This window comes from Neoarius graeffei, chromosome 16, assembly GCF_027579695.1.
Source record: "Neoarius graeffei isolate fNeoGra1 chromosome 16, fNeoGra1.pri, whole genome shotgun sequence".
Lineage (NCBI taxonomy): Eukaryota > Metazoa > Chordata > Actinopteri > Siluriformes > Ariidae > Neoarius > Neoarius graeffei.
In genome coordinates, this window is record NC_083584.1 from 30,783,055 (window position 1) to 30,851,000 (window position 67,946).

The 67,946-nt window shown below is 41.8% G+C and overlaps 1 protein-coding gene across 1 annotated transcript; it reads right to left on the reverse strand.

Moving 5' to 3' along the window:
* Nucleotides 1-11,181: 11,181 nt before the first annotated feature.
* Nucleotides 11,182-54,770, reverse strand: rp9 (RP9 pre-mRNA splicing factor). Its single transcript, XM_060942770.1, has 6 exons — nucleotides 54,476-54,770; nucleotides 46,037-46,067; nucleotides 40,386-40,515; nucleotides 32,929-33,020; nucleotides 28,022-28,083; nucleotides 11,182-11,826 (listed from the first exon to the last, which is right to left on the reverse strand). The coding sequence occupies exons 1-6, from the start codon at nucleotides 54,631-54,633 to the stop codon at nucleotides 11,607-11,609; spliced, it is 693 nt and encodes a 230-aa protein (XP_060798753.1). The 5' UTR covers nucleotides 54,634-54,770; the 3' UTR covers nucleotides 11,182-11,606.
* Between the last annotated feature and the right edge of the window lie 13,176 nt (nucleotides 54,771-67,946).

Genomic DNA, 67,946 nt, shown 5'->3' on the forward strand with positions numbered 1-67,946 from the left:
GACTGTACAACTCCTCTCTGGAGGGGGGAGGGGTAACAGGAGGACAGAGGATGGGAAGGAGCAGTAGCCTAGCCTGACAATAAACAATACTGGACAATGTGCAATACCTCTTCCGTTGGTCCTCCCCCCCCCTTTCTTTTTTTTCTCTCTTCTTCCCCATATCTTATTCTTTTTTATATTTGTATATGCAAATACCTAATTTAATTTATCTAGAAGTTTTCTCTATTTCTATTCTCTGTTTATCCTGTAATGATGCTACTGGAATTTTAATTTCCCTGAGGGAACCTGCCCAAAGGGATCAATAAAGTTCTAATCTAATCTAATCTAATCTAATCTAATCTAATCTAATCTAATCTAATCTAATCTGATACAAATAATAGGTTTAATAATCTTTTATAGGGTAATTCCTGGTTGATTCCTACAACATCCAAAATTATGTTGTAGGAATAGTTTTAACAGCCATCAAGCATGTAAATTAATATTTGGGGTGGCATAGTGGTTAGCACTGATGCCTCACAGCAAGAAAGTCCTGGGTTTGAGCCCAGCGCCTAGCAAGGGTTTGCATGTTCTCCCCGTGTCTGTGTGCTCTGGTTTCCCCCACAGTCCAAAGACATGCAGGTTAGGCTAATTGGTGGCTCTAAATTGACCATAGGTGTGAATGGTTGTTTGTCTCTGTGTCAGCTGGCGACTTGTCCAGGGTGTACCCCGCCTCTCACCCATAGTCAGCTGGGATAGGCTCCAGCTTGCCTGCGACCCTGTAGAACAGGATAAGTGGCTACAGATAATGGATGGATGGGCTTTTAATTCTTTATTTTGTAATTGTATATTATTGTATATCTAAACATGACAAATTGAATTTTTTTTAATTTGTACATCTGGTTTAAAAATATAATTTCTGTCGTCAATAAACATTTCAAGCTGATGCATAAATAATTTTCGCATGGAAAATGTGAAATTTGTTGTCATAGTTTAACATTAGTCATCTTTGGAATACAACCGCGATTCCAAAAAAGTTGGGACAAAGTACAAATTGTAAATAAAAACGGAATGCAATGATGTGGAAGTTTCAAAATTCCATATTTTATTCAGAATAGAACATAGATGACATATCAAATGTTTAAACTGAGAAAATGTATCATTTAAAGAGAAAAATTAGGTGATTTTAAATTTCATGACAACAACACATCTCAAAAAAGTAGGGACAAGGCCATGTTTACCACTGTGAGACATCCCCTTTTCTCTTTACAACAGTCTGTAAACGTCTGGGGACTGAGGAGACAAGTTGCTCAAGTTTAGGGATAGGAATGTTAACCCGTTCTTGTCTAATGTAGGATTCTAGTTGCTCAACTGTCTTAGGTCTTTTTTGTCGGATCTTCCGTTTTATGATGCGCCAAATGTTTTCTATGGGTGAAAGATCTGGACTGCAGGCTGGCCAGTTCAGTACCCGGACCCTTCTTCTACGCAGCCATGATGCTGTAATTGATGCAGTATGTGGTTTGGCATTGTCATGTTGGAAAATGCAAGGTCTTCCCTGAAAGAGACGTCGTCTGGATGGGAGCATATGTTGCTCTAGAACCTGGATATACCTTTCAGCATTGATGGTGTCTTTCCAGATGTGTAAGCTGCCCATGCCACACGCACTAATGCAACCCCATACCATCAGAGATGCAGGCTTCTGAACTGAGCGCTGATAACAACTTGGGTCGTCCTTCTCCTCTTTAGTCCGAATGACACGGTGTCCCTGATTTCCATAAGGAACTTCAAATTTTGATTCGTCTGACCACAGGACAGTTTCCCACTTTGCCACAGTCCATTTTAAATGAGCCTTGGCCCAGAGAAGACAGCTGCGCTTCTGGATCATGTTTAGATACGGCTTCTTCTTTGAACTATAGAGTTTTAGCTGGCAACAGCGGATGGCACAGTGAATTGTGTTCACAGATAATGTTCTCTGGAAATATTCCTGAGCCCATTTTGTGATTTCCAATACAGAAGCATGCCTGTATGTGATGCAGTGCCGTCTAAGGGCCCGAAGATCACGGGCACCCAGTATGGTTTTCCGGCCTTGACCCTTACGCACAGAGATTCTTCCAGATTCTCTGAATCTTTTGATGATATTATGCACTGTAGATGATGATATGTTCAAACTCTTTGCAATTTTACACTGTCGAACTCCTTTCTGATATTGCTCCACTATTTGTCGGCACAGAATTAGGGGGATTGGTGATCCTTTTCCCATCTTTACTTCTGAGAGCCGCTGCCACTCCAAGATGCTCTTTTTATACCCAGTCATGTTAATGACCTATTGCCAATTGACCTAATGAGTTGCAATTTGGTCCTCCAGCTGTTCCTTTTTTGTACCTTTAACTTTTCCAGCCTCTTATTGCCCCTGTCCCAACTTTTTTGAGATGTGTTGCTGTCACGAAATTTCAAATGAGCCAATATTTGGCATGAAATTTCAAAATGTCTCACTTTCGACATTTGATATGTTGTCTATGTTCTATTGTGAATACAATATCAGTTTTTGAGATTTGTAAATTATTGCATTCCGTTTTTATTTACAATTTGTACTTTGTCCCAACTTTTTTGGAATCGGGGTTGTACGTGTGCCACAGCGGTTTGGGTTTAAATGTTGTAAATCTGAATTTTAATCCATTTTGTAATTGTATATCAAGATCTGAAGGTGATTTAAATTGAATTTGTATTCATTCATTCGTCTTCTGTAGCCACTTTATCCTGTTCACTGTCATGGTGGATCTGGAGCGTATCCCAGGAACATTGGGCACGAGGCAATAATATCCCTTGCATGGGATGCCAGTACATCAATGGCGACCATGCATAATAGTGTACACACTTCCATCCATCCATTATCCGTAACTGCTTATCCTGTGCAGCTGGAGCCTATCCCAGCTGACTATGGGCGAGAGGCAGGGTACACCCTGGACAAGTTGCCAGGTCATCACAGGGCTGACACATATACAGACCAACAACCATTCACGTTCACGGTCAATTTAGAGCCACCAATTAGCCTAACCTGCACGTCTTTGGACTGTGGCGGAAACTGGAGCACCCGGAGGAAACCCACACAGACACAGGGTGAACATGCAAACTCCACACAGAAAGGCCCTTGTCAGCCACTGGGCTTGAACCCAGAACCTTCTTGCTGTGAGGCGACAGCGCTAATCACTGTGCCGCCGTGTACACGCTCAGTGTAGCCAATTCATCTACTTATATTTTTGGAAAGTGGGAGAAAACTGGAGAACCCAGAGGAAACCCATGCAGATGCATGTGGAATGTGCAAAACTCCCACAGACAGTAACCCAAGCTCAGGGTTAAACTCGGGATGCTGGAGCTGTGAGGTGGTAATGCTGGGTACCATGCCAGTGTGTAGCTCCTTACATGAAGTTTTTATTCATTATTTTTCATTTGTATGTAAGGCTTTAAAACAGAATTCAGCTTTAAATAACCCATAGCATTCAAATTTACACAATGCTCCAATAAATTAAAATTGAAGTTCATCACATTAAAATTCAAATTTATACAATGCTCCAATAAATTAAAATTGAAGTTCATCACATTAAAATTCAAATTTACACAATGCTCCAATAAATTAAAACTGAACTTCATCACATTAAAATTCAAATTTATACAATGCTCCATGCTCTGGTAAAGCAAAAAGTGTTTTTTTTTTTTTAAGTCAATCATCCGGAAACAACAAGGTCCCGATGGTAAATCTGAAATCTTATGTGTAGATTTCATATTTCAGTCCCAGTGGCACAAATTTCATTACAGAACTGCTTTTTGTTCATTTAACATCTTTGACAAAACATTTTAACCAGACTTATCTCTCTGGGTTTAGATGGCCTGATCACAATCAATAGATGTCTTTTTTTTTTTTAATCCTATTATAGAAAATGTAATCCTGTAAACATCCTAGAATTTGAGATAAGGATCTGTACAGCCATTTGGTGCATTGGCCATATACACTAAAATACTCTTGGAAAAAATGTAAAACATAACTCCTTTACACCAGTTATGTATCACGGTAAAACACATTTTGCCCTGAATTGAGCTTTGTGCTGTTACTTCCTAAACAGAAGTGCCTACTCGCTGGATTTTCTGCGTGCTCAGACAATTTTTGCTTCCACGGATGGTGACACACATGGTTTAGCCAATGGATTGCTTCATACATTCAGCTTTACTTGTGCTGCTGGGACTTAAAAAAAAAAAAAGTTACAATCCTTTTCAAATCCAGATGATTTAGTGAAGAGAATGTGGTTTCGCTGTGGCTGAGGAACATTATGAAGGTTCTTCTGTGATATTGATGTCTCTACTGAGATAAAAGAGCTGTGCGCGCACACACACACACACACACACATACACACACACACACAGTCCTAATGCTGCTTTTTATCTCATGCTTTAGGCCACATAACCAGATAGAGTTACCATGGAAAAGAGGGGTGGCAAGGGAGGCCCATAGCATACGGGCACACACAGATATTTGCTTGAAGTCAGCAATTTCACCACACCAACAAATTATTCTAAATGCAAATAAAATCTGCCCCAAGGCTACAGTTAATAGCCATCTCATCAGATTTAGTGACTGCTGGTGTTCTTTCTTTCTTGCTGTCTTGCTCGTGCATATTAAAACAGTTCTTAATTAAGTCATGCACTCGTGCAGAGTATTGTGTAAAATGCAGTACAAAACAACACCCTTTATCTGAAAATATCAATGTCTTAAGATTAGTCTTAAGATTAAGGAGGCATCATTTTCTTTCATACTATCTTTCTCGGGTGGCATGGTGGTATAGTGGTTAGCGCTGTCGCCTCACAGCAAGAAGGTCTGGGTTCGAGCCCCGGGGCCGGCGAGGGCCTTTCTGTGCGGAGTTTGCATGTTCTCCCCGTGTCCGCGTGGGTTTCCTCCGGGTGCTCCGGTTTCCCCCACAGTCCAAAGACATGCAGGTTAGGTTAACTGGTGACTCTAAATTGAGCGTAGGTGTGAATGTGAGTGTGAATGGTTGTCTGTGTCTATGTGTCAGCCCTGTGATGACCTGGCGACTTGTCCAGGGTGTACCCCGCCTTTCGCCCGTAGTCAGCTGGGATAGGCTCCAGCTTGCCTGCGACCCTGTAGAACAGGATAAAGCGGCTAGAGATAATGAGATGAGACTATCTTTCTCTGTTAAAGAAGTTAAATGCTGCACCATTTATCAACCAGAAATCTAAGCACTGCATCTGTAGTGTATGTGCGACCACCACAGACAATAAATCTGTATAATTCATCCTTTCAGAGGCTTTTTCAGAGGGCTTTGTGTGAACAGCATAGTCAACGTCGCTTAAAGTGCCTTAGCTTGATAGTGAATGGGTATCATGACATTTCATACAAAATCAGCTTTGGTATATGTTTTAAACCTTTTTCGACATCCAAATATCAACGTCCTTTAAATGCTGTTACACCAGATTGCTGTTGAATTCTTGATTCTGACCGGTCAGAATGGGTTGATTCATTTTCTAGAACAGTTGAAGGTAAATCACAGGGCTATATTAATGCACCCATTCTGATACCTTATTGTTTCTATAACAACGGCTCGCTCAGAAGGACTTGTATGGTAGACGCTCAACATAAACAAAAATCCACGCTGATACAAGTAAAGCTTTGTGAGACATTTTGGGAAGGAGTCTCCAGTGTCAGCGCTTTATAACCTTCAGAGGTAAAGCTGTAAATTTAAGTTAAAGGTTCTGACTGCAAAGTTGAATTCTGGGCAAAATGTTCTATTTGTATTGCTGTTGGAATTTCGAGATGTTGCGCTGCTGTACACACCGTGTACCCTATGTGGAAATGTTTTGCTGAGATAAAACGCGCGCCACATGGTACGATTCCGGAGATTGCCAAAGCAAGTGAGCAACAATGTCAGGTGACCACCGTGGGGCATGTTTGACGTCCTTTTAACCAAAACAAGTCAGCATGGGCAAACATGGTGGACTCCATTCTCTTGCCAGCTAAAAGTCAGCGGGAAAGAAAAGGAAAGCCTGCCTAGTGAGTGCCAGGCTTGTAGTACTCGAATCCAGGACGCAGACTCAAGTCCGACTCGTGCCCTAATTTTAAGGATTTGTGACTTGACTTGGACTTGAGCGCTGATGATTTGGACTCGTAAATTGGAGACGAGGACTCATGCCATAATAATTTGGCACAAGATATTTATAGCTACATTAATTTTTATACTAATTTTGTGCAAGAGAATACACATTCACCTGTTCATACGTCATGTTCAGGAACAAACTAACATTAGTGGTGCTAAAATGCCTGGAGAGAAGCCCCTAGGATTGTCCACTTTGCTTATACAGACTTCTCGTGCGGCGGCACAGTGGTGTAGTGGTTAGCGCTGTCGCCTCACAGCAAGAAGGTCCGGGTTCGTGGCCGGCGAGGGCCTTTCTGTGCAGAGTTTGCATGTTCTCCCCGTGTCCGCGTGGGTTTCCTCCGGGTGCTCCGGTTTCCCCCACAGTCCAAAGACATGCAGGTTAGGTTAACTGGTGACTCTAAATTGACCGTAGGTGTGAATGTGAGTGTGAATGGTTGTCTGTGTCTATGTGTCAGCCCTGTGATGACCTGGCGACTTGTCCAGGGTGTACCCCGCCTTTCGCCCGTAGTCAGCTGGGATAGGCTCCAGCTTGCCTGCGACCCTGTAGAACAGGATAAAGCAGCTAGAGATAATGAGATGAGATGAGAGACGTCTCGTGCAGTGGGGAAAAAATGCACTGCTATGTGTTCCATATGTAGAAGAACTATCGAGGAGACGACGGGGACTACCTCGAACTTCAATCGACATTTGGCAAGACTCTACCCACCCAGAGAAGGAAGTGACACGCTATGTTCATTGCTCTGTTGATAGCGGGGCTTGCTGAGCGATGAACTAGCAAGTGTTAACCCTCTCTCATGTTATTTGTCCTGTTGATAGCAGGGCTTGTGTCGGACTGAATTCAGATCAGTAGTGGACTCGACTCGAAATTTTCTTTAATGACTCGGACTTGAACACTCGGGACTCGAGCCTGGACTCAGACTCGAGGTTTTGCGACTCGACTACAACACTGGTGAGTGCAACTGTAAGACAGAGCAAGGTTAGATGACGTCATTTTTCTGGACAGATAACTAAATCATTTTAGCTAGTGCTTAGGTATCTTAGCCTTAGAATGCATGGGCTCGACTCCACGGTAGTGAGTATGGAGTTCTACACCTAATGTTTTGATCTTACAGAGAAAGTAACGATAACACAAAAGCAGGAACAAAGAAAAGATATATGTCTTTTGTTTCATGGATCCATGTATGAATGTCAACCACAAATTACATCCCTGCGACTCAAAACTGTCCGAGCTTGATACAGAGTCACAAAGTTTTCCACACATTGCCATCTTGGTGTGACGCAGTTCCATAGTTATGCTAATTAGTTCAAGCTCCTCACATTCAGCTCTTTCTGTAATGCCATACTGTTTACCTCAAGAGGGAGGATATTTGGTCCGGAAATGGAGGAAAGTGACCCTCAATACGTCAAAATGAACACATCCCGTCTGCATGATATTGTTCTTGAGAGACATACAGTGGTGCTTGAAAGTTTGTGAACCCTTTAGATTTTTCTATATTTCTGCATAAATATGACCTAAAACATCATCAGATTTTCACACAAGTCCTAAAAGTAGATAAAGAGAACCCGGTTAAACAAATGAGACAAAAATATTATACTTGGTCATTTATTTATTGAGGAAAATGACCTAATATTATATATCTGTGAGTGGCAAAAGTATGTGAACCTCTAGGATTAGCAGTTAATCTGAAGGTGAAATTAGAGTCAGGTGTTTTCAATCAATGGGATGACAATCAGGTGTGAGTGGGCACCCTGTTTTATTTAAAGAACAGGGATCTATCAAAGTCTGAGCTTCACAACACATGTTTGTGGAAGTGTATCATGGCACGAACAAAGGAGATTACTGAGGACCTCAGAAAAAGCGTTGTTGATGCTCATCAGGCTGGAAAAGGTTACAAAACCATCTCTAAAGAGTTTGGACTCCACCAATCTACAGTCAGACAGATTGTGTACAAATGGAGGAAATTCAAGACCATTGTTACCCTCCCCAGGAGTGGTTGACCAACAAAGATCACTCCAAGAGCAAGGCGTGTAATAGTCGGCGAGGTCACAGAGGACCCCAGCGTAACTTCTAAGCAACTGAAGGCCTCTCTCACATTGGCTAAGGTTAATGTTCATGAGTCCACCATCAGGAGAACACTGAACAACAATGGTGTGCATGGCAGGGTTGCAAGGAGAAAGCCACTGCTCTCCAAAAAGAACATTGCTGCTCGTCTGCAGGTTGCTAAAGATCACGTGGACGAGCCAGAAGGCTATTGGAAAAAATGTTTTGTGGACGGATGAGACCAAATTAGAGCTTTTTGGTTTAAATGAGAAGCGTTATGTTTGGAGAAAGGAAAGCACTGCATTCCAGCATAAGAACCTTATCCCATCTGTGAAACATGGTGGTGGTAGTATCATGGTTTGGGCCTGTTTTGCTGCATCTGAGCCAGAACAGCTTGCCATCGTTGATGGAACAATGAATTCTGAATTATACCAGCAAATTCTAATGGAAAATGTCAGGACATCTGTCCATGAACTGAATCTCAAGAGAAGGTGGGTCATGCAGCAAGACAACGACCCTAAGCACACAAGTCGTTCTACCAAAGAATGGTTAAAGAAGAATAAAGTTAATGTTTTGGAATGGCCAAGTCAAAGTCCTGACCTTAATCCAATTGAAATGTAGTGGAAGGACCTGAAGCGAGCAGTTCATGTGAGGAAACCCACCAACATCCCAGAGTTGAAGCTGTTCTGTACGGAGGAACGGGCTAAAATTCCTCCAAGCCGGTGTGCAGGACTGATCAACAGTTACCGGAAACGTTTAGTTGCAGTTATTGCTGCACAAGGGGGTCACACCACATACTTTTGCCACTCACAGATATGTAATATTGGATCATTTTCCTCAATAAATAAATGACCAAGTATCATATTTTTTTTAAATCTCATTTGTTTAACTGGGTTCTCTTTGAAAATCTGATGTTTTAGGTCATATTTATGCAGAAATATAGAAAATTCTAAAGGGTTCACAAACTTTCAAGCACCACTGTAGGAAAATGCCATGCACAATAAAAAATTTTTTTGGGGTGACTTTGCAGTCAGGGGCGGCACGGTGGTGTAGTGGTTAGCGCTGTCGCTTCACAGCAAGAAGGTCCAGGTTCGAGCCCCGTGGCCGACGAGGGCCTTTCTGTGCAGAGTTTGCATGTTCTCCCTGTGTCTGCGTGGGTTTCCTCCGGGTGCTCCGGTTTCCCCCACAGTCCAAAGACATGCAGGTTAGGTTAACTGGTGACTCTAAATTGACCGTAGGTGTGAATGTGAGTGTGAATGGTTGTCTGTGTCTATGTGTCAGCCCTGTGATGACCTGGCGACTTGTCCAGGGTGTACCCCGCCTTTCGCCCGTAGTCAGCTGGGATAGGCTCCAGCTTGCCTGCGACCCTGTAGAACAGGATAAAGCGGCTAGAGATAATGAGATGAGACTTTGCAGTCAGCACCTTTAAATAGTAAGAAAGAAAAAGAGTGGTCAGGGAGCAACTCTTCATAGCTGCTATAAGGTAAGTGATAACAGGAACTGAGTTGTTTTGTGAATGCGCTACAACATTAAATGTAAGGGTAGTATCTCACTGGGCTGCGACAGCCTGCGACTAGTTGGAGACAACAATTGCGATAAAATATGCGAACTAGCGACAATTTTCACTTGGAATCACACTGAACTGATATTCGCATATTTTATCGCAATTGTTGTGTCTCCAACTAGTTGCAGGCTGTCGTAGCCCAGTGAGATACACTCGCACTTCCTGTCTCACGGAAACTGACTTAAGAAGGGCTCGTGATGGCTTTGCGACACCAGCGACGCATTCGCGGCTATTTTGAGAGAAATTCTGTCACACAAATTTTTTGAACATGTTCAAAATTTCAGCGACGAAGGAGCGACACTTTGCGACTCATGCGAATGTTTCAAGACACTTTTGAAACTCTCTCGCGAATGACGTTTGCAATTTGTCGCAAGCTGTCGCAGCCCAGTGAGATACTGGCTTAACTATAAACAGATAAAAATAGTATAACCTGTGAGTCCCCTAAATGTGGCACTCTCATCAGAGTACTTTCGGGTAGTACAGGACAACTCTGGGGGCAATGGTGGCTCAGTGTCAAGGTTAGGGATTACTGCCCAGTAGTTCATGAGTTCAAACCCTAGCACATTAAGGCTGACACTGTCAGCTCTTGAGCATGTTCCTAAATCAGGGCTGACCCTGTGCTCTAACCCCAGCTTCCTAATACGCTCGGATATGAGTGATTCCACGCTTATGGGTACTGAAATGGGGACATGAACTTATTTTTAAAAATTCACCTAAAACCATTTCTTTTTTTTACCATCAGGTCACAAAACATGTAATCTTTAATGAATGATATGTTAAAAGATAACTTTAATTTTCTGAGATGTAATAAAAACATGTTTATATGCCAAAGTCAGAACGTAACAGAAGTGTTGTGGACATATATATTCTCAATTTTAACAATGTAGAATTACTTTTTGAAACATAGGAAGGTGATGTTTTAGCAAATATAATTAATAAACATGTGTAGTAGAATAAACATACACATTCTTTCAATAAGATTAACATGGTATATAGCTAGATTGTAATTAATTTGTAACAGACGCGAGATGGACAATCGTAACAGAAGTAATGTAACAGACATCATTTTGGAACTCATAGGCTTGACTTTGGCATATAAATATGTTTTTATTACATCTCAGAAAATTAAAGTTATCTTTTAACATATCATTCATTAAAGATTACATGATTTGTGACCTGATGGTAAAAAAAGAAATGGTTTTAGGTGAATTTTTAAAAATAAGTTCATGTCCCCATTTCAGTACCCATAAGCGTGGAATCACTCGTATGCAGAAAAAGAATTTCACTGATTGGTCAGTGTATTTGTATACGTCACGCTATTGTATATTATTTTCCTGTAACAGCAACACCATGTCATGTTTTACTCCTAACGTAACATGGTGTGATTAACACTGAGCTTAATAGCAGTATCTTAGATCAACTTTACAGATACACATAAAACACTGAAAATGTATTTAATAACACCAATTTCTCTTCATCTATGTATTTACAGAAATATAATCTCCAACATTTTGGGGAAGTGTTCAGTATTATTGCAAGCCTTTGCTTGACGATTAAACATTTTCAAAATCCAGGAGGAATCAATTCCAAACAAAACGCAATTCATTCAGAGAAGAAAAAGCAGAAAAGAAAAAAAAATTACAGCAGCGAGCCAATATTCCTCTTACACCACACCCATTCGGAGCTGACATTACATCATCTTCAGAGGTCTAATATGAGACAAAGCTGATAGAGACGTCACATAAGCAAACCGTTTCTGATGACGGGGAAATGAAATGTCTGTATGTATTATTAAGCAGAGTCAGCGGGGTGGGAGGAAGGGCAGAGGGGGAGAAAGCAGGGCTCAGCGGCTTAGCAAAGGTCTCTAAAGCTGCTCATGTCGTGTCACTGTGCTATCACTATTCTTTGACTTGTGCTTCTTATTCTTCTTTTGTTTTTTCTTCCTCTTCTTCTTGTCCTTCTTCTTCTTTTCCTTTTTCTTCTTCTTCTTCTTATGGGCGTGATGAGAGGAGGAGGAGGAGGAGGAGGAGCTGGAGTCTGAGTCGGATGTTGTATCCTGTAGGAGTTGCCTCAGCTGCTGGATCCTGTTGTGAGCAAAAGGCACATGATCAATATAATCAGCATGTGCACTGGAAATGAGGAAGAAATCAGGATTTAGATTTTCTCCTAAGAACACTTATGATGGGGGGGAAAATCACAACCACACTCTGACGTTCCTTACACATAACATTTCTGTGAACTAACTAAGGGCGTATTCACACCTACGTTGTTTGGTCCGGACCAAACGACCAAATGAACCAAATTTCCCTTGGTCCGGACCTTTTGGGTTGGTCTGAATACAAACCACCGAACTCTGGTCCGGACCAAACAAGCGGACCGAGACCGAGCTGCAAGGTCGGACTCGGTCCGGACCAAAGGAACCCTGGTGCGGACCTTTTGGAGGTGTGAAAGCAGACCGGACCTAATCCGACAGTTTTGCTTTTTTGTACCTTGGGAGCTTCCGTCGTTTGTCGAGCATTATGGGAAACAGAGTCTTGACACTCCACCGCAAAGTGCAAACACTGTTTCGGTTGTCAAGGGAACCTTACAACAGTCGTTCAGTCATTCAGACCAGTGGTAGGCTAGACTACAGAGTACAAAAAATGAGTAGGGGGCAAACGTGGGCCGAGGAAGAAACGCGCACCCTTGTGGATATATGGGCAGATGTCCACATATCTGAGCTTTTGGAGAGAACACACAAAAATGCCGACGTGTTTGCTGTATTCAGTGAGAAAATGAAGGAGAAGGGGTTCACGCGCTCCCCAGAACAATGTCGGCTAAAAGTGAAGAAACTCCGTCAGACCTACATTAAAATCAGGGACATTCTTTCAAAAAGTGGCAGTACTAGCGACGCAAAAAAGAAATTCATCTATTGCGTGAAGAGCCAGAACTGTCACAACATGATGTGCGCTCATCAGCGCTATCCTCCGTAGCCGCCTTGCCCTTTGTCGTCGTCGTTGATAAATTACTTGTACAACAGCATAGTAATCGCACAATTGTGAAAACAGTAAAAACTGGAAAAAACATAGAGCTTTCATGACATTAAAAAGAATAACAGCACGGAAAGCCTCCATGACTACTTTTGAACTTAACGTTTTGTGCGCGTGTCGTCTCTGACCAATAGCTGAACGACCTCAGGGCGCGTGGCTTTGTTGACAGATTTTGGTCCGCTTACTAAAATGTACAGTGTGAAAGCGAACTGCACCAAAATGAAAAAATAAAAAAAACATTTGGTTCGGACCAAAGCAAGTGAACTATCGAACTATCCTGGTCTGAATACACCCTAAATCTGTACTGATCTGCTTTTTATATTGTAGCCGACCTACACTGCAGGGCAAAATAACTTTTCCAGCCAGTCCTGAAAGTCAATTCACAACTTTACATTACGTTAAGGGTTGTTTTACAATCAGGCTACGCAAGCTAAAAATCACATTTAACACTTATTATCTTCAATATCAAAAGGCTTGACTAAATAAACTTGGTTGTTTATTGTAGCCCTGTGATAGCTCTATTTACCATGCAAAAAAAAAAAAAAATTGGTGATAACGTTATTTTTGGTGAATGGATGGCAATGTCATATTTAGCAAAATTACTCGTGTCATTTAGAAAAAGTGTTTTTTTGACCACAGGTAGCTCCAAAAGGGATGCACTTAAATCATTCTTTATACCATAAAACAAGTACTTGGTTCCATATCATTGGAAACATAGTTAAGTTTTAATGTTGAATGCCAGTAAGTTTTCAGACTATTTTGATCAAATTAGTATGTAATTGTGTCAAAAAAATGTCCTCTCCGAGACAGCTAATTTTTCAATATAAAATAACATATCTAAAATGATTATTTTCATCCTAAAATGTGGTCAAGATATTGGGACATAAATATTAGAGACAACTAACACAAAGCTTACAGCCTTATATTTAAAAGCACTATGGAAGTAGTGGATTCTGAATTGTCCAAAAAAAAAAAAAAGTCCTCTCCGAGAATCACTTCATTTGTTTCTCCCAGCCCTGCTTAAAGCTACACTTAATCTTGTTATAATACAAACTATTACACATGCCTAGGTTCATATGTGTATTAATTTCCAAAAGTGCAGATTTTATAGTTTTTTTTTTTTAATTTGAATTTTGGACCCCGGGGCGGCACGGTGGTGTAGTGGTTAGCGCTGTCGCCTCACAGCAAGAAGGTCCTGGGTTCGAGCCCCGGGGCCGGCGAGGGCCTTTCTGTGTGGAGTTTGCATGTTCTCCCCGTGTCCGCGTGGGTTTCCTCCGGGTGCTCCGGTTTCCCCCACAGTCCAAAGACATGCAGGTTAGGTTAACTGGTGACTCTAAATTGACCGTAGGTGTGAATGTGAGTGTGAATGGCTGTCTGTGTCTATGTGTCAGCCCTGTGATGACCTGGCGACTTGTCCAGGGTGTACCCCGCCTTTCGCCCGTAGTCAGCTGGGATAGGCTCCAGCTTGCCTGCGACCCTGTAGAAGGATAAAGCGGCTAGAGATAATGAGATGAGATGAATTTTGGACCCCTGTGACACAAACTTTGTACCCTGATTGTAAAACAACCCTTAATAGCATTTAGCAGACGCTCTTATCCAAAGCGACGTACAACATACCCAGAGAAGCCAGGGGAGCGTTTGGGGGTTAGGTGCTTTGCTCAAGGGCATTTCAGCCATTCCTGCTGGTCCAGGGAATTGAACCGGTGACCTTTTGGTACCAAAGCTGCTTCTCTAACCATTAGGCCATGGCTTCTCCTAGCTGGCTTTAATAACTCCCCCCCCCCCAAACACATTTTAATATTATTCTCTGAGTAGCTTTTGGACTTAGCAATCTTTTTCTGAGAATTTCCTCATCTCCTCCCAGACGCCTGTATCCCTAGGAACCGCACAGCAGCGACCCCCTGTCTCTCTTCTCTATTGATTTTTTTCTCCTGCTGCTCAGACGGTTGCATCAGTTCTAAAGCCGAATCTGTTCTTCAACTCCGGCTTTTAATAATCCATGCTTTGTTTTCAGACACGCGTCTGCAAACCATCAATAAAGCGAGTCATCCCTTTACTTCTGAACTTAACTTTTCAAGATGGAAGAGAGAATAATGTCTCACACTGCTCTGTCAAAAAAAAAAAGTTACTACAACCAACTGGTGTTCCTGAAAGACAGCACAGTAGTAATTCTTTATTCTTCAGAAAGTTTTGTGTACCAGTTTTTGGATGCTAAACTGACTCCATGGTGTACACTTCATTTCTCCCCCGATCGAGTGTAATTACACCCTTGGTAACAGAAACAATGTCATCGCATACATCACGGTAATTACAGTGAGCAGCAGTTACGTAATGGCTGTGAATAGGATTATTTTAAAAACACGCACACATGCTGTCATGTTCTTTACATCAGGACAGGCCTCAATCTTTTTTTTTTTTTTAATTCCCTATTGATTGGTTTGATATGCGGACAATGACAATCCCACATGACAAGACAATGCGAAGCGTCAAAGGAACCTTCCCAACAAGTCCTGATATTCCTATTCACAATTTATCAGCGTTTGTTTAAGAACTGTTTCTATTACTCCCTCGGTAACAGGAACTATCGCATACATAATGATAATTACAGTGAGCTGAACAATTACATAAGTGATAAGAATAGACTTATTTAAAAACAAAGGAAAGGAAAGAGAACTTAATCGTGTTCTTGAGTCGTACACACTGGGAAATGCATTACGGTGACACTGCAAAGCAAATGTCATCATGTACATCATAATAATTACAACGGTCTAAACAATTAAACACTATCAAGCTTCTGACAGGTCGTCTTCTTCATACTGTGGCTGGATGATAATATAATATGAATAACTCACTATTCATCTTATTAATATAAATCATCTTGTAACACTGACTGACTCCAGTGCTGATCTAAAAGAAGACAGGGCATTTCTATATGGAATAATGTATTAGTGTAGATAATTGTAGATTATCGGAGACAAAAATTTATTTTTGTAGATGTTATACACAGTTGTGGTCAGAGGTTTACATACAGTGACATGAATGTCATCTTGGATATGAATGCCATGGCAATATTTGGGCTTTCAGTCATTTCTCTGAACTGTTCTTTTTCTATGGCAGAATGTACAGCATACAACAACAACAAACACTACAATTTGGTGCACAAGTTTTAATTTTCTTTGGGTTTTCTGACGTCAACACAGGGTCAAAATTATACATACAAGGTCAAAAAAATATACATACAGGAGACCTAATATTTGGGTAAAATGTCTCTTTGCAAGATTCACCTTGACCAAACATTTTTGTTTACCACGAACAAGCTTCTGGCAGAATTCTGGTTGGATGTTTCATGACTCTTCATGGTAGAATTGGTAGAGTTCAATTAAATTTGTGGTTTTTTTCTTGCCATGGACTCGACTTATAAGCACGGTCCATATATATTTTCAATAGGGTTGAAGTCAGGACTTGTTTTAAGCATAATGTTAGCCTGCTTTATCCTCCACAACCAGCTCTGATGCGTGTTTGGTTTCATTGTCCTGTTGTAACTCCCAAGTCCCAAGTCGTGTTCAAGTTTCTGATGGTTTATGCTGAAGAATTCTAAGGTAGTCCTCCTTCTTCATTATTCCATCCACTTTGTGCAATGAACCAGTTCCACTGGCAGCAAAACAGCCCCAGAGCATGAGGATCCTACCACCACCGCCAGTTGGTAGAGTGTCCCTCTGTGCATGGTGGTCACTGTGGCCAAACAACTCAATCTTTGTCTCATCTGACCATACAGCTATCCTCCAGAAGGCTTTTTCTTTGTCCGTGTGGTCAGCTTCAAACTTTAGTTAAGCTTGAAGGTGTCGATTTTGGAGCAGGGGGTTATTTCTTGGATAGCAGCCTCTTAGTCCATGGTGATCTGAACTGTAGACAGTGATCCATCAGCTTCCAGTTCATGGCAGGGCTGTGCCATGGTGGTTCCCCGGTTGTTCCTGACCATCCAAACCAATTTCCTTTCAGCTGAGGGTGACAGTTTGGGTTTTCTTGAAGCAAAGTGGCTTGGCAAAGTGACTACATAACTTGGATACAATTGTTTGAACTGATCTTGGAATTTGCAGTTGTTTAGAAATGGCTCCAAGAGACATTCCGGAGTTGCGTATATCTGCGATCCTCTTTCTCAGATCTGCACTGAGCTCCTTGGACTTTCCCATTTTACTGTGTGCTGGTCAATCCAATGAGTGATGTAAACAAACCCTTTTTACAGTGGTACTTGAAAGTTTGTGAACCCTTTAGAATTTTCTATATTTCTGCATAAATATGACCTAAAACAACATCAGATTTTCACACAAGTCCTAAAAGTAGATAAAGAGAACCCAGTTAAGCAAATGAGACAAAAATGTTATACTTGGTCATTTATTTACTGAGGAAAATGATCCAATATTACATATCTGTGAGTGGCAAAAGTATGTGAACCTTTGCTTTCAGTATCTGGTGTGGCCCCCTTGTGCAGCAATAACTGCAACTAAACGTTTCCGGTAACTGTTGATCAGTCCTGCACACCGGCTTGGAGGAATTTTAGCCCATTCCTCCGTACAGAACAGCTTCAACTCTGGGATGTTGGTGGGTTTCCTCACATGAACTGCTCGCTTCAGGTCCTTCCACAACATTTCCATTGGATTAAGGTCAGGACTTTGACTTGGCCATTCCAAAACATTAATTTTATTCTTCTTTAACCATTCTTTGGTAGAACGACTTGTGTGCTTAGGGTCGTTGTCTTGCTGCACGACCCACCTTCTCTTAAGATTCAGTTCATGGACAGATGTCTTGACATTTTCCTTTAGAATTCACTGGTATAATTCAGAATTCATTGTTCCATCAATGATGGCAAGCCGTCCTGGCCCAGATGCAGCAAAACAGGCCCAAACCATGATGCTACCACCACCATGTTTCACAGGTGGGATACAGTTCTTATGCTGGAATTTAGTGTTTTCCTTTCTCCAAACATAAAGCTTCTCATTTAAACCAAAAATTTCTATTTTGGTCTCATCCATCCACAAAACATTTTTCCAATAGCCTTCTGGCTTGTCCACATGATCTTCAGCAAACTGCAGATGAGCAGCAATGTTCTTTTTGCAGAGCAGTGGCTTTCTCCTTGCAACCCTGCCATGCACACCATCAGGGATGTGATTTGGGGCTGGTGAAATTATCTGAAAATTTTAGCTGGGGGTCTGGGGGCCGCAGGCCCCCCGAAGCTCCTGGGTTCTGGGGTTTTCTGACTTAAAAATTGTACTAAAATGGCAAGCAAACACACAAGAAAAAACTTGTCATGATTAACAAATTCAAGCCAATTTAATGGTCAACATGCAACTCTGAGCCCCTATAGTAAATTCAATGATTCTTAACTGACAAAAAGCCAAAACATGAAACCTAAAAATGTCATTCTAAATTAAATAATCTGCATTAGAATAAATAGAAAATTGTATAAGGAAAAACAAAATTTATACTTTCAATTACTGTAGAAGTTGAACATACCTAAATGTGCCTTTTCAAACAAACATGATGCAACATAAGAATTCATCCACAAGTCTTCAGGAACTCTCAAAGAAAAAAAGATGCTAGCATCCATGTCCAGTTCCAGCATATCAGTCACTTTTTTTTCTGCAGTTTCTACTCTAGCAATGTCAACTTCATATACATAACTATAGTGTTTACTCACCAAAGGATAATCATAACTCCACAGTGTTCATTCACTTAAGGATATTCAGAACCCCAGTGTTCAGTCACTTAAGGATATTCAAAACTACTGTGTTCACTCACTTAGGTTTCATTTCTATCCCGGGCTCCAGCCCAACTTTGCACGCTCATAGCTCGGGCAGGGGAGGTCCCAGCATCCCCAAACTTGACAGTCAGAGTCCTCTGCCCTCCCCCCAAAGAACCAGCGTGGGCAAGGCGCGCTAGCCCAGCGCCTTGGGACATAATTCGCTCTGAGGCGAGCCGCGGCGCTCCGCTTAGGTTTCGTTTCTATCCCGGGCTCCAGCCCGACTTTGCACGCTCGTAACTCGGGCAGGGGAGGTCCCAGCATCCCCAAACTTGACAGCCAGAGACCTCTGCCCTCTCCCCAAAGAACGAAATCGCTGAACAAATGTCTCACAGTCTTATGTCCAACGTCTGTAGCAACCTCTTTCTCCAACCATTCCCAGCGGAACTTGTTTTTCACTATTCTGTCGATTTCTTTAACTCAATTTGCATCTTTACGATCGATCACGGAGGCTGCCATCTTTCAACTCTTTGTTTGAAGCGAGCTTACGTACAGCTATCTAACAAGCACGTTCATTGGTTGTTACAGAGCGATGGGCCAATCACGTACCTCGTTTCATCTCAATGACGGAATTACTGAAAGTTGGAACGAATAGGATACGAATGCGTATTTTTGAGCGAAAAATCGGAAAATTTTTTTTTTCAAATTTTGAGGTGAAAAAAAGCAGAATTCCGCGAATTTGCGGAAAAATCACATCCCTGTACCATTGCTGTTCAGTGTTCTCCTGATGGTGGACTCATGAACATTAACATTAGCCAATGTGAGAGAGGCCTTCAGTTGCTTAGAAGTTACCCTGGGGTCCTTTGTGACCTTGCTGACTATTACACACCTTGCTCTTGGAGTGATCTTTGTTGGTCGACCACTCCTGGGGAGGGTAACAATGGTCTTGAATTTCCTCCATTTGTACACAATCTGTCTGACTGTGGATTGGTGGAGTCCAAACTCTTTAGAGATGGTTTTGTAAAATTTTCCAGCCTGATGAGCATCAACAACGCTTTTTCTGAGGGCCTCAGAAATCTCCTTTGTTCGTGCCATGATACACTTCCACAAACATGTGTTGTAAAGATCAGACTTTGATAGATCCCTGTTCTTTAAATCAAACAGGGTGCCCACTCACACCTGATTGTCATCCCATTGATTGAAAACACCTGACTCTCATTTCACCTTCAAATTAACTGCTAATCCTAGAGGTTCACATACTTTTGCCAGTCACAGATATGTAATATTGGCTCATTTTCCTCAATAAATAAATGACCAAGTATAATATTTTTGTCTGATTTGTTTAACTGGGTTCTCTTTATCTACTTTTAGGACTTGTGTGAAAATCTGATGATGTTTTAGGTCATATTTATGCAGAAATATAGAAAATTCTAAAGGGTTCACAAACTTTCAAGCACCACTGTATGAAGGGACAGAGAAGCTACCAGCTGTAGTCAATCATGATCACTAACAGGAAGTTAAGAGACCTCAGCCTTGGCAAGATAAGAGACATTTTGGAAGTTTCAACACCTCTGAATTAATAACCCAGGTGAGCGGATGTACATTTTTGACCCTGTATGTATAATTTTGACCTTGTGTTGATTTCAGAAAACCCAAAGAAAATTAAAACTTGCGCACCAAATTCTAGTGTGTTTTTGTTGTTGTTGTATGCTGTACATTCTGCCACAGAAAAAGATCAGTTCAAAGAAATTGCTGAAAGCCCAGATATTGCCATGACATTCATATCCAAGATGACATTCATGTCACTGTATATAAACTTCTGACCACAATTGTATGTAGAAGGGGTGACGTGGTGGCTTGTGGCTGACTGGGGGCCTTTCTGTGTGGAGTTTACATGTTCTCCCTGTTTGGGTTTCCTCTGGGTGCTCCAGTTTCCTCCCACAGTCCAAAGACATGTGGATGAGGTCAACTGGCTGCTCTGACTTGCCCATAGGTGTGAATATGAGTATGTATGTTTGTTTGTATCTGTGTGCAATAGGGCTGCACAATATATCGAAAAAGTATCGATATCGCGATATCATAGTTTGCGATACACATACCGCAAAAATTACTTAAATTTCGATAAAAGGCATATTTTTCTGTGCCGTCCAATCACATTTGAATGTCAACAAGCGCCGCGGGATAACTCCACCCCCTATTGCAAAACAAGTAAAAGCCTCGTGGTGATGGCGGAAGCGGTAGCAAGTGTGGTGAGACAAACTTGTGTGAGGAGGAACTGGTTTCCAAAAAAAAAAAAGTACTTTGGATTCAGGAGGGATGACGTACTGCAAACTCAGGTACTTTGCAAGACATGTACCTGTAAAACAGTGATGGGGCGGCTCACTGGGACAAATACTGATGTATAGCAGCATAAAAACATAAAACCGCGCTCTCTCACACACACAACCGCTCTCACTCTCTCTCTCGCACACTACCGCTCTCACTCTCACTTTCACACACACACACACCACTGCTCTCTCACCCGCATGTGTTATTAACAGATTGTGTTTGAGTTTATGGTGAATCTGTGTCGCTCACCTTCATCTCCCGGGAGCCGCTGAAATTGCCATTTTGAATGCTTTATGTTAATGTAATGTAGTTTTCAGTTTTTTGTTTACTTCAACTTAAGACATTTTCTGCTGCGCTCACAAAAATTAAGAGATTTAAAGATGATTGATGGACACCATTGCAGGTGTAGCCATGTTTTTCCAATAAAAAATAATGTTGGAATGGAAGCGATGCATTGGGTGGTTTTTTTAAATGCTAGATACAGGGCAGAACGGCGAGTAGAGGTAAGAAAAACATTATATATTTAATTATCGTGATACATATCGATATCGAGATATTCAGTCATGTTATCGAATATCGCATATTTTTCTGATATCGTGCAGCCCTAGTGTGCAATAGATTGGTGACCTGATCAGGGTGCGCCCCGCCTCTTACCCAAAGTCGGCTGGGATTAGCTCCAGCTCACCCGCGACCCTGATGGATAAGCGATGGATAAAGGATGGATGGATGGATGGATGGATGGATATGCAAAAGTCAGTCAAAATTCAAAAACGTCTTCCACAGGCTTTTTAAACACCGCACAACTGTGTCACTACTACATTCTCTCCTGTACTGTGAAAATCTCCTGGAATCTTGATATATTTTTACCGCATTGTGACTTTATGTAATAAAAGATAATGGTGAGTTTATTTAGTAAAATAATGTATAGAATACAAGTATAGTGCACAGTAAAATACATGGACAGCACAATAAAGTGTAAACACTTATTTCCATTATGGTCCAAATACCTCAAGTGGCAAAAAAAGGGGGTGTAAACAAAAAAGATGTACAGGAGGTATACAAAATAAAATATGGCATAGACTAGAAGGTAAACTAGAACATAGATTTTGCGATTGCTGATAAAATTGATCAAATAAAAAATTCTTGACATTGGATTTAAAACTATGTAAAACATTTATGGACTTGGTAGTTCATTCCAGGCAGTGATCGCGGTTATACCTAAATGAAGAATGGCCAAATGACTTTACAGAGGGAACAAAAAGGGACATAGAACCTGACCGAGTATTATGGCGGGCATTCCGAACGCCAACAGAAGATGTGAGATATCTGGGAGCATTACCATACAACATGTTGTGGATGTGATTTAGTTTTAACTGTTTGACTCAGAGATGGACTGGCAACATGGTGACCTGTTTGAACTCCGTATACCCTGTAGGAGTCCTGGGAGAGGTGCCAAGTATAAAGCGAATAATTTTATTTTGAGTAACCTGAAGACAATTCTTATAATTCTTGGTAAGGCCAGCGTACCAAGTGGAGCTGGCACAGTCAAAATGACGTTGGATAAGAGCCGACGTTAAAATTTTCTTAATTGCCTTATTGAGGCAATTAAAAATGCATTATTAATCTCTGTACAGCAGGACACTGAGGTATTAACCATAATCAAAGACTTCCGTTCAAATTAACAGACTTCTCACTAAACCCGTGCATTTTTAGTTGATCCTGCTCACACTCTGGTAGTGGCTATAAACTTACTATCGGGTAGAAAAGAAGCTAAATCATTTGAAAAATTATTTTGTGGCAACCTCAGACAGACTTTTCAAGAAATAAAATAGGGTTCTGTTATTTTTTATGAGTCGGTTTTAAGGATTCGGAAGGCACTGTGTAATGGGGTACCGCGAGCTGGCCTAGTGGTTAGTTAGCGTGTCCGCCTCTTGACCGGGAGATCGGGTCATGCCAAAGACCATCACAAAAATAGTACCTACTGCCGTCTGGCAAGGCATGCTGCAATACAGATGCGAGTGCGGAGTCAAACTCTCGTGGTTACCAGAGAACTAGCCCCCCCACTGTAACCCTAGCTGTATAGGCGAGAGGCCAAGGGCTATAGAAGGGGAGATTGGCGCCGCCCAGTGCGCCTTGGAAGACTGCCTGGGAAGACCAGGTCCTGGAACGGGAGAGACTTTGACATTTTTTTTGCGTAATGGGGTAAATGGGACTTGTATATCATCAGTAGTGGCATGAGCTACTGAATGTGACATGCAAGTGATATGTGCGATGTATTGGTGGGTAATCAGGACTGAGCAATAGGAATAGAAACTTCTTTTTTTTCCTCTCCCTTTGCTTTTCTTGTGCATATCTGGATTGGATGTACGATTTGATGTGTCACTGAGTGTCTGTACAGTTACGATGTTGACTGGCCGCTACAGTTCAAGACAAATTTCCCACTTGGGGAGCCTGAAGTCTACTCTATTCACTAGATCCTTTTATATATGAATGTCTTCTGTCACGCTTAAGCTGGACTTTCCACCGCACGATTTAATCTCTCGATGCGGCGCTAAAATTGCCTCACAAACATAATTACGTTGCGTGACCTTTCAAAGTTAAATGTCAATGATGCCGCTAGTCACCTCAGTTTGACAAAATACAAAATCCTAACAAGCACTCAGAGTGCCTGCTGTACAGTTTAATGTCCTAAAACTTCAAAAGAAAAGAAATAAGGACACGTAGAACTCTAATGCCACTGTTCACTTAGTGCTTCTTTAATCAGCTGTGATTTTTTCCCCCTCTCTCTCAGTGACAACCTAGTTTGCCGCTGAAACTAAAGTACCATGTGATCGCATTATAAATAAAACTGCTCCCAGAGGGCCCCAGAGTTTGTTCAAGAAGCTCTTCACAGCACAACCATAGCCCAGACACTCCACAAAGCCAGGCTTTATGGAAGATAGTAAGAAGAAAGCTATTATTGAAAAAAACAACAACAATAGTAATTTGCAATAATGTTTGGAAACTCAGCAAAAATGTTGAAAAGGGCTCTCTGGTCTAAGGAAATAAAACAAATGCACTTTTTGACCTTGGCACCAAGCTCGGCATTTGGCAGAAACCTAATCCTGCTCATCACCATGAGAACACCATCCCCACAGTGAAGCATGGTGGTGGGAGCATCAAGTTGCTTTTTATCAGCAGGGACTGGGACACTGGCCAGGGTTGAGGGCAAGATCAGTGGAGCTAAATGTAGGGCAATCCAAGAACAAACTCTGTTCCAGTCTGCAAAGGACTTGAGACTGGAGCAGAAATTCACCTTCCAACAGGACAACAACCCTAGGCATGTTGCCAAAGCTACACTGCAGAGGTTCAAAACAAAGGACCTGAATGTGTTAGAACGGCCCTGTCTCGATCAGATTTACCGTCTTCATTTATCCCGTCTCACTCTGTGATTCACACTGGATTTTATGGCTGCCGTGCCAAAAAAAAAAAACGGATCAGTATCACGACATAATGTGAAAAGTTTGTGATAGAATGCTATAAATAAGATCTTTTCACATTCTTACAACATACAAACTTATCATGTTATAACAATATACTATACATCTTACATATAGTTATGTGCTCAATAACAGCAGAATCTCACCATGTCTCAACCCAGGCATGAAATAGAACTTAATCCAGTCGTGTAAATGAGCCATATTCCTCAGTTTCTCTCTTCTCCACAGTTTCCTTATTCAAACATGGGTTTCACATTATAGCCTAATAATATACATTTTCTTGTTATAACAAGAGAAGGTATCAACATAACATGAAACGTTTCATGTTATAATAATAATCTATCCGTTATAACAAGATAAATCGTATTTTGTTATAACAACAAAAGTTTCTTGTTAAAAAGTGATAAGTTTGGATGTCATAATAAATGTGAAAAACATCTTTGTTATAACAAACTTTTCGCGTTTGAACGTGATCCTGATCCGTTTTTCTTTTTGTGGTGTGGCAGCTTTATCATATGACCCGTACGGACCCGTGCGCGTGCTCTTAATAGAACCATTGGGAAAAAAGTCACGTGACTGGGCGGAGATGGATTTTTGAATCCGGTCTGGAAAAAGCCGCATGCGGCGCCGGACCCGTTTCCCTTGCTTCCGCCGTTTTCATTTTGCTCTGAATTGTTACTTTGAAAAATGAGTGACACAACTATGCACAGTGAAAGTGAATTTTATTATTATTATTTTTTTTTTTTAAAACAATTTTATTCAATTTGTTTTCTTCAAAAATATAATCAGGGCGGCACGGTGGTGTAGTGGTTAGCGCTGTCGCCTCACAGCAAGAAGGTCCGGGTTCGAGCCCTGTGGCCGGCGAGGGCCTTTCTGTGCGGAGTTTGCATGTTCTCCCCGTGTCCGCGTGGGTTTCCTCCGGGTGCTCCGGTTTCCCCCACAGTCCAAAGACATGCAGGTTAGGTTAACTGGTGACTCTAAATTGACCGTAGGTGTGAATGTGAGTGTGAATGGTTGTCTGTGTCTATTGCCGCTTTTCCACTACCAACGCGGCTGAGTTGGGCTGAGCCGTGCCGTGCTGAGTTGGGCTGAGTCGAGCTGAGCGGGGCTGTTGGAGTTGCATTTCGACTACAACCGCGCTGAACCGTGCTGGCTGGAAGTGGGTGGACACATTGGGTGGAGTTAGCAAAAGTGGGTGGACGTCACGTGATGTCGTTAGGCGGCGCAAACAGTGACATCAGTGACCTTTTAAGCGGTAGTCTCACGACCCGGATAGTAAACAATAAACATGGAGGACATGGAGTCGTTAGTGTTGCTGGTCTTGGTGCTGTGGCTTGTTGTCACCGACAACGCCAACAGATACTGGCAAGAGCGTATAGATGAGGCGAGGCGCATAAGGCTTCAGAAATTCTCGTAATTCGTAATTATTCTTCTGGGTTTACGGTGTTTACAGATTCCAGCGTGCTCGCGGGGCATGTGTGGGCGTGTGAGGACACTCCTCCTCACCAATCAGTGCACAGGGGAGTGTCTCCTCACGCCCCTAGCCCCACTCGGCTCGGTTTGGCTCGCTTCAGCCCCACTCCAAAACCGTGCGAGTTTTGGGTGCTGAGTAGGGCTGAAACGAGCTGAGTCGTGCTGTTCTGAGGTAGTCGAAACACGAGCCGTGTCGGGCTGAAGTGAGCTGAAGCGAGCTGAAAAAGGGTAGTGGAAAAGGGCCATAAGTGTCAGCCCTGTGATGATCTGGCGACTTGTCCAGGGTGTACCCCGCCTTTCACCCGTAGTCAGCTGGGATAGGCTCCAGCTTGCCTGCGACCCTGTAGAACAGGATAAAGCGGCTAGAGATAATGAGATGAGATGGGAAAAATATAATCAATATCTCCACCAGTCAAGGCTTCTGTGACATTTGGTTTGTTGTCTTTTCCATTTTTTCTAAGGTCTCTATGCTTGGACTTCAGGACTTCCCTGGATTTTTTAAAAAGTCTTCGTCTTTCAGGATGTTTATCTTACTGTTGTTGTCGTCAAGGTAGCGTTGAATACTTCATGAAAAGAAAGACAAAGTGTCAGGTTGGTAGTCTAAATTTCCCTTTTTATTTGCTTGTATATCGAAACTACATAGCAAGCTGTCTAGCTCCTTAGAGGGGATGACCGTTATGTCTCTTTCCTCCTTAAAAGTAGAAGGCCTTTCGATTGCATGAAATCGGTGAAATTTAGTTCCCTCTGAAACTTGGTCATTGTGATATGTTTATTTCTGTAATATCTAAAAAAAAAACCAGGCCATTCTGTGGCTGGGAAGTTTAATTTGAGGGGATTCCTGAGCAAATAATGTGCATGAAATCGCTCGCTTTGCGCAGTCAAGCAGACAGAGGAAGTCCGTGTGCGCATGCGCACCTTCTTTTTTTGGGTTTTACAATAGCTGGTATCCACGGTGTTGCATTACTGCCATCTACAGGTTTACCTTGACCGTGCACTGACAGTTCCATCATTCTGTCGCTAAACGAACAACTGATCTCACCGAGGTGCTCGCTGACCGCCGATATTTATTAGTTTGGTCCTGCATTTCCTTTCCTTCGCAACATAACGTCTTTTCTTCTCACTTTCCGTTACTGCAGTCGGTCTTTCACGGTTTATTTGCACACTCACGTCCTCCATTTCTCTCTCTTGTATCAAATTTGTATCCCACAATGCCTTGTGCGAACGGGGAAAGCCCACCATGTGATGCATGACGTAGTATCTTGAATTGAGTCATGCTGAAGCAGGAAAAAATAGCGGAGAATTTAGGGCCACATGGCCCTAAATTCATTAATTAATCTATTTAAAAAAAACGAATAAAACTGGAAGTCTGTGATTTGAATTCTGTACCTTTCGGTCCACTAAACAGAAATAATTGGGTGTCAGGGAAAATTCTTTTTATGGCCTACACTTGAAAAATCTGAAAGGCAGTACAGCTTTAACTTCAACAAGAAATCTTTTGAAAACGTTCTTGTCGTACTTAGTTTTTTTTTTTTAAACTGTGTTTTCTTGTTGTTGTCCTTGTATAAACAAGTGAAGTTCTTCCCTCGAAAGTACCTTTTTGTCATTTTCTTCAACAATTTCAGCTTGTTTAATTAGGTCTGTGCCTGATAAATCATTTGGATAATAATATTCACTTTCACTGTGCTCAGTTGAGTCGTTTTTCGCACACCGTTGTTCATTGCTTTCCACTGTGTATGTTAGTTAAAAACGCTTATTGACCAAGTTAGGTTGGGCCAGATAAGAAAAATATTTGGCTCTTGGTCATTTGTATGACCTCGAGCCAAATATTTTCCCGTTCAGCCCTCCCACTCAGTCAATAAATACATAATATGATTTAACCACAATTGAAAAAATTGTCAGTGACAGCAAAATGATGCATAAATTGTGGCAGAATCATGCCATGTACGCTCGAAATGTTTACTCATTTGGCACGTTCTCTAATGAGAAACGCGGTCAGTTTTACTGAAACATAATTTAACAAGCTTACAGATAACTGCTCAGCAGAAATCCATTTAACTGATAATTTATTTAATATTAACTGGTGTCTAATTACACTTCCTGCTCTTGAACTTTATTACAGGATGAAATACCACCAGGACAATAAAATGTATAATGCATACGCGAGGTCACGTTACAGCTGTGGGTATGGACGAGATATAGCTCAAATACTCAAGTTTATGGAAGGATAATGTACCTTGTCTCCTTCTCATTGCGCTTGTTTTCCCGAATGATGTCATACATCGGGTCCTCGTGTGCCTGTAAGCAAATTACTGATTAATATGTACACAGTTCAGGAAACTTAAAAAAAAAATCATTATATAATCTTTGGATTATGTTTCAGTGTTATATTATCATACCTGCCAACCTTGGAAAAAAATTTTGAGTAGCAACTTATCGCGGTGGTGCAGCGCAGCACGGTGTGAGGTCAGGCACATTTGCTGATCAGTATTGATTGTAATGAGTGAGCATGTGAACAATGTATTACTAAGCACAGAGTTCCCACTCACCACCATATCTAGTTATTCAACATACAAGTAGACTATGAAGAAAACAAGAACTCTTTTAATGAAAAGGCATGAATATATTTCCAATGCTTTCACCAAGACATTTGGCACAAGGCAACTGTGCCCGAAAAATATGTCCTTTATAGTATATAGTATTTTTTAAAGGCAGTACATTTATCCCTTATTTTTAAGTTTAAGGTCTGTATAAAGTTTATACAGACCTTAAACTTAAAGATAAGGGATAAATGTACTGCCTTTGGCATATTGTGTCTTAAATACATTGGGAATTATAAACAACAAAGAATCCCAAATAGCATGCTATGTCCCTTTTGACATTTAGCATCATATTGTATAGATAACAGAAAAACCAAAGGGCTTTCGCCTATGTCTTTTAAAACAGACGCCGGCAGTCTGCAAAATACACACACACACACACACACACACACTCAATCCTTTTTTCATAAATTTAGTTTTGACCGTAAAAGAGAGATTCTGTTGCTCCTCGCTACACTTTGAACTAGATTACACTAAACATCGAAAGTGAATATTCCAGAGTGCCTATCTAAATATATATTTTTCAATATTAACCCTGGAGAACCCAAAAAATTTGGTCATTTTGGGTAGCGGCAATTAACAGGGGTCAAATTTGAACCCCTGTGGGTTCTCCAGGGTTAATATTTAGTAAATGCAAACTGATAACCACACTTACAGAAAAATTTACTGAAAATAAATTATAGGCTACTCTGGCCTATCCAATAACATAGCCTTTATAATATTCATATTCACTGACCTGGCCTAATTTGGAAAAAAATAATGGCCTACACTAGTGCTTGAAAGTTTGTGAACCCTTTAGAATTTTCTATATTTCTGCATAAATATGACCTAAAACATCATCAGATTTTCACACAAGTCCTAAAAGTAGATAAAGAGAACCCAGTTAAACAAATGAGACAAAATATTATACTTGGTCATTTATTTATTGAGGAAAATGATCCGATATTACATATCTGTGAGTGGCAAAAGTATGTAAACCTCTAGGATTAGCAGTTAATTTGAAGGTGAAACTAGAGTCAGGTGTTTTCAGTCAATGGGATGACAATCAGGTGTGAGTGGGCACCCTGTTTTATTTAAAGAACAGGGATCTATCAAAGTCTGATCTTCACAACACATGTTTGTGGAAGTGTATCATGGCACGAACAAAGGAGATTCCTGAGGACCTCAGAAAAAGCATTGTTGATGCTCATCAGGCTGGAAAAGGTTACAAAACCATCTCTAAAGAGTTTGGACTCCACCAATCCACAGTCAGACAGATTGTGTACAAATGGAGGAAATTCAAGATAATTGTTACCCTCCCCAGGAGTGGTCGACCAACAAAGATCACTCCAAGAGCGAGGTGTGTAATAGTTGGTGAGGTCACAAAGGAACCCAGGGTAACTTCTAAGCAACTGAAGGCCTCTCTCACATTGGCTAATGTTATTGTTCATGAGTCCACCATCAGGAGAACACTGAACAACAATGGTGTGCATGGCAGGGTTGCAAGGAGAAAGCCACTGCTCTCCAAAAAGAACATTGCTGCTCATCTGCAGTTTGCTAAAGATCACGTGGACGAGCCAGAAGGCTATTGGAAAAATGTTTTGTGGACGGATGAGACCAAAATAGAAGTTTTTGGTTTAAATGAGAAGCGTTATGTTTGGAGAAAGGAAAACACTGCATTCCAGCATAAGAACCTTATCCCATCTGTGAAACATGGTGGTGGTAGTATCATGGTTTGGGCCTGTTTTGCTGCATCTGGGCCAGGACGGCTTGTCATCATTGATGGAACAATGAATTCTGAATTATACCAGCGAATTCTAAAGGAAAATGTCAGGACATCTGTCCATGAACTGAATCTCAAGAGAAGGTGGGTCATGCAGCAAGACAATGACCCTAAGCACATAAGTCGTTCTACCAAAGAATGGTTAAAGAAGAATAAAGTTAATGTTTTGGAATGGCCAAGTCAAAGTCCTGACCTTGATCCAATCAAAATGTAGTGGAAGGACCTGAAGCGAGCAGTTTATGTGAGGAAACCCACCAACATCCCAAAGTTGAAGCTGTTCTGTACAGAAGAATGGGCTAAAATTCCTCTAAGGACTGATCAACAGTGACCGGAAATGTTTAGTTGCAGTTATTGCTGCACAAGGGGGTCACACCAGATACTGAAAGCAAAGGTTCACATACTTTTGCCACTCACAGATATGTAATATTGGATCATTTTCCTCAATAAATAAATGACCAAGTATAATATTTTTTTCTCATTTGTTTAACTGGGTTCTCTTTATCTACTTTGAGGATGTGTGTGAAAATCTGATGTTGTTTTAGGTCATATTTATGCAGAAACATAGAAAATTCTAAAGGGTTCACAAACTTTCAAGCACCACTGTATGTATATAAATGCAAGCATTTCTATGTTAGCAATATTATTACCTGTATTTCCTTGATGGCTAATGTCAAAATCATAATTGCACACTGTGCAAAATGCATGATTAGGCAGTTTAGAGGGGCGGAGGCATGGCCATTGATCTTGATACTTCGTTAGGAACTTCTGAGGGGCATAGACTCGCTTCTTTTTAGATTTGCTTCCCTCTCTTTCCCTCTCTCTGTCAGTATCCTCATCTGACGTCATGTGTATTATTAACTGCAAGGCACGCACATACACAAACACACATCATCATCCACCACACGCACTTAGATGAAAACACTTCGTGCGCTGCTTATTGAATCTCACATGCACGAGTAGCCTAGTTCAGAAGATTTTAACGCGTCTATCGGTTGACTGGATGGAAACGTCAGTAGGCTACTATATTTTCACTTTAGGCTATGCAATATTTTTTGGATTGAGAAGCCTGGGTCAAATATCAAAACAAGCTGGAACAAATATTTCCTTCAGATAAGGCGGAACACTGTGCTTTGAACTAGGGCTGCACGATATCAGAAAAATATGCGATATTCGATAACATGACTGAATATCTCGATATCGATATGTATCACGATAATTAAATATATAATGTTTTTCTTACCTCTACTCGCCGTTCTGCCCTGTATCTAGCATTTAAAAAAACCACCCAATGCATCGCTTCCATTCCAACATTATTTTTTATTGGAAAAACATGGCTACACCTGCAATGGTGTCCATCAATCATCTTTAAATCTCTTAATTTTTGTGAGCGCAGCAGAAAATGTCTTAAGTTGAAGTAAACAAAAAACTGAAAACTACATTACATTAACATAAAGCATTCAAAATGGCAATTTCAGCGGCTCCCGGGAGATGAAGGTGAGCGACACAGATTCACCATAAACTCAAACACAATCTGTTAATAACACATGCGGGTGAGAGAGCAGTGGTGTGTGTGTGTGTGTGTGTGTGTGTGTGTGTGTGTGTGTGTGTGTGTGTGTGTGTGTGTGTGTGAAAGTGAGAGTGAGAGCGGTAGTGTGTGAGAGAGAGAGTGAGAGCGGTTGTGTGTGTGTGTGTGAGAGAGAGAGAGCGCGGTTTTATGTTTTTATGCTGCTATACATCAGTGTTTGTCCCAGTGAGCCGCCCCACCACTGTTTTACAGGTACATGTCTTGCAAAGTACCTGAGTTTGCAGTACATCACCCCTCCTGAATCCAAAGTACTTTTTTTTTTGGAAACCAGTTCCTCCTCACACAAGTTTGTCTCACCACACTTGCTACCGCTTCCGCCATCACCACGAGGATTTTACTTGTTTTGCAATAGGGGGCGGAGTTATCCCGCGGCGCTTGTTGACATTCAAATGTGATTGGACGGCACAGAAAAATGTGCCTTTTATCGAAATTTAAGTAATTTTTGCGGTATGTGTATCGCAAACTATGATATCGCGATATCGATACTTTTTCGATATATTGTGCAGCCCTACTTTGAACTATGACGTTAGGATGGTTGTCCTTGCTTTATTCACAATACCCTTGCCCTGCCCATTTACCTTCGAAACGGTGTTTAGCACCGTCCTCCCTTGTAAAACCAGTCACAGTATGAAGATCGACCGAGAGGGATGAAAATCAATTTCGTTACTTTCGTTTTGACGGCTCCTCGGCTCTCCGCTTAGCCTCATAGCTTAGGCCTATTTGAAGAGTTTAAAACTAGCGCTGTGATTGGTCGAAGTCTTCTTTTCTCTACAGGTTGCTGGTCAATGTGGTCACACCCATAGACGAGTTGCCTAGTGCGCAAATGCAGACAGTTGAACCGGAATATTAAAGATCTTTGAACTCAAAGCCATCAATGACTTTTTGCATATTCTGAAGTGTTAAATCGTAGCAGCGTAGTTTGATGTCGAAATGCGTATCTGCTACGCAAAATGCGTAAAGGTTGGCAGGTCTGTATTATGAAAATAATCTGCTGAGATTTTTTTAAAATATAAGCCAAACTAGATTTGAAGATTTAACAAGCTCATACGTGAACATCGGACCAGAGACCTTGTTTTCTTGCAGCAGCAACGTTAACCTAACTCAGACCATTACATCATGAACACATCCTTGTGCATTAGCTGCTGATTAGTACGAGCTGAGCGAGAAGATGAACGACATGCTTCTGATGAACTCACCACTCTGAACTGCTCCAGTTTCTGATTGCCTTTGATGAAGAAGGGACATTCTCTGTCTCCGGTCCTGTGGCCATAACGCTTGCATCTCCAGCCTGAAATACATACAGGACACTTCGAACAGTCATCTTCATCAGAGTTTGGATCAATCACTAACAAAGGGTCCGGTCTTACTCAATTTCACTCACATTGTGAGCTGCTGTTCATTCACAGTAGACATGGGGTAATCGTAATTGATTGTAATCGATTACAATTTTTTTAAATGTAATCATCATGCAATCGTAATTTTACTCAGGAAACATGCTGTAATTGTAATCGTAATCGTAGGTACCAGTAATTGTTATACAAGTACAGTGGTGCTTGAAAGTTTGTGAACCCTTCACAGTGTTCTCCACTTTTCAAAAATAAAAGGTGGTGGTGGAGTCCAGGGGCGGAGCCCTGGTAGGGGGTCAGGGGGACGAAGCTGACGGACTTTGGGTTTTTTGACAGTGAAACTGGCCAATAAATGGAGAGGAAATGCTAAATCATTGTTAAAATAATTTTACAAAAAATTTAACACCTTCTTACTGTACATATCATCTTTATTGTCAATGTGAGACTCATTTGACATTTCAGTTGGGACTGATGCGCCTGTCGCGCACCCCTGAATTAATTATATTTTTTTCTGTGTGTGAAAAATAAATGAACTTCCATGCATAAACAAAATACCCAATTACAATAAATGCATCAATTTTTTACAATACACATAATGTTAACTGGGTGAAACCACTCCAATCCATGCACGAGCTGGTGCGTGTGCCCGAGACTGGCACTACAAAGCCACCCCGGCCTCCGTAGTTCCGGTCCTTTGACCCAGGAACCTGAAAGTCCTGCAGTAAACAACCACAGTGAAGCAACGGGAAAATGCAGCTCTCGCCTACACAATCACAGATACGCAAAATAAAAGACCTGAACTTAACTAATGTGTGTGCGTGCTGTTATACGATTACTGTAACTGTGTATGGTCAGAAAAGCCGACAGATAAGCGTAACTGTTGCGCAATAATGCTACAAACACCCGCAAAGTTATTTAGCTGCTGGCTAGCTGCAGCTTGTAGCTTCCAGCATTACTATGTGTCAGTATAACGTGGTGCAATGTACTGTAACGCAGGGATGGACCTCAATCTGCAGAGCTCTGTGTCACAATCTGTATGCAGCCAGCCGGATGGTTTTCTATTGCAATCACGTGGCCACTTCAGGTAGCTCCGTATGCATTTGTTTAATGATCTTCTGCATGTTAAATAGTTACAAAATTACAATAAAGTGAATACTTTATGATTTATTTGGTGTATACTGATGAAGTAACGTATTTTTTTTTTGACCAAAGGAAGGGCGGCGGGCCAGAATTATAACGTGGCGGTGCGCCACTTTAAAAGTGCCCATGGAGAACACTGCCTTTAGAATTTTCTATATTTCTGCATAAATATGACCTAAAACATCATCAGATTTTCACACAAGTCCTAAAAGTAGATAAAGAGAACCCAGTCAAACAAATGAGATAAAAAATATGATACTTGGTCATTTATTTATTGAGGAAAATGATCCAATATTACATATCTGTGAGTGGCAAAAGTATGTAAACCTTTGCTTTCAGCATCTGGTGTGACCCCCTTGTGCAGCAATAACTGCAACTAAACGTTTCATCCTGCACACCAGCTTGGAGGAATTTTAGCCCATTTCTCCATATAGAACAGCTTCAACTCTGGGATGTTGGTGGGTTTCCTCACATGAACTGCTTGCTTCAGGTCCTTCCACTACATTTCGATTGGATTAAGGTCAGGACTTTGACTTGGCCATTCCAAAACATTAACTTTATTCTTCTTTAACCATTCTTTGGTAGAATGACTTGTGTGCTTAGGGTCGTTGTCTTGCTGCATGACCCACCTTCTCTTGAGATTCAGTTCATGGACAGATGTCCTGACATTTTCCTTTAGAATTTGCTGGTATAATTCAGAATTCGTTGTTTCATCAATGATGGCAAGCTGTCCTGGCCCAGATGCAGCAAAACAGGCCCAAACCCTGATACTACCACCACCATGTTTCACAGATGGGATAAGGTTCTTATGCTGGAATGCAGTGTTTTCCTTTCTCCAAACATAACGCTTCTCATTTAAACCAAAAAGTTCTATTTTGGTCTCATCCGTCCACAAAACATTTTTCCAATAGCCTTCTGGCTTGTCCACGTGATCTTTAGCAAACTGCAGATGAGCAGCAATGTTCTTTTTGGAGAGCAGTGGCTTTCTCCTTGCAACCCTGCCATGCACACCATTGTTGTTCAGTGTTCTCCGGATGGTGGACTCATGAACATTCATATTAGCCAATGTGAGAGAGGCCTTCAGTTGCTTAGAAGTTACCCCGGGGTCCTTTGTGACCTCACTGACTATTACACGCCTTGCTCTTGGAGTGATCTTTGTTGGTCGACCACTCCTGGGGAGCGTAACAATGGTCTTGAATTTCCTCCACTTGTACACAATCTGTCTGACTGTGGATTGGTGGAGCCCAAACTCTTTAGACATGGTTTTGTAACCTTTTCCAGCCTGATGAGCATCAACAATGCTTTTTCTGAGGTCCTCAGAAATCTCCTTTGTTCGTGCCATGATACACTTCCACAAACGTGTTGTGAAGATCAGACTTTGATAGATCCCTGTTCTTTAAATAAAACAGGGTGCCCACTCATACCTGATTGTCATCCCATTGACTGAAAACACCTGACTCTAGTTTCACCTTCAAATGAACTGCTAATCCTAGAAGTTCACATCCTTTTGCCACTCACAGATATGTAATCACATCACATCACATCACATTATCTCTAGCCGCTTTATCCTTCTACAGGGTCGCAGGCAAGCTGGAGCCTATCCCAGCTGACTACGGGCGAAAGGCGGGGTACACCCTGGACAAGTCGCCAGGTCATCACAGGGCTGACACATAGACACAGACAACCATTCACACTCACATTCACACCTACGGTCAATTTAGAGTCACCAGTTAACCTAACCTGCATGTCTTTGGACTGTGGGGGAAACCGGAGCACCCGGAGGAAACCCACGCGGACACGGGGAGAACATGCAAACTCCGCACAGAAAGGCCCTCGCCGGCCCCGGGGCTCGAACCCAGGACCTTCTTGCTGTGAGGCGACAGCGCTAACCACTACACCACCGTGCCGCCCCAGATATGTAATATTGGCTCATTTTCCTCAATAAATAAATGACCAAGTATAATAAGAAGAAACCTTCATTCGTCACATGCACACTTCAAGCACAGTGAAATTCATCCTCTGCATTTAACCCATCTGAAGCAGTGAACACACATAAACACCCAGAGCAGTGGGCAGCCACACCAGAGTGCCTGGGGAGCAGTCAGGGGTCAGGTACCTTGCTCAAGGGCACCTCATCCCAAGGCCACCCCACGTCAACCTAACTGCATATCTCTGGATTGTGGGGGGAACCAGAGCACCCGGAGGAAACCCACGCAGACACGGGGAGAACATGCAAACTCCACACAGAAAGGCCCTCGTCGGCCACTGGGTTCGAACCCGGAACCTTCTTGCTGTGAGGCAACCGTGCTAACCACTACACCACCGTGCCGCCAATAATAATTTTGTCTCATTTGTTTAACTGGGTTCTCTTTATCTACTTTTAGGACTTGTGTGAAAATCTGATGATGTTCAGGTCATATTTATGCAGAAATATAGAAAATTCTAAAGGGTTCGCAAACTTTCAAGCACCACTGTATAACAAAATTACATGATGGTAAAAATATAAGTGAAGAACATTGGTACCTTGTGTATACTGAACATCTTTGGTCCATTCACCTGCAAGGTCAGTAGACTTTAACCCTCTGGGGTCTGAGGGTATTTTCTGGCACTAATGATTTTGGCATGCTCTGATTTTATCATCAATTTCAACAAATCAAATTTTCAAAAACTCATATGACATTTTTGTATTCAGCACAAGTTTAGCTACAATAATATCTATGTAGTATGTATATCATGATTGTACTTAAAAAAAAAAAGAAAACAGATAAATGAAGATGATGTAAAAAGCAGTTTTAGAACGGTCTTGGAATGTGTGAAGAAACAGGACCTTACCCATTGTGACGAACCGTTTTGGTCACTTGAAGTGATTCTGTTCAGCCTTTAGGAATGCATCAAGCACAAAAACTTAAATCTGCTCCATTGATTTGGACAATTAACTGGTCATCAAAAAAATGTATGTCCTATTGTTTTGGGATAAAGGGTTGGCAGTGGGAGAGGTATTCAAGGAAAAGGGCAAAAGATTTCCATTCACATTCAATGAGAAGAGTGAAAACCCCTCCCATTGCCAACTCTTAATCCCATCAGGTCAAGTCCCAATGGGTAAGGTCATGGTTTTTTTTCCGCACATTCCAACACAGTTCTAAAACTGCTTTTTACAACATCTTCATTTATCTGGCATTTGACTTTATTTTGGTATTTGACTCTATTCAGTGTGTCTTGAAATTAACTCTTGTACTATTTTACTCAGTTCAGAGCCACAACCAACTCTGTTACTCTGTAATTTTGCTCCCACTCCAACTCCAAATTTTACTCTCTCAACTCAATATAGAGCAAAATTAACTATTTTGAGGAAAATACTTTTAAATGTGGAAAAAACTGCGCAGTCATTTTTCGTGTGTATGCCCTACAGCGCATGCATATCAACCGATCTGCTTATCAGAAACAGAAGAAAGAAATTATGCATGTTTTCATATATAGTCTCTTGCACGTTAATGTACATTGGCCAGTTTTACATTACATTTTACATTAATAATAGAGACTATATGTGAAAACATACATAATGAAAAATTATAATGTTGCAAGTAAAGCTAACATTCTTGGTTTTTTTCCTTTATTTTCATCATTTGATTCATTGAATAGTATTGTTCATAAGTGCCCAAATTTGTCCCCAAATAGGTCAAAAGCACTTGTCCACAACAGAATTTGGCATAGTATTTGCTGTAATCTTAACTGTGCTCAAGTAATTGTAATTGTAATCGTAATTGTGGTACATGTGATGTAATCTAAACTTTAGAAGTAATCATAATCATAATTGAATTTCACGTAATAGGCCCAAGTCTAATTGACAATGAAAAAGTTCACAATGAGACCATTCAAATTAAGAGAGGAGCTCAAACAACTAGAACATCTTTAATGTGGAATGAATGAAAATGTCTGGTCATAGCTGCAGGACAAAAGTGACACCAGCTGGCCTGAAGGAGTCAGTAAAAAAATTTTTAAATACATTTTAAAAAAGGGGGAAAAGGGGCAATGTGAAAAAGCAGTAACACTACGTTCACACTGCAAGGCTTGATGCTCAATTCCGATTTTTTTGTGAAATCCGATTTTTTTGTGAGGTCGTTCACATTAACAAATATATGCGACTTGTATGTGATCCTCAGTATGAACAAAAAGCGACCTAAAAGTGTTCCGCAAGCGCATTGCAGGATACGACGACGTCACACGCAGTGAGCATGGCCAGTGTTTACGGAAGTAACCTAAAGTTTCCTGTGTATGACAGTAGCCAGCATGGAGTACCTGGCGATGATGCAGTTGTTGTTGCAACGGAGCCAGAACATGCACAATAGCCTGATGTTAAGGAGGAGGTTGAGAAGGAAGAGGGCAAGGGTTTTGGCTCAGGCGTTCTGCGGGGTAGTGACTGCAACCTCCGTTCAAAGGAACGTGTCATGCACCATGTTTTTGTAACTTTTTTTGAGAGACCCGCCACCTACTCCAGCACAGAATAGTAACGTTTGTGGCTTGTTGATGACGTGTAAGTCGGATGAATGCGACCTTGCGGTTCAGACTGAAGTCGCATATGAAAAGATCGGATAGGAATCGGAATTAGGACCACATATCCAAACAGCCTGGGTCGGATTTGAAAAAATCGGATCTGTGTCGTTCATATTGTCAATAAAAGATCGGATACAGGTCACATATGGGCGAAAAAATCGGATTTGAGTCACTTCAGCCTGCAGTGTGAACGTAGTGTATTTAGTATGAATCTCAATTCAGCTTGTTGATAATCACGGATATGATATAATGTATTATTCTATCTACATTCACTGGATATGAGCAATCGCACGCTCTGATTGGCTACTCTACTACTAGGCTATCGGCTCATATACCGTGAGTAGAGAAAAACAAAATGGCGGAGTGTGTTTCTGAACCAACTGAGGATGAAATAAAAACTCTACTCAAAAACAAAACCCCAAAAATTATTAAGTATTTAAAAAAAACAGAAACAGCTCAGGGAATACAGTGCAGCGCAGCCCCCCCCCCCAAAAAAAAATCTCCTGTTCCACATTCCAACCCAGTTGGTGGCCGTAATGCACCTTTAAGTTGGTTGGTCAACCGCCAAGAGACCCTAAAGAAGAAGACCCCCCCCCCCCCCCCCCAAAAAAAGGAATGAAAGTATTTAATGGTAAGAGCATATCTTTTTTTATTTTTCAAGAATTATTATTATCGCATTTTTCACAAATTGCTCCTGTCATTTCGCCGGTTTGTTTACATTCTAAGCAGAAATTATTTTGTCAGACGTTTGGTATAAAGTTATTTATCAAATTTGCAAAAAATTTAAATAAAAATGCTCAGTTTCTCAAAATCCAGTGAATGTGGATAGAATAAAACAGTTATTCCACTCAATCTCATTGTACAAGGCTTATAGCCGACTCGGTGCTACGCGCCTTGCCAGCTATCAGCTCATGTACGACTTGATTTCATGGAATAACTGTTAAATATTGTGGCAATTATTTATATCAAATGAACTATATCATATCATAATTCTAAGATATCGTGATATCCTTTATTATTTTTTAATAATTATAAATTAACTGCAAATATCTGATTTGAGGTTAAAAATTTGTACTCATTTAATCTTTACAACTGTAAAAAGGTTACAGTATTTGCAGATTGTTTTTTCTCCTTTTTAGCGTCGTTCCATGATAAAATCAAAACACATTCTATTTTTTAGATCGTATATTTAAAAAGATTTTTGTAGACTTTTTGTAATTGTTTTTATTGACGCACTACTGTTTTGCTGGCCTTTTCTAGAATATTTATCGTGATCGTCATGTATCACCAAACTGTCTGACGTTTACATCCTTTACAAATAAACTGCTGCCATTTTCCCTCATAGATCTTTTCACATTTTCTACAACATGACACAAATCTCAGCTCAGATATACTTTTACTGGGACATTTAGTTCTGCTTTGTTTTGTATCTGCACACTCACTGGTCTCTCTCCTTCCAGGGTGTTAGTGAACCCTAATGATCCATAATGCTGTGCAGCTGGTGAGTATTCAAAGTATATACCCTAATTATATAGCCCTGGGAACTTCCCTGTTTATAGGGATTAGGGATTAATCCCCATTAGGGATTACTGGACACAGGAAGAGAGATCACTCACACTGCATGACTTTCACCTCCTTGCCCAGAGGCATCCACAGTCCTCTAGTGGGCGCATGAGCCAGGAATTCCCTGGCGTCTTCATTCCCGGGGGCATCAGGAATACAGTCCTCCGGTTTCTCTTCATCCTCCTGAACAGTAGATGCAAAACCCTCACTTAAATGAAGTGAATTAAAACGATTATTTACAAAATCATATTTTAATCGAAAGTCATCATGACATGATGATCATCACTGTATATACAGGCTGTTTAACAATCAGGGTAAACTTTTCGGTTCCAGAATAGTCCAAAAATCAAACTTCAGATTTTTATGTTTCTCTGTTGCCAAAAAATGACCTTTGAGATGGAAATTAAAGGTCTCATTGCATCGTTTTTTCATTAATTGTGTGGTGGTCTCTAGTATGAATGAATGCCCTGTGAGACGGTTTTGGTGAAAAAAATGCTGTGGTGCTCCTGTTTCACGCTGTTCTAGTTTGGTGGAGGAGTGGGTGGGGAGAGAACGACAGGATTTCAGCTCTTACTCATGAATATTCATGACATGTAAACATATTGCTTCTGATTGGCTAACAGCACTGTGACGCTCCCTCCAGTGGGTTATGGGCGAGGCCATGACTACTAATTTTCGAAGTGACATGGCTTTTTCTGATTAGCTCATTTTTCCGTCTATTTTATTTCATAGGCTAATACAGGGAATGGGGGTAGAAGAACATTTTCACGTGCAGCATGCATATGCAACTCGGAGTGAACTATGGTATTTCAAAAAGAGCAAGTATTAAAACAGTTTGTCGTGGAATGACACCTTTAAAGGCAGACTGCCTTTCAGATTTTTCAAGTGTAGGTCATAAAAAGAAATTTCCCGACACCCAATTATTTTTGTTTAATGGACCGAAAGCTACTGAATTTGAATCACAGGCTTCCAATTTTATTATTATTATTTTTTATATAGAACAATTAATGAATTTAGGGCCATGTGGCCCCAAATTCTCCACTATTTTTTCCTGCTTCACCATAACCCGATACAAGATACTCCGTCATGCATGACGTGGTGGGCTTTCCCTGTTCACGCAAGGCATTGTGGGATACAAATTTGAAACAGGAGAGGAAAATGGAGGACATGAGTGTGCGAATGAAACGTGAAAGACCGACTACAGTAACGGAAAGCGAGAAGAAAAGACGTTATGTTGTGAAGGAAAGGAAACGCAGGACCAAACTAATAAATATCGGCGGTCAGCGAGCACCTCGGTGTGATCAGCTGTTCGTTTAGCGACAGAATGATGGAAGTCAGTGCACGGTCAAAGTAAACCTGTAGATGGCAGTAATGCAACGCTGGATGCCAGCTGCCGTAAAACCAAAAAGAAGAAGAAAAAAAAGAAGAAGGAGGTAAACCTGTGCAACACGGACTTCCTCTGTCTGCTTGACTGCGTTGAAGCAAGTGATTTCATGCACATTATTTGCTCGGGAATCCCCTCAAATTAAATAACTTCCCAGCCAAAGAATGGCCTGTTTTTTTTTAAGATATTACAAAAATAAACACATTACAATGACCACATTTCAGAAGGAAATAAATTTCACTCATTTTATGAAATCAAAAGGCCGTCTACTTTTAACTGCACAGAATTTCAGAGCTACAGGTCATATCCTGGGCATGTTACTTGTGGTGAGAAGACGGAAAATAGCGTATTTCTAAAACTGACCCGCTTTCTTATAGTCCACAAGAGTAAGGAATACAACGTGAAAAACTGTTGAAATGTCTGTGATTTTAAGTACAAATTTTCAACTACTGTGCGGTGATGTGTGTACATGGTGCTAACTGTAATAACACCTGAAGTGGTGATGATCCTTGTGGTTTTCCAGAGAGGACTTTTTTTTATAGACTCGCATTTCAACCACATGTGAAGCTCTGCTGCAAATGTGTCTCGCATCTGTTTCAAGTCCTGTTTTTAACTGTACAACAATGGCAGACTATTCTGCTTCAAAAGAGACAAATATTTTCTTAAAAATCATTTACAACCAGGGGGCGTCGTGGCTCAGGTGGATAAGGCGCCATACCATAAATCCGGGCGACCCGGGTTCGATTCCGGCCCGAGGTCATTTCCCGATCCCTCCCCGTCTCTCTCTCCCGCTCATTTCCTGTCTCTACACTGTCCTATCCAATAAAGGTGCAAAAAGCCCAAAAAAATATCTTTAAAAAAAAAAAAAATCATTTACAACCTCATCATATGGTCAGTGTTTTCCAGAGAGGACATTTTTGATGGACAAAGGATTCTATCAGAGGCACTTTGTTGACAAAAAAATTTAAATATCTTTCTATTGTGAATGAAAATACAGAATGCGTCCCAAAGTAAAACCTAGTTAGTGCTAAAAAAAATAGCATTCTGAATGTAACCAGTAAAATCTAAGTGTAATAATTAAAACTGAGCTGCATTTGACTCTTATAAACGTATTTATAGGAACTTATAAGAGACATTAGTGCTGGAGGTCGGGCTGGTATGTCCCTGTAAAATAAGGTATAAGAAACTCCAGGATATATTCACTGGACCTAGTTACAGGAGCGGGTTGGTGTTCTTCAAAAAGACAACCATGATTGTGAAACAGCCCAAATAAAAAAGTCTTAGGCACCTTTAAGTACAAATTTCATTATAGATTTTCAGTTTATGACTTCTAGATTAATCAATCCAGGGAAAAAACAAAAAAACATTAACTTTCCAGCACATAAACTAGACGCTACAGAAAAATGTAAAGAGAAGAGAGCTGTATATTATGCAAGAGAGCACTTTTCAAACATAAAGAAAACATAATGAAGGCTGCTGGGTTTTGGTGCAAAATGAAGAAGCGAGTGTGACAGTCAAAGTGTCCAGAAGAACTGTGTCTGGTTCTGTAAGACGCTCAGTAAAACCTACAGCTCATTTCCTTATCAAACTGCACTCATTGTACCTGAGACTACTTTTTTTTTTTAAAGCAAAGGGTCGTCTCACACCAAATATTGACTTTTTCGTTTATTATGGCTTAATGCTTAACATATTTGACTGGGAAAGGCAAACAGTTAAAACCACTAAACATTTTTCATTTAAAATTATAACAATATTCTCCTTAAACATATGCTTGTAAATTTATTGTCTTAACTAATTATTGACACCTTAACGATCTTTTGGCCATTGCAAAAGTAGAAAAGACTTTCAATATGTAAATTGTGCATGAATAATTATTCAAACTTCCACTGGGGGGAAAAAAAAAAAAAGAGTCGATTCCTGGTTAATTAGCGTATCAGATCACGTAAGACCGTTCTCGACATCCAGATGATTATTTATTTTAAAAAAAATAAATATATATATATATATATATATGAGTGATTCCACGCTTATGGGTACTGAAATGGGGACATGAACTTATTCACCTAAAACCATTTCTTTTTTTACCATCAGGTCACAAAACATGTAATCTTTAATGAATGATATGTTAAAAGATAACTTTAATTTTCTGAGATGTAATAAAAACATATTTATATGCCAAAGTCAAGCCTATGAGTTCCAAAATGATGTCTGTTACATTACTTCTGTTACGATTGTCCATCTCGCGTCTGTTACAAATTAATTACAATCTAGCTATATACCATGTTAATCTTATTGAAAGAATGTGTATGTTTATTCTACTACACATGTTTATTAATTATATTTGCTAAAACATCACCTTCCTATGTTTCAAAAAGTAATTCTACATTGTTAAAATTGAGAATATATATGTCCACAACACTTCTGTTACGTTCTGACTTTGGCATATAAATATGTTTTTATTACATCTCAGAAAATTAAAGTTATCTTTTAACATATCATTCATTAAAGATTACATGTTTTGTGACCTGATGGTAAAAAAAAAGAAATGGTTTTAGGTGAATTTTTAAAAATAAGTTCATGTCCCCATTTCAGTACCCATAAGCGTGGAATCACTCATATATATATATATATATATATATATATATATATATATATATATATATATATATATATATCAGTATATGGTATTAAGTTAACAAAACATAGTTTTTATTTAAAATTTGTTTTACATAGACTTATATTTAGTACAAAATATATTTTATATAAAATATATGGATGTCAGTGTTTACGTAAATGAGGAAGTAATTCTAATGTTTGTAAACAAATGAACTGATAATGTTTAACCTGTCAGAAAATCTTTTTGTTCCACTTTAGAAGTATTTTCGTAGATCACATTTTGTTAATCATTTGTTGGCGTTTGTATTAATTTCCAATTACCAATAAATAAACAAGCAATTGACATTGTAACCACATGAAAATCCAGGTCAAAGGTCGATTTTTTAAACTGAGATTTTAAATTTTACATCTAAAAATGTAAAATATCTATTGAGATTATATATATATATATATATATATATATATATATATATATATATTTATTTATATGCGAGGAATTTAATTCTGGTCTAATTCTATTTATTGCAACAGGATTCCAAATACTCTATAAGCATTCCATGAATCAGAAAAAATTTATTATAAATCACAGATCTTTTATCTTTTTTAAAGTACTTCATCTATTTCAACAATGCTACACAAAGATCGATACATAACAGTTGTAAATGTCACTTAAATCCACAGGTTGCCGATAATGGTGGACACCGGTGAACGTGATCACTATTATCGACACCTCACGTGATTCTCAAACGCGCGTTTAAATACAGAACAGCGACTGTCAAATGAAAGCGTAAGAAACAAAGTAGGTTTTGACAAGGAGATCATGAAATATCGGTGAACTTGATAAGGAAAAACATGTCCATGATCTTTCCACCATGCTTACCTGCGATGATAACGTCCGGGTTTTCCTCAAATTGTTCTTCTTCTTCTTCTGGCTGCTCCCGATTAGGAGTCGCCACAGCGGATCTTTCGTCTCCGTTGCTCCCTGTCTTCCACATCCTTCTCTACCACACCTGCCACTTTCATGTCCTCTCTCACCACATCCATGTATCTCCTCTTTGGCCTTCCTTGTTTTCGTGTGCCTGGCAGCTCCATCCTCAATGTTCTCCTTCCAACATGCTCTGCATCTCTTCTCAGGATCTTTTCAATCCGCATGTTTTTGGTACAGTTTTACGCCGGATGCCCTTCTTGACGCAACCCTCTCCAATTTATCCGGGCTTGGGACCGGCACCAAGAGTACGCTTATGCATCCTCAGTGCAACAATTCCTCAAATTGTTGATCGTGCTAAAATAAATTCGATCTCAGGTAATGAGCTGTGTCATCAGACGACAAGATCGAAGGGCGAGGAGGGTCTTCTGGTTGATTAATTAACTAATAATTACTGTTGTAACTAAAACTCACCTTTGTAAAATTGTTTTTTATGGGTAAATCTGAAAAGGCGTCGATAATTATGGACTGTCGATAATTGCAGCTACCATTATTATATAATTTTTTTTAAAGCAAAGGGTCGTCTCACACCAAATATTGACTTTGTTTCATTTATTTTGGCTTACTGCTGTTCACAGAATTTTTTTTTAATGTTGTAACATTTCATTTCATTATTTTTAAGTCATTTTTGGTCTCCAGCATTTCTTTACATGTGCCTAAGACTTTTGCACAGTACTGTAGACTTATAAATTATACAGTGAATTCTGATATTTGCAAACCTTTATAAGTCCAGGGGGAGGTTTCTCATAGCTGAAAAGTAAAAAGAGAGACATTGATATTACTTTATTAAAATCTGAGCTGGATGCCTTCAGGTAATACATATTCTGGCTGTTTAAAGGGCATATCACGGGTATATTTAGGAGCAAGATCAATGTAATCCTCTTATTTTATATTAAACTTTGGTCAAATATCTGTCACATTTTGCGCAATTATTTTTTACCTTGCGCAATACCAGAAAAATTCAAGCCATTTGAGGCGAATTGGTCCGCCTCTGAAAAAACTTGGCATTTGGATTTCCTGCCAAACATTGATTTTCGTGACGTCACGTGCGGGACGCCTCCTTCTGAATCCCATGTCAGCGTTGGTTTGTTTATGAGAAAACGACCTGGTGGTTTTCTGCAAATTTCTTCGTTATCACGTAATTATTAAAATGGTTAACAGATGTATCGTAGGAGGGTGTAGCAACACCAATCATGATGGGATTAGTACTCATCCAGGCTTTCGTCTAAACGGGGGAACAGGGGTGCTGCGCCCTCTTACTCTCGGCGTGCGCCCCCTTACCGACTCCGTGAAAACATCCCAGCAACACTACGTGACAATGTGTCTGATCATCAAATACGTTATAATTGCTCCAAAAATATTCCAATCATAGTAGATACACCGCCAGACGGTGCAAAAACAATCCGAATTGGCGTTTTCCAGACTGAGGCGCCATGTTGTTTAGTTGTTTACTTGTCGCGGCTGCTCTCGCGAGATTTGACATGGGTTACATACAAGGTCGGCTGACTTGTAGAGCGAGATTTCTCGAGACTGAATGACCTTTCACCCACCGGCGCGGGAGCTTTTGACAGAAGTAGTTCGCGAGTTGTTTTTGTTGACACTTGGGCATTTAAAGATGTCATCCCGCGGCACGAAGCGGAAGAAAGCCAAAGACTGTCCGGGGCAGAAGAAGATTACTTCTTTCTTTTTCAATGTTGACAGACAATTTGTTACAATTTCCCTCTCAGATAGCCTCAGAATGTCCCATTGGAGCATTTTTCAAAGGCTTTGCACGGCGGGGGGGACAACCGGCACCATCTCCCCCCCCGCTTCGCTCCCTCGCCATGGTGAGCGCCCTCATACTAAATTTTTCTAGAAAAAACCCTGCTCATCGTTTTCCAAAAGACCGGATAATGAGAGAGAAATGGGAGCGCTTCGTGCGAGGCACCCGGAAAAACTGGCAACATGCAACAGACCACAGCATCATACAGTGCTGAGCGTAAATGAGTGCACCCCCTTTGAAAAGTAACAGTTTAAAGTGCTGATGACACGAACATGACTCTATGCAATTTCTTAAATAAACTATACAACATGGCAAACATGTTAGATTTCTGTTATAATTACGTGAAAAGAAGCTGTTGTTATGTGAATATCCAACTTTTAATTGCACAGCGCAAGAAAACTGGGTCCGTGGCTCGCGGCCATGTTGTGACGTCAGCGGAAGAACATGCTGCGGTTCACTGGCTGTTCTACTCTGGTTCTACTCAATGGAAATGGCGCATGAAAACGCCGGTGAACTCTCTAGTGCTAGCTCTTTCTCTTCTGGGAGTCTAGAATTGTGCTGATCTCTTCCGAATAGAATCTATGATAGTCTACCCTCTTTACCCTTTGCCTCTCGTTGCTAGGCGGCAGTTACATGAAAGCCGCAAGCTTTCACAAGCAAATACATGACTGATATCACGCCGACTTTATGATTACATTTATGATTATCATGTAGAATCTATAGCTCTACGTACCTTTATCTTATGTCGTTTCACAACACATGTTCTGACAGGAGGACGGTCTTTGGATCCGGCATAGCTACTAGTAGACCCCCTCCGGAATACTGGCAGTGTTGCCAGATTGGGAGGTTTCCCGCCCAGTTGGGCAGTTTCAAGTGCATTTTGGTGGGTTTTGAACATATTTTAAGCTGGAAAACTTCAGCAGTAGCTGGCAACAGATACTGCTGACGTTTTCCAGCCCAAAATATGTTCAAAACCCACCAAAATGCACTTGAAACCGCCCAACGGGGCGGGAAACCTCCCAATCTGGCAACACTGTGTAGGCACTCCTGATGGTAGCAGCACACGTTTGTGCTGAACTGAACACCCAAGAGATTCTTTTAAGCTGGGAAGGGTGTCAAAACAATCCAAATCGAAGTGTTCAGAGCACAGGACGGATGTTGGTGAGGGCTCCCACTTGTCACAAATGCGCCTGACTTGCTTCACCCACTTCGCATGCAGCTCGGGATCTCTGGGAAACTTGAATAAACTTACCCCATCCTTGTGGGTTTTGGAGCAAAAGCCGGCAACACAACGCGAAGGCATAATAACTAATATATATATATATATATATATATATATATATATATATATATATATATATATATATATAAAACTAAAATGTATAATAAAAATACTAATAATGATAAACTGAACACCTGTCGCATCAACAACAAACTGGTAAGTTAGGAGGAAGGTTCTTTCGCTGATGTCATATAGCTCCTCCTCCTCATTCGTCTCCTGGGTGCTGCAGCCCCGTCAAATTTGCCCAAATAGCCGCGTTTTTTATCATAACTTGTAAAATAGGCGCCTTCGTGAATTAATATATGGATCATCGGGAATTACTTTTTGTGTTACAAAACATCGCCAAAGATGTCAAAAACGTGTCATCAGACCTTTAAACAATATCTCAATGAACACAATTTCCAAAATGTTGACAAGACAAAGTTTAATATAACATCTGTTTAACTTATAACGTGAAAGTAAGGTTAATAATATAACTTAGATTACACATTTTTCAGTTTTACTCAAATTAGGGTGGTGCAAAAATGAGTACACCCCACAATAAAAACTACTACATCTAGTACTTTGTATGGCCTCCATGATTTTTAATGACAGCACCAAGTCTTCTAGGCATGGAATGAACAAGTTGGTGACATTTTGCAACATCAATCTTTTTCCATTCTTCAACAATGACCTCTTTTAGTGACTGGATGCTGGATGGAGAGTGATGCTCAACTTGTCTCTTCAGACCTTTCGATTACGTTCATTATGTCTTATATTAAATATAGTTAGTTTTTTTTTTTTTTTTCTTTTTTATCAGACATCTAATTTTTGGGTTTGTTTACCTGACATGTTTCGACGTACAACTTCCGTCTTCCTCAGAGTGTCATCGGATGTTAATTGGTGACGCATCTTTTATCAGCTGCTGTTTCTGAAGGCGTGGCCTTCCTGTCTGGATTGACAGGTCGGTCACGCCTTCTACTGTCTGTTTGTCCCCTGCAAGATGGCACTCCAGGTGTGGGAGAGCATGTATGCTCCCTCATCCCGGTTGATGGTCCTCGGGCTTCGCTTACGGATCTCCATGGCCTCCCTGATCCAGCGCTGATGTTTGTTATCTTCTGTGCGGATGACTCTGGCATTCCCCCAGTCCATAATGTGATTTTCCCTTTTACAGTGATCTGTTATAGCTGACTTATAATTTTCCTGTTGTGCCTTTTCTTTTATTGTTCGGGTTTGTCTTGTAGCTGTCTCCTTTTCGCACTCTTTCTTATGTTCATGTTTTCTTGTGCTGAAACTCCTTCCTGTCTCCCCAATATAAGTTTTATTGCATAATTTACATGGAATCTCATATATGGTGTTGCATCTGTTGTCCGGATGTATTCTGTCTTTGGGATGAACCAGGATCTGACGGAGTGTTGTGTGTGGTTTGACAGGTGTGTTAACATTGTGTTTCCTCATTACTCTTTGAATGCGTTCAGTTATTCCCCTGATGTATGGTAATGTAACTACTCCCCTGTGTTCTTGTTTGTTAGTTTGTTTTTTCTCTTTCTTCTGTGTTTTGTTGTTTTTAACCTGTTCCGCCCCTTTGGATATTGCCCATTGTGGATATTGACATGCCTTCAGTGCGTGTTGTATATGTTGTTCCTCCTGTTCTTTGTCCTGTGGATCTGTAATTATTGCTGTGCGTTCATGTAATGTTCTAACTACGGATATTTTGTGCATTATGGGGTGTTCGGAAGTCCAGTTTAAATATTGGTCGGTGTGTGTGGGTTTTCTGTGTACTTTTATTTTGATATCCCCATCTTCTGTGTGTTGTATTTTTAAATCCAAAAATGCTATTGACTGCTCCGTTTCTTCTTCATGTGTGAATTTTATATTGCCGGTATTGTCTATGGTGTTAAGATGGTCGGTGAGTTGTTGAGTGTGTCCCCTCTTTACTTTTTCCAATATGTCGTCCACATATTGGAAAAACCCGACAAATACGAAAACTGGACAAACTCATCGCACAGAAAAAGAAGGCAGAACCGGAGCACGCACACATCAACGACAAGATGTTGAATTCTGAAGAGACATATTGTCTCTTCAGAATTCCCCAAAGAAAATAATTTCTTTACACCACAAAGGTGAAGGCTACAAGAAGATCAGCAAAGCTTTACTTATCAGTCAGAATACTGTCGCAAAAGTGGCACAAAAATTGAAGAAAGATGGAACTGCAGCCATCTCACAGAGACGTCCAGGTCGTCCACGGAAGTTAACACCTCGACAGGAGCATCTTCTGATGAGAAGGGTTGAAGAAAATCGGCATGCGAGTTCACTGCAGTTATCTAAAGAAGTAGAAAGCCAAACTGGGGCGACTTTTTCCCGTGACACAATACGGCGTATACTGCAGAGGAATGGCATGCATGGATGCCGTTCACGAAAGAAGCCTCTCCTAAAGCCCAGGCACAAAAAAGCCCACCTAGAGTTTGCCAGGGCCCATGCTGACAAAGATGAAGACTACTGGGACTCTATACTCTGGAGTGATGAGACCAAGATAAATGTTTTGGGAACTGATGGCTTCAAAACTGTATGGCGTCGCAAAGGTGAGGAATACAAAGAAAAATGCATGGTGCCTACAGTGAAACATGGTGGTGGCAGTGTCCTTATGTGGGGCTGCATGAGTGCTGCTGGTGTCGGGGAGCTGCATTTCATTGATGGCATCATGAATTCACAGACGTATTGCTCTATACTGAAAGAGAAGATGCTACCATCACTCCGTGCCCTTGGTCGTCGTGCACTTTTCCAACATGACTAAACACACATCTAAGGCCACTGTTGGATTTCTGAAGAAGAACAGGGTGAAAGTGATTCAGTGGCCAAGTATGTCTCCTGATCTGAACCCAGTCGAACACCTATGGGGAATTCTGAAGAGACAAGTTGAGCATCACTCTCCATCCAGCATCCAGTCACTAAAAGAGGTCATTGTTGAAGAATGGAAAAAGACTGATGTTGCAAAATGTCGCCAACTTGTTCATTCCATGCCTAGAAGACTTGGTGCTGTCATTAAAAATCATGGAGGCCATACAAAGTACTAGCTGTAGTAGTTTTTGTTGTGGGGTGTACTCATTTTTGCACCACCCTAATTTGAGTAAAACTAAAAAATGTGTAATCTAAGTTATATGATTAACCTTACTTTCACGTTATAAGTTAAACAGATGTTATATTAAACTTTGTCTTGTCAACATTTTGGAAATTGTTTGTGTTCATTGAGATATTGTTTAAAATGTTACTTTTCAAAGGGGGTGCACTCATTTACGCTCAGCACTGTATGCGGGGCTCACTTCATAAAGCCCGACGACTTTGAGAACTAGTTGCAGTGGGAAATGGGCTTCAAGAAGCAACTTGATCTGAACAAAGACGCAGTTCCATCTGTCAGAATGCCCAAAGCACCACCGTCTCCATCTGTGTCAGCGTCACCAAAGGAGCCAGCCGTGTTCGTCTCCCCTGACAGAAGGCGAAGTGCCGCATCCACCGAGGCCCTCGCAGCCGAGGACCAAGCAGAGCCGAGAAAAAGACCAAGAAAATCGGCAATTCACAAGTCGACCGTTGCCAGGGTAAGAAATAAGAGAGACTATACTCTAAATTAGGTGTTCTTGTGTTTGTGTGGTACACGGATAATGTTATTTATTGACATACACAAAAGTAAACAACACGAAAGCACTGGGCAATAATACACTTACTTCACATGTATCAAGCGATATGCGTGTCAGGGCTTGAAATCTTGGGACCTGTCAAACACATTAAATGTATATACAACCCTGCTTAGCCGATTCCATGTGTGTAGCTTATGAAATCTTTCTCCTACAGTAGCCAGGACTCTTCTAAATGAAGAAATATATAAATACATATATGTTATTTACCAGCTGGGCGGTCCGTATCGTGAAATACCGTGACCAAGATCTTGAAAGTACTCAGCGAGGCCCTCTGGGCCGAGGTCAGTATTCAAGGCCGAGGTTATGGTATTTCACCATACGGACCGACCTTAAGCTGGTAAATAATTTTTTTTTTTTCTTTACCAAATTCTAACAGAAAACGAGAGCGCCCAAAAGGGAAAACCGAGCCGAGCCGCCATTTTGAATCCTCATTCACGGCTGTAATGCAAATGGCTTCCTCCTCGATATACAAGTGCACTTCCATGGCAGGAAAAAAACTACATTTTGCTGCCTATGTAGTTCCCTATTTATACAAAATTGAGTCATTCAGGTATCAGCCATGTTTTTGCTCGGCGTTAGCAAGTTAGAGGTTTTTAGCTTTCTCCTGAAATGTTTTCTTTTATTTCTTCTTCCTCAGAGTAGCTATTGTGCTGAGAAATGCTGGCAAAAACTGATAAGATTTTTGATAAAAATCTTATCAATGAATCTTATAAAAAAATGTTGACTAAAATTGCTACTATGTTTGTTGTTGTTGTGAACGAGCGAGTCGCCAGAGGTCCGTAACTGGGGTCCGTACCGTAGGACAGTGTTTCTCAACCTTTTTTCAGTCACGGTACCCTTCAGAAGTATGCAAATTCTCAAAGCACCCCCATATAAAATATACACAGTCACGCTGACCATACGCTGACCCCGGCAGTGACGTTGTGACATGGGAAAGGGGGCCGCGAGACAAATTTTGATGATGCATGAGGCGGCGATGATCTGCATTAGTGTAACCATCGTTTTTTGGAATTTTAATTCATCTCATTATCTCTAGCCGCTTTATCCTGTTCTACAGGGTCGCACAAGCTGAAGCCTATCCCAGCTGACTACGGGCGAAAGGCGGGGTACACCCTGGACAAGTCGCCAGGTCATCACAGGGCTGACACATAGACACAGACAACCATTCACATTCACACCTACGGTCAATTTAGAGTCACCAGTTAACCTAACCTGCATGTCTTTGGACTGTGGGGGAAACCGGAGCACCCGGAGGAAACCCACGCGGACACGGGGAGAACATGCAAACTCTGCACAGAAAGGCCCTCGCCGGCCATGGGGCTCGAACCCGGACCTTCTTGCTGTGAGGCGACAGCGAAAAAAATAAATAATCATAATTAGAAAAAAATGTGATTTATGTAACAACAGCTAGATGAGCACTGATACATGAATCCATGGGTTTAGAAGCTGAAGCTTTTAACTATCATCATTTCAATGCAAAATCGCTCGCTGCTAAACTTGGTCTACACAGGCTGTGCACTGAAACCGTACGAGCTCTCGCAGCCTGCTGGCGCTTCCGCAGGTGACGTCACGAATCTGGATCAATCTGGCTCCAGACTCCTTTGGGATTTTTCCAGATGCATTTTATTATTTTTTTTCTGCTGTAGACAGATGGCCTTGTGCAAAATTACCCTTCTGGATGAGTGTGTAAAGGGACATACTTTCATATAAAAAACCCCAAACAGTAAATTGGTCCAGGTCAGGATATGCACTTTAAAGCTGCTTACACTACCGTTCAAAAGTTTGGGGTCACTTTGAAATGTCCTTATTTTTGAAAGAAAAGCACTGTTCTTTTCAATGAAGATCACTTTAAACTAATCAGAAATCCACTCTATACATTGCTAATGTGCTAAATGACTATTCTAGCTGCAAATGTCTGGTTTTTGGTGCAATAGGTGTATAGAGGCCCATTTCCAGCAACTCTCACTCCAGTGTTCTAATGGTACAATGTGTTTGCTCATTGCCTCCGAAGGCTAATGGATGATTAGAAAACCCTTGTACAATCATGTTAGCACAGCTGAAAACAGTTGAGCTCTTTAGAGAAGCTATAAAACTGACCTTCCTTTGAGCAGATTGAGTTTGTGGAGCATCACATTTGTGGGGTCGATTAAATGCTCAAAATGGCCAGAAAAATGTCATGACTATATTTTCTATTCATTTTACAACTTATGGTGGGAAATAAAAGGGTGACTTTTCATGGAAAACACTAAATTGTCTGGGTGACCCCAAACTTTTGAACGGTAGTGTATTAACTCACTACTCTGAAACAGATATTAGTGAGTGTGACAGGAGGCCTGTGGGAGTTTGGACTGAGGTTATTAGGAGGCTTAGTGCCTCTGTTCTGCAGACATTTTATGCATCTTAGCTGAAGTCCAAAGGCTTTTCGATTTTTTTTTTTACTTACAAAGTCTCCACATGTTTGAGTTTCTGCACCTCCTGGCTGAGTTTTGCAGTGTGTGTGTTGTATTTCTCCTCCTCTTCCTCCTGCTGCTGAGAGTCTTTCAGCCTCTTTTTGTCTCGTGTTTCCTCTCGCTCTTCTCTCCGCCGCTTTCTATCTGACATGGCACTTACTTTAGTGCACAACTATATGCCGTGTAGTCCTATCGCAGGGTTTTATTTATTATTATTTATAAAATACTTCATATATTTTCATCCTGGTTTAGGTAAAGCATAGCAGAGGCTCAGCTACACATCGACTTCCGGGTGAACCGTGTGTCATAATAAGAGTCCTGCCTGGGGTCAGTAGATTTTTTTTTTTTTTTTGGAGAAAGTAGACGCTCTGAAAGAACAAGTCACCAGATAACATCTCATCTCTCTCATTATCTCTAGCCGGTTTATCCTGTTCTACAGGGTCGCAGGCAAGCTGGAGCCTATCCCAGCTGACTACGGGCGAAAGGCGGGGTACACCCTGGACAAGTCGCCAGGTCATCACAGGGCTGACACATAGACACAGACAACCATTCACATTCACACCTACGGTCAATTTAGAGCCACCAGTTAACCTAACCTAACCTGCATGTCTTTGGACTGTGGGGGAAACCGGAGCACCCGGAGGAAACCCACACGGACACGGGGAGAACATGCAAACTCCACACAGAAAGGCCCTCGTCGGCTACGGGGCTTGAACCCGGACCTTCTTGCTGTGAGGCGACAGCGCTAACCACTACACCACCGTGTCGCCCCACCAGTGACATACCATATTAATTTGCATTTATTTGAATATTCATGGAGCAGCACGGTGGTGTAGTGGTTAGCGCTGTTGCCTCACAGCAAGAAGGTCCGAGTTCGAGCCCAGCGGCCGGCGAGGGCCTTTCTGTGCAGAGTTTGCATGTTCTCCCCGTGTCCGCATGGGTTTCCTCCGGGTGCTACGGTTTCCCCCACAGTCCAAAGACTGTGGTTAACTGGTGACTCTAAATTGACCGTAGGTGTGAATGAGAGTGTGAATGGTTGTCTGTGTCTATGTGTCAGCCCTGTGATGACCTGGCGACTTGTCCAGGGTGTACCCCGCCTCTCGCCTGTAGTCAGCTGGGATAGGCTCCAGCTTGCCTGCGACCCTGTAGAACAGGATAAAGTGGCTAGAGATAATGAGATGAGATGAATATTCATGATAATTTGCATCTCAAAAACCGTGTTACACGAAGACTGAAGATTTTCGGCACAGAATAAAATATTTTCCCCAAGTCGTATAGATTAGAATATTATCAGGATAGAAGAGAAAAGAACAGTTATGTGGGAATAGAATAGAGGGCAGCATGGTGATGTAGTGTGACCCTACAGACACTGCCTTTCAGGTGACACACACACAGGTCCTGAAGGCTCTGAAGAAGGTGAACCCCCACAAGGCTGTGGGACCTGACGGAGTCCCTCCCAAAATTCTGAAGGCCTGTGGGGAACAACTAGCTGGTGTATATGCTGACATCTTCAGCTTGTCATTATCCCAGGTTGTAGTCCCCCATATTTTCAAATCTTCCACTATCATGCCAGTCCCCAAAAGACCAGACATGTCCACCCTAAATGACTTGAGGCCAGTGGCACTCACATGAGTCGCCATGAAGTGCCTAGAAAAACTAGTCCTCACACACATCAACCACACAGTCCCGGACACTGTCGACCCCCTTCAGTTTGCCTACCGCCCCAATCGTTCAGTGGATGATGCGGTAGCAATAGCCCTACACCACACTCTGCAACACCTGGAAAGCAGCAGAACGTATGCCAGGATGCTCTTCCTGGACTACAGTTCTGCCTTCAATACCATCCGCCCGGGCAAGCTGATTGAGAAGCTTACAGACCTTGGCGTCCCAACTCCCACCTGCAACTGGATCCTGGACTTCCTGACAGAAAGACCACAGGTGGTGAGAGTGGGAGGACAGATGTCTGCTGAGCTCACAGTCAGCACAGGATCCCCACAGGGCTGCTGCCTTAGCCCTAAACTCTTCACCCTGTACACCCATTACTGTGTCTCCACCCAGGACAACACCATCATCAAATGCTGATGATGACACCACTATCCTGGGGCTCATCAAGGGGGGAGACGAGTCAGGGTACAGGACCCTGGTAAACAACATTCTTGTCTACGGAGAGGAGAACGGCCTCATCCTCAACACAGACGAGACCAAAGAAATAATACTGGACTTTAGGAAGAATCCTCCCCCTCTACAGCCTCTCATCATCAAAGGGACTGAGGTGGAGAGGGCCGACAGCTACAGATTCCTGGGACTGCAGGTTACATCTGACCTGAGCTGGACTCTTAACACCACAGCCACAATGAAAAAAGCCCAGCAAAAGCTTTATTTCATCAGGCTGCTCAGGAAAGCTGGTCTGAACCATTGCCCTCTCACCCTGGTCTACAGAGGACTGATAGAGAGCATCCTCACCGCAGGCATCACCGTCTGGTATGGTAACACCACACAAGCAGAGAGGAAGGCTCTGCAAAGAGTCATAAAGACTGCGGAGAGGATCACAGGGACAAAACTTCCTTCCATGGACTCTATGTATGTGCAGCGCTGTCGGAAAAGAGCAGAGGGAATCATCAGAGACTCACTCCACCCAGCTCACTCTCTGCTCAGACACAAAGACTGCACGTACAACCTGAGACACAGCAGAGCAGACAGCATCATCACTCATAGAACATGGTTCTTCAACAGCTTCTTCCCTGCCACAGTTAGACTGATGGCAAAACAAAACTATTGAATAAGCGTAACAATAACCATTACTACCTCACTTCACTCGTCATATGCAATATGTGATATACCATTATCTGTGAAACAGGATTATGTGTCATATACCCTTTGATAAATGTGCAATATTTTAACTGTGCAATATCCCACAGTTTTATCAATGTAGAATAAAGTTTGAATAGAATAGAAATGAACATGCACATCCAAAAAATACAGATTAGAATAATATCAGGATAGAAAAGAATAGTTTTATGGGAACTAAATAGAGTGGAACAGAATAGAATGTGCCCCCCCCCCCCCACACACACACACACACACCCCAAACAGATGATAGGCATTTATCAGCATAGAATAAAGATTTAATAGAATAGAACCAAATATTTTTCCCAAATAGTATAAAATGGAGTATTATCAGGCTAGAATAAACAGTATAGTTTTGACTTTTATCAGTGTAGAATAAAGTTTGAATAGAATACCCCCCCATACAAATTAGAATAATATCAGGATAGAAGAGAAAAGAATAGTTTTATGGGAACCAAATAGAGTAGAATAGAATGCCCCCCCCCCCCCCAAAAAAAAAAAAGCAGGATATGATAAACATTTATCAGCGTAGGATAAAGTTTTAATAGAATAGAATAATAGTTTTATGGGAACTAAATAGAATAGAATAGGAATGTTTTTTCACAATAATATAGATTAGAATATTAGAATGTTCTGAGGATATAATAGAAAAGAATAGTTTTATGGGAACTAAATAAAATAGAAAAGAATAGAACAGAATAGAAAGCCCCCCCCCCCAAAAAAAAACAACAACACAAAAACAACAGGATACGACAGACATTTATCAGCGTAGAATAAAGTTTTAATAGAATAGAACAAAATATTTTTCCCAAATAATATAAAATGGAAAGTTATCAGGGTAGAATAGACAAGAGGTGTAGGCGGTGTAGTGGTTAGCACTGGCACCTCACAGCAAAAAGATTCTGGATTCAAGCCCCACTCTCAACAGGGACTTTTCTGTGTGGAGTTTGCATGTTCTCCCTGTGTCTGCGTGGGTTTCCTCCGGGTGCTCCGGTTTCCCCCACAGTCCAAACACATGCAGGTTAGGCCAGGGTTTCTCAAACTTCTTTGCTCTGGGGCCCAGTAATGTTAGGCTTTGGTGCTGCAAGGCCCTGCATAGGCCTACACCTCTGTGTGCCCCTCCCCCCCCCCCACACACAAACATCGTGTGCGCCTCCATAGAGGCCTCCATAGAGGCCTCCAAGGAGGCGTCCAGGAGGCATCCGAAAGAGATGCCTGAGGCACCTCAGCTGATTCCTCTCAATGTGGAGGAGCAGCGGCTCTACTCCGAGCTCCTCCCAAGTGGCTGCGCTTCTCACCCTATCTCTAAGGGAGCGCCCAGCCACCCTGCGAAGGAAACTCATTTCGGCCGCTTGTATCCGTGATTTTGTTCTTTTGGTCATTACCCAAAGCTCGTGACCATAGGTGAGAGTCGGAACGTAGATCGACCAGTAAATCGAGAGCTTCGCCTTTTGGCTCAGCTCCTTCTTCACCACGACGGACCGGTAAAGCGACTGCATCACTGCGGAGGCCGCACCGATCCGCTTGTCGATCTCACGCTCTATCCTTCCCTCACTCGTGAGCAAGATCCCAAGATACTTAAACTCCTCCACTTGAGGCAGGACTTCTCCACCAACCTGGAGAGGGCAAGCCACCCTTTTCCGGTCGAGAACCATGGCCTCTGACTTGGAGGTGCTGATTCTCATCCCAGACGCTTCACACTCGACTGCAAACTTCCCCAGTGCATGCTGAAGGTCCTGGTTTGAAGAAGCCAACAGGACATCATCATCTGCGAAAAGCAGAGATGAAATCCTGTGGTTCCCCAACAGGATTCCTTCCGGCCCCTGGCTGTGCCTAGAAATTCTGTCCATAAAGATTATGAACAGAACCAGTGACAAAGGGCAGCCCTGCCGGAGTCCAACATGCACTGGGAACAGGTCTGACTTACTGCCGCCAATGCGAACCAGACTCCTGCTCCGTTCGTACAGGGACCGGACAGCCCTTAGCAAAGAGCCCCGAACCCCATACTCCCAAAGCACCCCCCACAGAATACCACGAGGGACACGGTCGAATGCCTTCTCCAAATCCACAAAGCACATGTGGACTGGTTGGGCAAACTCCCATGAACCCTCGAGCACCCTATGAAAGGTATAGAGCTGGTCCAGTGTTCCGCGACCAGGACAAAAACCGCATTGTTCCTCCTGGATCCGAGGTTCGACTATTGGCCGAATTCTCCTCTCCAGTATCCTGGAGTAAACCTTCCCTGGGAGGCTGAGAAGTGTGATTCCCCTATAATTGGAGCACACTCTCTGGGCCCCTTTCTTAAAAAGCGGGACCACCACCCCAGTCTGCCACTCCAGAGGCACTGTCCCCGACCGCCACGCGATGTTGCAGAGGTGTGTCAGCCAAGACAGCCCCACAACATCCAGAGACTTGAGATACTCGGGGCGGATCTCATCCACCCCCGGTGCCCTGCCACCAAGGAGCTTGCTAACCACCTCAGTGACTTCGGCTTGGGTAATGGACGAGTCCACCTCTGAGTCATCAGCCTCCGCTTCCTCAATGGAAGACGTGACAGTGGGATTGAGGAGATCCTTGAAGTATTCCTTCCACCGCCCGACAATGTCCCTGTGGCAGTGGGGGCGTGGTCAAGTGTCGGTCTGTGACCAGAGGGCAGAGTCAGGGAAGGTAAGTGGCAAAATCACTACACCTGAGGTGAATTAACCTGTTTGTGTGTCTTCCCAGGAGCCACGCCCTATTTAAGGAAGAGAGCGAGAGCAGAGCGGGCTCTCGCCCGACCAGAACACGTATGTGTGTGTGGCATGTGTGTATATGCATATCAAAGTATAGTTAAGGCTGAAAAGCTGTAATAAACGTGCTTGTGAACTCAGTTCTGGCCTGCCGTCCTTCTGTGCTCCACCCACCCATCCGAGTTGCTACAGTCCCCATTTGAGGTCAACAGCTCCCCACCCGCACTGTAAACAGTGTTGGCAGAGTACTGCTTCCCCCTCCTGAGGTGCCGGATGGTTTGCCAGAATTTCTTCGAGGCCGACTGATAGTCCTCCTCCATGGCCTCACCGAACTCCTCCCAGTTCCAAGTTTTTGCCTCCGCAACTGCCCGAGCTGCGGCACGCCTGGCCTGCCGATACCCATCAGCTGCCTCAGGAGTCCTGGAGGCCAACATGGCCTGATAGGACTCCTTCTTCAGCTTGACGGCATCCCTTACTTCCGGTGTCCACCACCGGATTCGGGGATTGCCGCCACGACAGGCACCGGAGACCTTGCGGTCACAGCTCCGAACAGTCGCGTCGACAATGGAGGCAGAGAACATGGTCTGCTCAGACTCAATGTCCCCGCCTCCCTCGGAACCTGGGAGAAGCTCTCCCGGAGGTGGGAGTTAAAGACCTCCCCGACAGACTGCTCGGCCAGACATTCCCTGCAGACCCTCACCATACATTTGGGCCTGCCAGGTCTGTCCGGCTTCCTCCTCCGCCAGCGGATCCAACTCACCACCAGGTGGTGATCAGTTGACAGCTCAGCCCCTCTCTTCACCCAAGTGTCCAAGACATAGGGCTGGAGATCCAATGAAACCACAACAAAGTTGATCATCGACCTCCGACCTAAGGTGTCCTGGTGCCACGTGCACTTATGGACACCCCTATGCTCGAACATGGTGTTTGTTATGGACAAACCGTGACTAGCACAGAAGTCCAATAACAAAACACCACTCGGGTTCAGATCGGGGAGGCCGTTCCTCCCAATCACGCCCCTCCAGGTGTCACTGTCATTGCCCACATGAGCATTGAAGTCCCCCAGTAGAACAATGGAGGCCCCAGTCTGAGCACCTCTCAGTATCTCTCCCAGGGACTCCAAGAAGGCCAGATACTCTATACTGCTATTCGGCCTGTAGGCACAAACAACAGCAAGAGCCCTCTCCCCGATCCTAAGGCACAGAGAGGCAACCCTCTCGTTCACTGGGGTAAACTCCAACACATGGCAGCTGAGCTGGGGAGCTATAAGCTTTATTATTATTATTATTATTATTATTATTATTATTATTATTATTATTTTGTTAGTAGTACTTGTTACAAGTAGCAGGCTTATACCAGCATAACAATATTTTGGCTAAATAAGACCTAACAGGAGTGCATTGGCAGAATTGTAGAAAATTGCCAAATGACCAGTAACTGTCCAAAGATATGCCATTATAATTATCATTATCATTATTATTAGCAGTAGTAGTAGTAGGCCTATTATTATTATTATTATTATTATTATTATTGCTTAGGTCTAAACTATTATTAAACAAGGGAAACTAACAGAAGTGCTTTGGCTTTGAGATTATTGCCAAATTACATAAATATACTGATATGTAGGCCCAATAATTTGACTTATCATTATTAATAATAACCTATTATTACTATTTGCGTAAGAACCATTAAACCAAGATTTTTTTTTAAACTTTTGTGTTTTAGTTTTTTTTTTTTTAACTACACCTTTGAACTTGAAGCACTGCCAAACAGCCCATATGGAAAAGAAATAGAAGAAACTTATAAAAAAATATATAACTTTGCATCACCTTCAGTTTATGTTTCATGTACAGTGGTGCTTGAAAGTTTGTGAACCCTTTAGAATTTTCTATATTTCTGCATAAATATGACCTAAAACATCATCAGATTTTCACACAAGTCCTAAAAGTAGATAAACAGAACCCAGTTAAACAAATGAGACAAAAATATTATACTTGGTCATTTATTTATTGAGGAAAATGATCCGATATTACATATCTGTAAGTGGCAAAAGTATGTGAACCTTTGCTTTCAGTATCTGGTGTGACCCCCTTGTGCAGCAATAACTGCAACTAAACATTTGCGGTAACTGTTGATCAGTCCTGCACACCGGCTTGGAGGAATTTTAGCCCGTTCCTCCGTACAGAACAGCTTCAACTCTGGGATGTTGGTGGGTTTCCTCATATGAACTGCTCGCTTCAGGTCCTTCCACAACATTTCCATTGAATTAAGGTCAGGACTTTGACTTGGCCATTCCAAAACATTAACTTTATTCTTCTTTAACCATTCTTTGGTAGAACGACTTGTGTGCTTAGGGTCGTTGTCTTGCTGCATGACCCACCTTCTCTTGAGATTCAGTTCATGGACAGATGTCCTGACATTTTCCTTTAGAATTCACTGGTATAATTCAGAATTCATTGTTCCATCAATGATGGCAAGCCGTCCTGGCCCAGATGCAGCAAAACAGGCCCAAACCATGATACTACCATCACCATGTTTCACAGGTGGGATAAGGTTCTTATGCTGGAATTTAGTGTTTTCCTTTCTCCAAACATAACGCTTCTCATTTAAACCAAAAATTCTATTTTGGTCTCCTCCATCCACAAAACATTTTTCCAATAGCCTTCTGGCTTGTCCACGTGCTCTTTAGCAAACTGCAGATGAGCAGCAATGTTCTTTTTGGAGAGCAGTGGCTTTCTCCTTGCAACTCTGTCATGCACACCATTGTTGTTCAGTGTTCTCCTGATGGTGGACTCATGAACATGAACATTAGTCAATGTGAGAGAGGCCTTCAGTTGCTTAGAAGTTACCCTGGGGTCCTTTGTGACCTCGCCGACTATTACACGCCTTACTCTTGGAGTGATCTTTGTTGGTCGACCACTCCTGGGGAGGGTAACAGTGGTCTTGAATTTCCTCCATTTGTACATAATCTGTCTGACTGTGGATTGGTGGAGTCCAAACTCTTTAGAGATGGTTTTGTAACCTTTTCCAGCCTGATGAGCATCAACAATGCTTTTTCTTAGGTCCTCAGAAATCTCCTTTGTTCGTGCCATGATCCACTTCCACAAACATGTGTTGTGAAGATCAGACTTTGATAGATCCCTGTTCTTTAAATAAAACAGGGTGCCCACTCACACCTGATTGTCATCCCATTGATTGAAAACACCTGACTCTAATTTCACCTTCAAATTAACTGCTAATCCTAGAGGTTCACATACTTTTGCCACTCACAGATCTGTAATATCGGATCATTTTCCTCAATAAATAAATGACCAAGTATAATATTTTTGTCTCATTTGTTTATCTGGGTTCTGTTTGTCTACTTTTAGGACTTGTGTGAAAATCTGATGATGTTTTAGGTCATATTTATGCAGAAATATAGAAAATTGTAAAGGGTTCACAAACTTTCAAGCACCACTGTATTGTGCATCATATAAGGAATATGATTTATTCCTGAAAGTGGCCACTTTTGCATTACTGTCATATATTGTTCTGATAAATACGCAAATCATACAAGTTTCATTTTGTTCAAATTTACTAAGGATCTTGTATCTGGTTTCACTGTTGTATGCTTTACATACAAGTTTCAGACAAAGGACATACAAATTTTATAAGCTTTATCTACATCTTTTCCATATGGGAGTGCCTCAATAACATACACACACTTATAAAAAGGTCTACCAGAAACATGGGACCTCAAACCGAGAAACCTAAAGACCCACTGTAGCCCTAATACTGATTTGATTACACAGTCCCAGTATGAAGAAGGGAGAACTGAACGTAGGCTACGTGCTGACTTTTAACCCACAGAGCCTGTAAAAGACCCACAGAGATTTGGTAAAAGAAAAGTCAGCATTCTAATGCGAAGGATGTGCCTGCTTTCTCGCCACTAACAGGTCGAAACGAGGAAGACAGGGTGACAAGGCCACTCGGAGCGTGTTTTCTGAGTTGAGCCTGTTTCGGTAGTTTGTCTTTGTGGCAGTCAAACGTGAAAATGTGGTCTCGCAGAGGTATGTTGAATGGAAAGGCATCAGTGTTTTCACTGCCATCTCACTCAGCTGGGGATGTTCATCGCAGCATGACAGCCAGAATTCAGACAGAGAAAGTCAACCAAATCTTGACTGCAGACCAGCATCACACGAAAGCTCCAGAAGTTTATCCTGCACCACAGGTGGCAGAGCACTCGTTTCTGGGTTGGTGAACAGATCTCTTACCCATTGCTTTTCCATGAGATGGGATTTTGAGGGGAAGTATGAATCAAAATGACGCAGTGTTTCGGTAAGGTGTTGCGCGATCACTGCCGGCACCTGCCCCAAATCCACACCTTCATCAGCCAGAGACGACAGACAGCCGAACATGTCAAACACACTTAACTCTGTTGGTCCAGACTGAGAGCTTCTTTTTGAAAGCCATGATTTTATCATTGGCTTGAAAAATGTCACACGCTTGGCCTTGGATCGACAGGTTTATCATATTGAAATGGTCCAGGATGTCAGAAAGATATACCTTTATAAGCCAAGACTGATCTTGCAGGTGATCGGCAAGATTGGACTGTTTATTTGTCAAGAATGCCTCAACCTCATGCCTCAACTCATACACTCTGTTCACCACTTTACCCCGTGACAGCCAACGAACCTCAGAGTGCAAAAGCAGATGAACATGATCTGTACCCATCTCATCACACAGAGCTGTAAATAGACGGGAATTTGTCGGATTGGCCTTAATGAAGTTCACCATTTTGACCACTTGATTTAAAACTTCATGAAGCTCTGTGGACAGGCGTTTAGAGGCAAGTACCTCTCGATGAATAACACAGTGCGTTGCCTGCACTGATGGTGAAACGGCTTTTACCCGAGCAACAACTCCGTTGTGCCTGCCGGTCATAGCCGCTGCCCCATCTGTGCAGACACCGACGCAACGCCTCCATATCAACCCATGCCCAGAGATGTACCCTGGAAGCACCTTACAAAACAAAAAATTCTCATGAAACCGGCCCTCATGAGCATATCTGATGTAGACCAGGAGCATAGCCAAGTTAGAGAGATCCATGGTCTCATCTAATTGAATGGCAAACCAGTCAGATGACTTAACCCTTTCTAAAATTTGCATTTCGATGTCTGCCACCATATCGTCAATTCGACGACAGACCGTGTCATTTGACAGAGGAATCTCTTTTACTTTGGCTGCAGCAGCCAGACCCAACACCTCACTACAAGCAGTAACAATCGAAGGCATAATTAACTTCTCCCCAATTGTGAAGGGTGCCTGACATTTGGAAATGTGGTGTGAAATCATGCATGATGCCTTTGTTAGCTTTTCATTCTCAGTCAAATTACTTTTCAACACTTTAGTTTGGGTGGCCAATTCATCACATTTTCTTCTGAAAAAATCCTCTGATTTATCCTTGAGATGCAAATGTTTAGTTTCCAAATACCGGCATAATTTGGATGGCTTCATAGCTTCGTTGCTTAGCATGGTTTGGCAGATAACACAGATTGGTTTCGGGGGACAACTATCACTTGAAATAAAGCCAAATTGTATGTATGAAGGGTCATAATTGCGAGTGAATGGGCGATATTTTTTTGCCTCTGGCTCATGTTGTGTATCTGCACTGTCAGATGGGCGCTTTCCAAAGAAAGAGTCAAGAGTAGCTTGCTTTGAACATGCCATGATATTGCTCTCATAAAGCATGTGTGCGCATGAATGACTGGACTTGGGACAGAATGAATGAATAAGTGCAAGTGTGCAACCTCGCACGGGTGGGAACGCTTAACATTCTAGAATGGGGGGGGGGGGGGGGGGGGCGGGACTTACGCTACGTGGCACACAGTGACAAAAGCACTGACAGCAGAGCCAGCCAATTGCTCTTCTACATAATCTGATTGACAGTGACCAGTAGTTTGAAATTATAATACTGACTACTAGTGCAGAGGCAGGCTTGCAGACCGAAGGTAATGTTCTCACGGACCGGTACCGGTCCATGGCCCATAGATTGAGAAACACCAGGTTAGGCTAATTGGTGGCTCTAAATTGACCATAGGTGTGAATGTGAGTGTGAATGGTTGAGAAGAGAAAACCTCTATAATAATCCAGTAGAAGGCGATGGGAAACCACTACTGTAATGTTCCCTAGAGACTTTGATGACTGAAGCTGTCAGAGCGGCCCCGTCACTGTAGCGATGTACCAAAATGGATGGATGGAGAACTGACAAGAACTGCTTTAATACAACAGAATAGTTTTTTTCACAATAGTATAGATTAGAATGTTCCTAGGATATAATAGAAAAGAATAGTTTTATGAGAAGGGCGGCACGGTGATGTAGTGGTTAGCGCTGTCGCCTCACAGCAAGAAGGTCCTGGGTTCGAGCCCCGTGGCCGGCGAGGACCTTTCTGTGTGGAGTTTGCATGTTCTCCCCGTGTCCGCGTGGGTTTCCTCCGGGTGCTCCGGTTTCCCCCACAGTCCAAAGACATGCAGGTTAGGTTAACTGGTGACTCTAAATTGACCGTAGGCGTGAATGTGAGTGTGAATGGTTGTCTGTGTCTATGTGTCAGCCCTGTGATGACCTGGCGACTTGTCCAGGGTGTACCCCGCCTTTCGCCCGTAGTCAGCTGGGATAGGCTCCAGCTTGCCTGCAACCCTGTAGAAGGATAAAGCGGCTACAGATAATGAGATGAGATGAGTTTTATGAGAATAGAATAAAATTTACTTCTTAGAGAAAGAAGTCAGCTCTGGTTACAGCACCACAAACCACTATATACAAAATACTAGAAGTTCTATCAGACAGAACGAAGCAGTGGTGGCAACAGCAGTAGTGAGTAACTGGGAAACAGGCGTGAAGGAAACAGTTACAGGTGGAAAAACTAACTTTTATTACTTGTAAATATGGCCGAGAAGAGTGTATGAAGAGCAAAGTAGTATGCTAGTGGGACAAACAATAATGATCAGGTTTTTGAATGGTGACTGGTTGTTGGGAACAATAGGTTCACGAATGACTTCACACATTGCTCTCTCAACCTGTATAACTAGCCTGTCTTTCTTCACAATATTACAAGAAAGAAACAAAAATGCAGCTTGTCATGTTACAGAGACACCGGAACGCAAAACATCCTCAATCCTGAAGACTTTCACATGGTGGAAAACTTACTGTTACAAAGCACTGACACTGGAGACTCCATCCATCCATCCATCCATCCATCACCTGTAGCGAGAGGTGGGGTACACCCTGGACAAGTCGCCAGGTCATCACAGGGCTGACACAGAGACAAACAACCATTCACACCTATGGTCAATTTAGAGTCACCAGTTAACCTAACCTGCATGTCTTTGGACTGTAGGGGAAACCGGAGCACCCGGAGGAAACCCACGCGGACACGGGGAGAACATGCAAACTCCACACAGAAAGGCCCTCGTCGGCCACGGGGCTCGAACCCAGAACCTTCTTGCTGTGAGGCGGCAGTGCTAACCACTACACCACCGTGCTGCCCTCCATCCATTAATATTAAATAAAATCTACTTTCTGAATGCTTCACCATATCAGCAATTATATACCCTTGTTAAGTCTTTTTTATATATGTTTTATTATTAGGCTTCGATTATACGGAGCATTCACTTTACAAGTCCCTGTGAATGAGCTGTTATCGTAGAAACAGTAACATTTGAAAGCGTGACTTAACAGAAATCTGTCATTTGAATTACAGCTGGCACTACTGTCCGAGCAGCGGTTATAGAAGATTAATCAACACCTTAGAGAAAGAAAGCCTTTACTTTGTGAAAACATCATGCTCAGTGCTGTAGTATAAACAGCAATAAATCAGAAGCTTAGGCTTTCGAAGTTTACATTTGAATGTGG

Excerpts from the sequence above, each read along its gene's own strand:
- rp9 (XM_060942770.1), bottom strand. The coding sequence starts at position 54,633 with ATGTCAGATAGAAAGCGGCGGAGAGAAGAGCGAGAGGAAACACGAGAC. Across the intron at positions 40,516-46,036 it reads CTCCCCCTGGACTTATAAAG|GAGGATGAAGAGAAACCGGA; the intron begins GTTTGCAAATAT and ends TCTACTGTTCAG. Across the intron at positions 11,827-28,021 it reads CGCAATGAGAAGGAGACAAG|GATCCAGCAGCTGAGGCAAC; the intron begins GTACATTATCCT and ends TGCTCACAACAG.